This window comes from Ranitomeya imitator, chromosome 2 (assembly GCF_032444005.1).
Source record: "Ranitomeya imitator isolate aRanImi1 chromosome 2, aRanImi1.pri, whole genome shotgun sequence".
In the NCBI taxonomy this organism is placed as follows: domain Eukaryota; kingdom Metazoa; phylum Chordata; class Amphibia; order Anura; family Dendrobatidae; genus Ranitomeya; species Ranitomeya imitator.
In genome coordinates this window covers 243,695,299-243,767,387 of record NC_091283.1, presented here as the reverse complement: position 1 = coordinate 243,767,387, position 72,089 = coordinate 243,695,299, and the positions used below count along the sequence as shown (strand labels likewise).

Below are 72,089 nucleotides of genomic sequence, written 5' to 3'. Positions count from 1 at the left end.
GCTCGTCCTCGGTCAGCCATTTTGCCATCCACTTCCGCGCCCTAGCATCTGAGCTAGAGTGGTCAGATAAAGCCCTTATCCCTATATTTTGGAGGGGGCTGGCTGACCACGTGAAGGATGATCTGGCCACAAGAGAGATTCCCGCCACACTGGAGGAGTTAATAGCTGTGTCTACCCATATTGACCTCCGTTTTCACGAGTGGAGGTTAGAGCGGGCCCAGTATAGACAGAGGTTTCGGCTGTCTCCCACCTTCACTAAACCTTTGGAATCTCCGCTCCTGGTCCCTGAGTCCCATGAGGCCATGGAAGTGTCACAAGCGGGATCTAAGTCCCGGACCACTTGTGCACTCAAGGTCTGCCATGTTTGCCAGCAGTCAGGACATCTTGCCACCAGATGTGCACAGCGGTCGACGAAATGTCAGCGTCTAGTGGTTGTAGGTGGAGGTACACTAGACACGGCGACGTTTGCCTCCAAATTGTCCTTTAAGGGGACAATTACAATAGGCTCATTCACTCACTCGGTCGAGCTCTGCGTGGATTCTGGGGCGGAGGGCAATTTTATGCCTTCTGCCTTGGCCCAACGTCATGCAATAACCCTGGTAATGCTAGCTCAACCAGTAACTATGAGTGGTGAATGGGTCGACACTGCCCTCACAGATTACACACCAGACCACCCCTTTCACTCTGTCCTTGTCGCCATCTCATCAGGAAATTATATCTCTGCTCGTCATACCTAAGGGAATTGATGAGGTCCTGTTAGGGATGCCTTGGGTATAGTATCACTCTCCTCATATCGAGTGGTCCACAGGCAGAATTTTGTGATGGGGTGAATCTTGTGGGGGTAGATGTCAGAGGGAGAGCGTTCAGGTTGCTACAACTGAGGTACCCGCAGATCTATCCTCTCTGCCCAAGCAATATTGGCCCTATGCGGACGTGTTCTCCAAAACGGCTGCGGAGACCCTTCCACCTCACCGCCCTTGACCTCTTGCCTGGTGCTGAGCCTCCCCTGGGTCGAGTCTTTCCGTTATCTCTCCCGGAGGAGGAGGCAATGTCTCAGTACATGCAGGAAAAACTGGCAAGAGGATTCATTAGAAAGTCAGTGTCACCTGCAGGGGCTTGGTTCTTCTTCGTGCAGATGAATGGGGAACTACATCCATGCATAGACTACAGGGGTCTTAAAGCCATCACCATTAAGAATAAATATCCTCTGCCCCTGATATCTGAGCTTTTTGATAGGCTTTGGGGGCAAGGGTGCTTACAACCTGATTCGCATCTGTGAGGGGGACGAATGAAAGACGGCTTTCAACACCAGGGATGGGCACTTTGAATATCTAGTGATGCCCTTTGGGCTCTGTAATGCCCCAGCCATTTTCCAAGACTTTGTAAACGATATCTTCCGGGATATGCTCTCCACCTCAGTCGTAGTCTATCTGGATGATATTCTCATCTACTCTCCAGATATTGACTCCCACCGGAGAGATGTTTGCAGAGTCTTCAACCTCTTATGAACTAACTCCCTCTACGCCAAGTTGGAGAAATGTGTGTTTGAGCAGGAGTCCTTACCTTTCCTGGGCTATATCATCTCTGCCCAGGGATTGGCTTTGGATCCTGCCAAACTACAGGCTGTGATGGACTGGCAAGAACTCCATTCTCTTAAAGCAGCGCAGGGCTTTATGGGGTTCATTAACTATTATTGCCAGTTCATCCCTCATTTCTCAACTTTGGTAGCTCCCTTGGTAGCCATCACCAAGAAGGGAGCAAATCCCAAATTGTGGTCTGAGGAGGTCTCCAAGGCCTTCACTTCTATTAAATCTCATTTAGCTAGTGCTCCCATCCTACATCGCCCCCATGTAGATAAACCATTTATAATGGAGGTGGATGCCTCATCCGTTGGTACTGGAGCAGTCCTCTTCCAAAAGGATGCTCAAGGTCGGAAGCATCCTTGCTTCTTCTTTTCCAAAACTTTCACACCAGCGGAGAGGAATTATTCCATCGGGGACAGGGAGTTGCTAGCAATGAAGTTGGCCTTCTCAGAGTGGAGACATCTCTTGGAGGGGGCTCCCTTTCCCTTCAAAGTATTCACAGACCACAAGAATTTGGTTTATTTACAGACCGCCCAGCGGCTAAATTCTCTCATTGGAGGTCGGGGGTCACATGCTCAGATACTGCAGCAGCTCCCATTGGTTCTCTAGGAAGGTCCTGAAGTTGCTCAGCTACTGTAGCAGCTCCCATTGGTCCTCTAAGAAGGTCCTGAAGTTGCTGCAGCTATGAAAGGTTCGCATGGCTGCACGGCCATGCGCTAGTATCAAACCAATGTCTATGAGCTCAGCACCAGTGTGGTCATGTCTGGATGCGGTGAGGGTTTGGCTGAAATAAGCCGCTAGAATACCGATACCTCCGGTGAGGAGTTGTTTGTCTGTTTTCTCTGACTGCATGACCAGTTTGCTCTGGTTGGTAGCTGTGTACCTCCGTGAGGTTAACAGGGCACAGCATCTTGTTCCTAGCGACTCTGTGGAGTTAACAGAGTTCACTTATTGCGCCATTTGCCAACAGCAAGTTCCTCTCCTGCACGGTGGACCCCGATTTGCGAACGCACCTAATAATACATATATATATATACTCGGTGCGTCCCGCCAACCCTAACACGTGATATCACAAAGAAAATGAAGATCAGTTGTCTCATTCAGTGTCTATGTCTGGAGGTGTGTAGCTCTCTAGTGTGTTTGCTAAAGGACACTAACCAGTAATGAGCGAACCAGCACTATGGTATGGACTATTTATTTTCTGTTTTTCGCTCTGTGCCAGAAAAATGCTGGATTGAAAATCTAAAGATTGATAATAAGTTGATGGTGTCTTTTAATAAAGAAAAAGAGAAATTGAAAAATATTTTACAGTTGATAGATGTATTTCACAAGTTTGTGTCAGAGAAATCCAAAAATGACTGTGTAAAAATAGTATCAAAGGAAAGTAGTGATGTTCCCGAGATTGACTGTTATGTGGAGATGGAACAAGATGTGAGACATGTGTCTGTAACGGCCACTCAAGGTGACCTTATGTCTGAAGACATGAAAAAAGATGGAGGAAATGTGGAAGGAGACATGAGAACTGACGTAGATGACGTACGAGGGACAGATGTACAAAGACCACTAAAACTAGAAGACAACTCAGAGGCCCAACTCCAAATTAAAGTTAGTAAAAACTTGTTAAAATTATGCAAAATCATTCCTGCATATGATAACAAAATCCATGTGTGTAGAAATTCAGAGATATTTGAGAGTTTTGCTGATAAGTTTGATTTACCGTATATACTCGAGTATAAGCCGACCCGAGTATAAGCCGACCCCCCTAATTTTGCCACAAAAACTGGGAAAACTTATTGACTCGAGTATAAGCCTAGGGTGGAAAATGCAGCAGCTACCGGTGAATTTCAAAAATAAAAATAGATGCTCCATACTGTTCATTATGGCCCCATTGCTGTGCCATATAGTGCTCTGCACCGTTCATTATTGCCCCATAGCTGTGCCTTATAGTACTCTGCATCGTTCATTATTGCCCCATAGCTGTGCCATATAGTGCTCTGCGCCGTTCATTATTGCCCCATAGCTTTGCCATATAGTGCTCTGCGCCGTTCATTATTGCCCCATAGCTGCCATATAGTGCTCTGCACCGTTCATTATTGCCCCATAGCTGTGCCATATAGTGCTCTGCACCGTTCATTATTTCCCCATAGCTGTGCCATATAGTGCTCTGCACCGTTCATTATTGTCCCATAGCTGTGCCATATAGTGCTCTGCGCCGTTGATTATTGCCCCATAGCTGTGCCATATAGTGCTTTGCACCATTCATTATTGCCCCATAGCTGTGCCATATAGTGCTCTGCACCGTTCATTATTGTCCCATAGCTGTGCCATATAGTGCTCTGCGCCGTTCATTATTGCCCCATAGCTGTGTCATATAGTGCTCTGCGCCATTCATTATTGTCCCATAGCTGTGCCATATAGTGCTTTGCGCCGTTCATTATTGTCCCATAGCTGTGCCATATAGTGCTCTGCGCTGTTCATTATTGTCCCATAGCTGTGCCATATAGTGCTCTGCGCCATTCATTATTGCCCCATAGCTGTGCATATAGTGCTCTGCGCCGTTCATTATTGCCCCATAGCTGTGCCATATAGTGCTCTGCGCCGTTCATTATTGTCCCATAGCTGTGCCATATAGTGCTCTGCGCCGTTCATTATTGCCCCATAGCTGTGCCATATAGTGCTCTGCGCCGTTCATTATTGCCCCATAGCTGTGTCATATAGTGCTCTGCGCCGTTCATTATTGCCCCATAGCTGTGCCATATAGTGCTCTGCACAGTTCATTATTTCCCCATAGCTGTGCCATATAGTGCTCTGCACCGTTCATTATTGCCCCATAGCTGCCATATAGTGCTCTGCACCGTTCATTATTGCCCCATAGCTGTGCCATATAGTGCTCTGCACTGTTCATTATTTCCCCATAGCTGTGCCATATAGTGCTCTGCACCGTTCATTATTGCCCCATAGCTGCCATATAGTGCTCTGCACCGTTCATTATTGCCCCATAGCTGCCATATAGTGCTCTGCACCGTTCATTATTGCCCCATAGCTGTGCCATATAGTGCTCTGCACTGTTCATTATTTCCCCATAGCTGTGCCATATAGTGCTCTGCACCGTTCATTATTGCCCCATAGCTGCCATATAGTGCTCTGCACCGTTCATTATTGCCCCATAGCTGCCATATAGTGCTCTGCACCATTCATTATTGCCCCATAGCTGTGCCATATAGTGCTCTGCACCGTTCATTATTGCCCCATAGCTGCCATATAGTGCTCTGCACCGTTCATTATTGCCCCATAGCTGCCATATAGTGCTCTGCACCGTTCATTATTGCCCTATAGCTGTGCCATATAGTGCTCTGCACTGTTCATTATTTCCCCATAGCTGTGCCATATAGTGCTCTGCACCGTTCATTATTGCCCCATAGCTGCCATATAGTGCTCTGCACCGTTCATTATTGCCCCATAGCTGCCATATAGTGCTCTGCACCGTTCATTATTGCCCCATAGCTGTGCCATATAGTGCTCTGCACCGTTCATTATTGCCCCATAGCTGCCATATAGTGCTCTGCACCGTTCATTATTGCCCCATAGCTGCCATATAGTGCTCTGCGCCGTTCATTATTGCCCCATAGCTGCCATATAGTGCTCTGCGCCGTTCATTATTGCCCCATAGCTGCCATATAGTACTCTGCGCCGTTCATTATTGCCCCATAGCTGTGCCATATAGTACTCTGCACCGTTCATTATTGCCCCATAGCTGTGCCATATAGTGCTCTGCACCGTTCATTATTGCCCCATAGCTGTGCCATATAGTGCTCTGCGCCGTTCATTATTGCCCCATAGCTGCCATATAGTGCTCTGCACCGTTCATTATTGCCCCATAGCTGTGCCATATAGTGCTCTGCACCGTTCATTATTGCCCCATAGCTGCCATATAGTGCTCTGCACTGTTCATTATTGCCCCATAGCTGTGCCATATAAAGCTCTGCCATTGCTGCTGCAATAAAAAAAAATGCCATACTCACCTCGCTGCTTGCAGCTCCCAGCGTCTCGTCCCGGCGTCTCTCTGCACTGACTGATCAGGCAGAGGGCGGCGCGCACACTATATGCATCATATCGCACTCTGACCTGCACAGTCAGAGCAAGAGGACGCGAAGACAGAGCGGCGCCGGGAAGATTGGAGCGGCGCCCGGCGTGTGGAACGCGGACAGGTGAATATTACATACTTACCTGCTCCCGGCGTCCCGCTCCCTCTGCCTGTCACCCGGTCTTCGGTGCCGCAGCCTCTTCCTCTATCAGCGGTCACCGGCACCGCTGATTAGAGAAATGAATATGCGGCTCCACCCCTATGGGAGGTGGAGCCGCATATTCATTTCTCTAATCAGCGGTCCCACTTGACCGCTGAACAGGGGAAGAGGCTGCAGCACCAAAGACCGTGGGACAGGCAGAGGGAGCGTTAGGACCGCCGGGACTAGGTGAGTATGCTGTTATGTCTGCTAATGAAAGGTGTAATGAAGGCAATCCAGAGACACAGTGTGCCTAGCAATCAGAGCGCACACAGTGATCTGACAAATACCCAAAAACAAAGAACGAGCTCTGAGACGTGGAAACTCTGTAGACTGCACACCTACCTATCCTAAACACAACTAAAAGCGGCTGTGGATTGCGCCTAGCAACTACCTATGCAACTCGGCACAGCCTAAGAAACTAGCTAGCCTGAAGAAAGAAAAATAGGCCTGACTTGCCCCCAGAGAAATACCCCAAAGGAAAAGGCAGCCCCCCACATATAATGACTGTGAGTAAGATGAAAAGACAAAACGTAGGGATGAAATAGATTCAGCAAAGTGGGGCCCGATAATCTTAGACAGAGCGAGGATAGTAAAGCGAACTTTGCAGTCTACAAAAAACCCTAAAGCAAAAACCACGCAAAGGGGGCAAAAAAGACCCACCGTGCCGAACTAACGGCACGGCGGTACACCCTTTGCTTCTCAGAGCTACCAGCAAAACAAAAGACAAGCTGGACAGAAAAAAAGCAACAAAATAGCAAAAAAGCACTTAGCTATACAGAGCAGCAGGTCACAGGAACAAGCAGTAGAAGCTCAGATCCAACACTGGAACATTGACAAGGAGCCAGGATAGCAGCATCAGGTGGAGTTAAGTAACGAAGCAGCTAATGAGCTCACCAGAACACCTGAGGAAGGAAGCCCAGAAGCTGCAGTACCACTTGTGACCACAGGAGTGAATTCAGCCACAGAATTCACAACAGTACCCCCCCCTTGAGGAGGGGTCACCGAACCCTCACCAGATCCCCCAGGCCTACCAGGATGAGCCGCATGAAAGGCACGAACAAGATCGGGAGCATGAACATCAGAGGCAAAAACCCAGGAATTATCTTCCTGAGCATAACCCTTCCATTTAACCAGATACTGGAGTTTCCGTTTAGAAACACGAGAATCCAAAATCTTCTCCACAATATACTCCAATTCCCCCTCCACCAAAACCGGGGCAGGAGGCTCAACAGATGGAACCATAGGTGCCACGTATCTCCGCAACAACGACCTATGGAATACATTATGTATGGAAAAGGAGTCTGGGAGGGTCAGACGAAAAGACACAGGATTGAGAATCTCAGAAATCCTATACGGACCAATAAAATGAGGTTTAAATTTAGGAGAGGAAACCTTCATAGGAATATGACGAGAAGATAACCAAACCAGATCCCCAACACGAAGTTGGGGACCCACACGGCGTCTGCGATTAGCAAAAAGTTGAGCCTTCTCCTGGGACAAGGTCAAATTGTCCACTACCTGAGTCCAGATCTGCTGCAACCTGTCCACCACAGAATCCACACCAGGACAGTCCGAAGACTCAACCTGTCCTGAAGAGAAACGAGGATGGAACCCAGAATTGCAAAAAAATGGAGAAACCAAGGTAGCCGAGCTGGCCCGATTATTAAGGGCGAACTCAGCCAACGGCAAAAAGGACACCCAATCATCCTGGTCTGCAGAAACAAAACATCTCAGATATGTTTCCAAGGTCTGATTGGTTCGTTCGGTCTGGCCATTAGTCTGAGGATGGAAAGCTGAGGAAAAGGATAGGTCAATGCCCATCCTACCACAAAAGGCTCGCCAGAACCTTGAAACAAACTGGGAACCTCTGTCAGAAACAATATTCTCAGGAATGCCATGCAACCGAACCACATGCTGAAAGAACAAAGGTACCAAATCAGAGGAGGAAGGCAATTTAGCCAAGGGCACCAGATGGACCATTTTAGAAAAGCGATCACAGACCACCCAAATAACTGACATCTTTTGAGAAACGGGAAGGTCAGAAATGAAATCCATCGAAATATGTGTCCAAGGCCTCTTAGGGACCGGCAAGGGTAAAAGCAACCCACTGGCACGAGAACAGGAGGGCTTAGCCCTAGCACAAATCCCACAGGACTGCACAAAAGTACGTACATCCCGTGACAGAGATGGCCACCAGAAGGATCTAGCCACTAACTCTCTGGTACCAAAGATTCCAGGATGACCAGCCAACACCGAACAATGAAGTTCAGAGATAAGTTTATTAGTCCACCTATCAGGGACGAACAGTTTCTCCGCTGGACAACGATCAGGTTTATTCGCCTGAAATTTTTGCAGCACCCGCCGCAAATCAGGGGAGATGGCAGACACAATGACTCCTTCCTTGAGGATACCCGCTGGCTAAGATAAACCCGGAGAGTCGGGCACAAAACTCCTAGACAGAGCATCCGCCTTCACATTTTTAGAGCCCGGAAGGTACGAAATCACAAAGTCGAAGCGGGCAAAAAATAACGACCAACGGGCCTGTCTAGGATTCAAGCGCTTGGCAGACTCGAGATAAGTCAAGTTCTTATGATCAGTCAATACCACCACGCGATGCTTAGCTCCTTCAAGCCAATGACGCCACTCCTCGAATGCCCACTTCATGGCCAGCAACTCTCGGTTGCCCACATCATAATTACGCTCAGCGGCCGAAAACTTCCTGGAAAAGAAAGCACATGGTTTCATCACTGAGCAATCAGAACCTCTCTGTGACAAAACCGCCCCTGCTCCAATCTCAGAAGCATCAACCTCGACCTGGAACGGAAGAGAAACATCTGGCTGACACAACACAGGGGCAGAACAAAAACGACGCTTCAACTCTTGAAAAGCTTCCACAGCAGCAGCAGACCAAGTAACCAAATCAGCACCCTTCTTGGTCAAATCGGTCAATGGTTTGGCAATGCTAGAAAAATTACAGATGAAGCGACGATAAAAATTAGCAAAGCCCAGGAACTTTTGCAGACTTTTCAGAGATGTCGGCTGAATCCAATCCTGGATGGCTTGGACCTTAACTGGATCCATCTCGATAGTAGAAGGGGTAAAGATGAACCCCCAAAAATGAAACTTTCTGCACACCGAAGAGACACTTTGATCCCTTCACAAACAAAGAATTAGCACGCAGGACCTGAAAAACCGTTCTGACCTGCTTCACATGAGACTCCCAATCATCCGAGAAGATCAAAATGTCATCCAAGTACACAATCAGGAATTTATCCAGGTACTCACGGAAGATGTCATGCATAAAGGAATGAAACACTGATGGAGCATTGGCAAGTCCGAACGGCATCACTAGATACTCAAAATGACCCTCGGGCGTATTGAATGCAGTTTTCCATTCATCTCCTTGCCTGATTCTCACCAGATTATACGCACCACGAAGATCTATCTTAGTGAACCAACTAGCCCCCTTAATCCGAGCAAACAAGTCAGATAACAATGGCAAGGGATACTGAAATTTAACAGTAATCTTATTAAGAAGGCGGTAATTAATACACGGTCTCAGTGAACCATCCTTCTTGGCTACAAAGAAGAACCCTGCTCCCAGTGGTGATGACGATGGGCGAATATGTCCCTTCTCTAGGGATTCCTTCACATAACTGCGCATAGCGGCGTGTTCGGGCACGGATAAATTAAATAATCGACCTTTAGGGAATTTACTACCAGGAATCAAATTGATAGCACAATCACAGTCCCTATGCGGAGGTAGGGCATCGGACTTGGGCTCTTCAAATACATCCTGATAATCAGACAAGAACTCTGGGACCTCAGAAGGGGTGGATGACGAAATCGACAAAAATGGAACATCACCATGTACCCCCTGACAACCCCAGCTGGATACCGACATGGAATTCCAATCCAATACTGGATTATGGGTTTGTTGCCATGGCAACCCCAACACGACCACATCATGCAGATTATGCAACACCAGAAAGCGAATAACTTCCTGATGTGCAGGAGCCATACACATGGTCAGCTGGGCCCAGTACTGAGGTTTATTCTTGGCCAAAGGTGTAGCATCAATTCCTCTCAATGGAATAGGACACTGCAAGGGCTCCAAGAAAAACCCACAACGTTTAGCATAATCCAAATCCATCAGATTCAGGGCAGCGCCTGAATCCACAAACGCCATGACAGAAAACGACGACAAAGAGCATATCAAGGTAACGGACAGAAGGAATTTGGACTGTACAGTACCAATGACGGCAGACCTAGCGGACCGCTTAGTGCGCTTAGGACAATTAGAAATAGCATGAGTGGAATCACCACAGTAGAAACATAGCCCATTCAGACGTCTGTATTCCTGCCGTTCAACTCTGGTCATAGTCCTATCGCACTGCATAGGCTCAGGTTTAACCTCAGGCAATACCGCCAAATGGTGCACAGATTTACGCTCGTGCAAGCGTCGACCGATCTGAATGGCCAAAGACAAAGACTCATTCAAACCAGCAGGCATAGGAAATCCCACCATGACATCCTTAAGAGCCTCCGAGAGACCCTTTCTGAACAAAGCTGCCAGCGCAGATTCATTCCACTGAGTGAGTACTGACCATTTCCTAAATTTCTGACAATATACTTCTATATCATCCTGACCCTGGCACAAAGCCAGCAAATTTTTCTCAGCCTGATCCACTGAATTAGGCTCATCGTACAGTAATCCGAGTGCCAGGAAAAACGCATCGACACTACTCAATGCAGGGTCTCCTGGCGCAAGAGAAAATGCCCAGTCTTGAGGGTCGCCGCGCAAAAAAGAAATAATAATCAAAACCTGTTGACTAGGATTACCAGAAGAATGAGGTTTCAAGGCCAGAAATAGCTTACAATTATTTTTGAAACTTAGAAACTTCGTTCTATCTCCAAAAAACAAATCAGGAATAGGAATTCTTGGTTCTAGCATATATTTCTGATCAATAGTATCTTGAATCTTTTGTACATTTATAACGAGATTATCCATTGAAGAGCACAGACCCTGAATATCCATGTCCACACCTGTGTCCAGAAACACCCAAATGTCTAGGGGAAAAAAAAAAGTGAACACAGAGCAGAGGAAAAAAAAAAAAAATGATGTCAGAACTTTTTCTTTCCCTCTATTGAGAATCATTAGTTGGCTCCTTGTACTGTTATGTCTGCTAATGAAAGGTGTAATGAAGGCAATCCAGAGACACAGTGTGCCTAGCAATCAGAGCGCACACAGTGATCTGACAAATACCCAAAAACAAAGAACGAGCTCTGAGACGTGGAAACTCTGTAGACTGCACACCTACCTATCCTAAACACAACTAAAAGCGGCTGTGGATTGCGCCTAGCAACTACCTATGCAACTCGGCACAGCCTAAGAAACTAGCTAGCCTGAAGATAGAAAAATAGGCCTGACTTGCCCCCAGAGAAATACCCCAAAGGAAAAGGCAGCCCCCCACATATAATGACTGTGAGTAAGATGAAAAGACAAAACGTAGGGATGAAATAGATTCAGCAAAGTGGGGCCCGATAATCTTAGACAGAGCGAGGATAGTAAAGCGAACTTTGCAGTCTACAAAAAACCCTAAAGCAAAAACCACGCAAAGGGGGCAAAAAAGACCCACCGTGCCGAACTAACGGCACGGCGGTACACCCTTTGCTTCTCAGAGCTACCAGCAAAACAAAAGACAAGCTGGACAGAAAAAAAGCAACAAAATAGCAAAAAAGCACTTAGCTATACAGAGCAGCAGGTCACAGGAACAAGCAGTAGAAGCTCAGATCCAACACTGGAACATTGACAAGGAGCCAGGATAGCAGCATCAGGTGGAGTTAAGTAACGAAGCAGCTAATGAGCTCACCAGAACACCTGAGGAAGGAAGCCCAGAAGCTGCAGTACCACTTGTGACCACAGGAGTGAATTCAGCCACAGAATTCACAACAGTATGCCTCAGCACCCTCTCCCCCTCACCCGCCGACCCTGCCGCCCACCGTGACTCGAGTATAAGCCGAGAGGGGCACTTTCAGCCCAAAATTTTGGGCTGAAAATCTCGGCTTATACTCGAGTATATACGGTAACTAATGAAGAGAAAAATCTGTTGTTTAAAATTTAGGTATAAAACAAACTGTCACCGGCGCTCAGCACCTAAACCCACTACAAGAAGTGGGGATAACCTAATACAATAACCCAGCTGCTGGTAGCCACAGAACATGTGCCACTTTCTGTAAAGACCAAAGCAATATATATACAAACGGCACCGCGCTTGGGTTACTAAAGTGACCTCCCCTGGCTGCAGGTTAACCCTGATGAAGAAGGGCGTTCACCCTTCGAAACGCGTCTGTTTACCTTTTTGGTCCTTGGGTGCCTCCGTAGGCCCGTGACGTCACACGCTGCGTGTCAGCGTTGGCCATCTTTGTTTTCCAGTGTAACCAGGGACGCCTACGGCAGGGACTTTCCCTGGCTCTGCACTCGGTAGCGGCGTTCTATACCGCTCTCGTCCGCACGTGCTCCTGTACGCCCACCCTCCGGTCATCGCCATTTGCACGACCTGTACCACAGCCGCACTTACATCTATCAGCAGCGGAGGGTGCTCATTTTCATTACCCACGGTAAGGGATCTACTTTTTTTATTTAGGTTCTTAGCATTGTTCTTTAGGGGGTACACATTTCTAGCACGTATCAGTGCAGCGCCTCATTAGTAGCGCGACTTCCGGTGCTTTGTTTGTAGTGTGACATACGTGTCTACCAGTCTACTCGGGGCAATTGCGCCCCTGCAGCCAGGGGAGGTCACTTTAGTAACCCAAGCGCGGTGCCGTTTGTATATATATTGTTGTTTAAAATTTGGCTTCCTGTAACGTTTTCCAGATGGTTAACATTAAAAATGCAGTGTGATATCGAGTTATATGGAGATTTAACTGATACAGATAGATTGAAAATTCTCATTTTCTGTGGATTAAATGAAAATAATCCAGATATTGATATTCTTCAAAAATTAAAGATTGGCCGGAAAGAATATACATTTACATTCATGTCCATGTTTGAACAGTTGTACAAAACTCTCATTAAGAATGTCAGAACACAATCAATGATAAAATGTTTTGTAAACAAATTTGGATTCCTAAATTCTGTATCTCGTGTTATTGCGTCACAAGAAGATTATTTATTTGAATGTGCGCAATCCCTTGACTTTGCAAGAAAACATGAGAATCGTATGTGGAATATGTGGTTTAAACTTATAGATGTGTCACAGTCTGAGTGATCGCTCAGAGATGAGGATGAGCAACTGCTGAGAGAGAATAGAATGTAAGAATAACGTGGCACGTGTGATGTATGAGTGGCCTCATGGTATGCTAGGAAAAAACAAAAACCTTGCGTTTATGGGAAATAATACAAATCAGTTAAATTATTAGAATATTAACATATAATGAAATATTTTCTACTCAACATATATTTCAATATTTCTATAGTAATTATTATTTCTTGGTGTAGTTAATTGTGGATAAGTGTAATCGCACATCAAAACGGTTTATCAAGAAAATCTACATTTAGAATCATTATTTCCAAATGATAATTTGATGGTATTGAATGTTACTTTTAATGGTTACATAGATGGGTACACATCTACAGATAAATATATGGTATAACTATTGGGTATAACAAAATTAAGGTTTAAAAAGAGTCATTTCTTTACACTAAAGAAAGGTATTACATGCGAAGTTGCATCTTTTGAATATTTTGGTAACTCAAAAGTTATGACAAATATGAAATCATCCAGATAATGGAAATATTAAGGGTCTGTGTTACTGAGAACATAATTACTCTGCATATGTCATCAACATATAAAAGCCTTATTTTTATTCTTATTTTTCATTTTGATTCTTACTTCATTTTTATTTTTAATGCCTAATTTTTACCTCAATCAAGAAAAAAAAGGTCAATATTTAATAAAGTAAGAGAGACAATCACAGGGAGTGAGTGTGTGAAGACAAAATAGTATTTTGACACAGTCACTGCTTCAAATAGTCTTCATTGCTAATGCATAAATCAAGAAGCAGTAGAACGTGGCACAATGTCCACATACCAAAGAGGCATACACAGACCAGACAGATCTATAGAGATGATTACATTCCCCAGATGCGCCCTTTTACGCATGTTTCGCTTGTAATGTTTCCTCAAAAGGGTTTCTGAGGAAGCATTAAAAGCGAAGCACGTGCAATTATGCGGATTGGCACGTTCTGCTGCTTCTGGATTTATGCACTAGCAATGAAGACTATCTGAAGCTGTGACTGTGTCATGCACATAATGCCACACATGCCCTATGGAATTGGGTCTATAACATTTATTGTTTGTAATAGTTTTTGAATGTTTACATGGGCACTGTCACTTTATTATTCTACAATTTAATATTTATTCATGTGTGAATTATAAACCCGTTGTATATATTTTTTTGTATCTGGGTTTATTGTGAATTGCCATTTACCACTCAGCAGAGACCGCACACCTGAGATTATTAATGATATAGGATGATATGGTATATAATTCTTAGACTTCTTCGATAGGGGCTTTCTACTTAAAATTACATATATATGTAAAGGATTTTACTAAACTATACTTTGGGACAGATTTAAACATGTTTTATATACTTACCCGATGATTTTTCTCTGCATAATCTCTTCTTGTTATGGAGTGCCACCAGACACAGGGCCGCGGGTTACTCGGTACCGGTCCTCTGCTGGCTCAGTTCTGGGGATGTCACGGTGGCTGGACCTGGTCCGTCACCCTGCTAAGGGGCGTCCAATGAAAGGTGATGCGAGTCTGTCAAGGTTTTGTGACGCCACCTGTGGTACTCGGTCAGGGTGACCGACGCTGCTTGGGGTCCACTGGGGTGATGTGATGGCAGCTAGATGGTGTACCTCCCCACAGGTGAAGTGAGTCCCCAGGGCTTCCCAGTAAGGTGGATGGTGATGGTGTGAGGTGCAGACAATAACGAGGACACAGGGTTTGCAGTCTCTTTACCTCTTTACTGGTGACTTCAGGATCCTCAATCCAGAGCACAGTTAACAGGGCTGTCTGAGACCGGCCAGTCCGAAGGCACATCCAGAGTTCCCTATGCAGGTAGAAATCAGTGCCTACCATTAGCACCTGTGTGTTGTAGTGCTTCCCTGCTGAGCATTCGGGATAATTCTCACAACTTCTATTCTCGTTTCTTTCTAATTCGTTCCAGTTCTTTCTAGTTCTCCGTCCTCCAGGTATGTTATGGCTAGGACGCACCCGTTTGACGGGTAGGCTTGGAGTGCTTCCCGGACCCTAGAGACGCCCCTCTCCACGTGTTGCCCCCTATGTCTGCTTAGGTGATGTAAGGTAGACAGCCAACCTATAATTAACTGTCCTGCGGAGTTTGAAGTAAGGCATAGAGTCAGTTACTTCCTCAGTGTTCCGGCCACCGGCTACGCGCCTCAGTAGGATGTTGCCGTTCTCCGGGCACAACTCCTACTGGCTCTCCTTTGTGCTAGATCTCGTTTCTCACGGTCCACAATATCCTTTGCTTCGTGTCTCTTTCTTAGGATACCGCCGCGGGGTGTGCAGGCGTGGTTCCGTAACGTTCTGTTCTGGTCGCTAGGTACCTGCCAGGTTCCCATGCCTGACAGGACCCCCCTGAATCTTCTCCCAGCAACACCCCCTGCCACGGGATGTTGCCTGAATCCAACCTAGTCAGCTTCTCACTAACTTCCTATCCAACCCCTAGTTTTACCAGTGTGAGGAGTGGCCTAGTAAATAAAACCTTTTGCTTCCCCTAGTGGCCGGAGTGTGAAGTGTAATGTGTGCTGGTGATACCTGGTCAGAAGAACTCCTTTAGTGCCATCAGACATACCATCACTACCCTTAGAGCGACGCTACTGCAACGACCAGATCTCTGGGGCGCTGCACTCCCCCCCAAACCCCCCCCCCCCGGTTAAATCCAGCACTCCGGGACTGGGAAGAAGAACAACAATACATGTTAGCAAAAGACATACAAAATTTTGGAATGCTTGAAACAAGTAATTAGAACAATTCTTCCCTTTATGGGAGGTGAGGACACTTGAACGTTACAAAGAAAAACAAGGTTAAATGTTGTGAATTCTGCTCTTGGGCTCCCTCCGGTGGTTATGAGTGGTAGCGCTGCTGTCCTTGAATCACAGCATTTATCAGGTGTGTTCACTTTTTGCTATTTAGTCCTGCTTGATCCTTTAGTCAGTGCCAGTTGTCCATTGTTTTTGGAGGATTCACATCCCTTTCTGGTCTCTCCTGTTTGCTGTGCTTTTCAACAAAGATAAGTCCTGGCTTTGTTTTTGCTGTCCACATGCTGTGGGCCTTATAGTTCAGTGCATTTTCATGTTTTGTCTTGTCCAGCTTGTCTGTGTAAGGATTATTGCAGCCAAGCGGTATCTCTGGAGATGCAGATATACCCTCCATGTCTTTAGTCAGATGTGGAGTTTTGTATTTTCTGTGGTGGATATTTTCTAGTGTTTTAATACTGACCGCATAGTTCTCTGTCCTATTCTTTCTTTTTAGCTAGTAAGGCCTCCTTTGCTTATCCTGATTTCAGTCTGCGTTTGTCATTTCCCTCCTCCTCAATATTTGTGGGGGGCTGTCTATCCTTTGGGGATTTTCTCTGAGGCAAGATAGTATTCCCGTTTCTATCTTTAGGGGAAGTTAGTCCTTAGGCTGTGTCGAGGTGTCTAGGGAGTGTTAGGTACATCCCACGGCTATTTCTAGTTGCGCTGCTAAGTTCAGGGTTTGCGGTCAGTACAGGTACCACCTTCTCCAGAGTACGTCACATGCTGCTCCAAAGCCACCAGATCATAACAGTACAACTGGCCAACAATGAGTTAATTGCATCTCAGAAGAAGGGAGGAAAGGTTTTGAGCCATTTTTTTTTCCTTAGCCTGTTTTGTCTTTTCCTCCCTCTTAATCTCTGGGTGGCTGCGGAACCTAGTAATAACATGAATGTTCAGGAGTTAGTTTCTCATGTGGATCAGCTTGCTGCTAGGGTTCAGATTATATTGTTCAGACTCCTGCCTTAGAACCTAAGATTCCCACTCCTGATTTATTCTTTGGTGACAGATCCAAATTTTTGAGTTTCAAAAATAACTGTAAACTGTTTTTTGCATTGAGACCCCGATCCTCTGGTGATCCCATTCAGCAGGTTAAAATCATCATATCCCTGCTGCGTGGTGACCCACAGGATTGGGCATTTTCCCTGGAAACTGGCAATCCTGCTTTGCTTAATGTTGATTCTTTCTTTCAAGCATTGGGGTTATTGTATGATGAGCCTAATTCTGTGGATCAAGCTGAGAAGATCTTGTTGGCCCTGTGTCAGGGTCAAGAAGCGGCAGAATCGTATTGCCAGAAATTTAGAAAATGGTCTGTACTGACTAAATGGAATTAGGATGCCTTGGCGGCAATTTTCAGAAAGGGTCTTTCTGAATCCGTTAAAGATGTTATGGTGGGGTTCCCCACGCCTGCTGGTCTGAGTGATTCTATGTCTCTGGCCATTCAGATTGATCGGCGCTTGAGCGAGCGCAGAGTTGTGCACACTGTGGCGTTGTCCTCTAAGCGGAGCCCTGAGCCTATGCAGTGTGATAGGATTTTGTCTAGAGCTGAACGTCAAAGATTCAGGCGTCAGAATAGGTTGTGTTTTTACTGCGGCGATTCTGCTCATGTTATTTCTGATTGCCCTAAGCGTACAAAGAGAATCGCTAGTTCTGTTAGCATCAGTACTGTACAACCTAAATTTCTGTTATCTGTGACCTTGATCTGCTCAGTATCATCATTTTCTGTCATGGCATTTGTGGATTCAGGCGCCGCTCTGAACTTAATGGACTTAGAATTTGCCAGACGTTGTAGTTTCCCTTTGCAGCCTTTGCAGAACCCTATTCCTTTGAGGGGCATTGATGCTACACCATTGGCTAGAAATAAGCCCCAGTTTTGGACACAGGTAACCATGCGCATGCGCTAGCCTATCAAGAAGATTGTCGTTTTCTGGTGTTGCATAATTTGCATGATGATATTGTGCTGGGTTTTCCATGGTTACAGGTACATAATCCGGTGTTAGATTGGAGATCTATGTCTGTGACTAGTTGGGGTTGTCAGGGGGTTCTGTTGTGAATTCTGTGGCTGAATTCACTCCTGTGGTCACAAGTGGTACTGCAGCTTCTGAGCTCCCTCCCTCAGGTGTTCTGGTGAGCTCGTTAGCTGCTTCGTTATTTAACTCCACCTGATTCTGTTTTCCTTGCTCCTTGTCAATGTTCAAGTGTTGGATCTGAGCTTCTGGATCTTTCCTGTGGCCTGCTGCTCTGCTTAGATAAGTGCTTCTTGCTTTTTGTTGCTATATTTTCTGTCCAGCTTGTCTATTTGTTTTGCTGGAAGCTCTGAGACGCAAAGGGTGTACCGCCGTGCCGTTAGTTCGGCACGGTGGTTTTTTTTGCCCCCTTTGCGTGGGTTTTGCTTTAGGTTTTTTTGTAGACTGCAAAGTTCTCTTTGCTATCCTCGCTCTATCTAGAATATCGGGCCTCACTTTGCTGAATCTATTTCATCCCTACGTTTTGTCTTTTCATCTTACTCACAGTCATTATATGTGGGGGGCTGCCTTTTCCTTTGGGGTATTTCTCTGAGGCAAGCCAGGCTTGTTTTTCTATCTTCAGGCTAGTCAGTTTCTCAGGCTGTGCCGAGTTGCATAGGTAGCGTCAGGCGCAATCCACAGCCACCTTTAGTTGTGTTTAGGATAGGTTCAGGTATTGCGGTCTACAGAGATTCCACGTCTCAGAGCTCGTTCTATTGTTTTTGGGTTATTGTCAGATCACTGTATGTGCTCTGATCGCTGGTACGCTGTGTCACTGGATTGCCTTCATAACAGTACAAGGAGCCCTACTAATGATTCTCAATAGAGGGAAAAAAGAAGTTCTGACATCATTTTTTTTTCTCAGCTCTGTGTTCAGTCTTTTTTTTCCCCTAGATATTTGGGTGCTTCAGGACACAGCTGTGGACATGGATTTTCAGGGTCTGTGCTCTTCAATGGATAATCTCGTTATAAATGTACAAAAGATTCAAGATACTATTGATCAGAAATCTATGCTAGAACCAAGAATTCCTATTCCTGATTTGTTTTTTGGTGATAGAACTAAGTTTCTGAGCTTCAAAAATAATTGTAAGCTATTTCTGGCCTTGAAACCTCATTCTTCTGGTAAACCAGTTCAACGGGTTTTGATTATTATTTCTTTTTTGCGCGGCGACCCTCAGGACTGGGAATTTTCTCTTGCGCCAGGAGATCCTGCATTGAGTAGTGTCGATGCGTTTTTCCTGGCGCTCGGATTACTGTACGATGAGCCTAATTCAGTGGATCAGGCTGAGAAAAATTTGCTGGCTTTGTGCCAGGGTCAGGATGATATAGAAGTATATTGTCAGAAATTTAGGAAGTGGTCAGTACTCACTCAGTGGAATGAATCTGCGCTGGCAGCTTTGTTCAGAAAGGGTCTCTCTGAGGCTCTTAAGGATGACATGGTGGGTTTTCCTATGCCTGCTGGTTTGAATGAGTCTATGTCTTTGGCCATTCAGATCGGTCGACGCTTGCGCGAGCGTAAATCTGTGCGCCATTTGGCGGTATTGCCTGAGATTAAACCTGAGCCTATGCAGTGCGATAGGACTATGACCAGAGTTGAACGGCAAGAACACAGACGTCTGAATGGGCTGTGTTTCTACTGTGGTGATTCCACTCATGCTATTTCTGATTGTCCTAAGCGTACTAAGCGGTTCACTAGGTCTGCCGTCATTGGTACTGTACAGTCCAAATTCCTTCTGTCCGTTACCTTGATATGCTCTTTGTCATCGTATTCTGTCATGGCGTTTGTGGATTCAGGCGCTGCCCTGAATCTGATGGATTTCGATTATGCTAAACGTTGTGGGTTTTTCTTGGAGCCTTTGTGGTGTCCTATTCCGTTGAGAGGAATTGATGCTACACCTTTGGCCAAGAATAAACCTCAGTACTGGGCCCAGCTGACCATGTGCATGGCTCCTGCACATCAGGAAGTTATTCGCTTTCTGGTGCTACATAATCTGCATGATGTGGTCGTGTTGGGGTTGCCATGGCTGCAAACCCATAATCCAGTATTGGATTGTAACTCTATGTCGGTATCCAGCTGGGGTTGTCAGGGGGTACATGGTGATGTTCCATTTTTGTCAATTTCGTCATCCACTCCTTCTGAGGTCCCAGAGTTCTTGTCTGATTATCAGGATGTATTTGAAGAGCCCAAGTCCGATGCCCTACCTCCGCATAGGGATTGTGATTGTGCTATCAATTTGATTCCTGGTAGTAAATTCCCTAAAGGTCGATTATTTAATTTATCCGTGCCTGAACACGCCGCTATGCGCAGTTATGTGAAGGAATCCCTGGAGAAGGGACATATTCGCCCATCGTCATCACCACTGGGAGCAGGGTTCTTTTTTCTAGCCAAGAAGGATGGTTCGCTGAGACCGTGTATTGATTACCGCCTTCTGAATAAGATCACTGTTAAATTTCAGTATCCCTTGCCATTGTTATCTGACTTGTTTGCTCGGATTAAGGGGGCTAGTTGGTTCACTAAGATAGATCTTCGTGGTGCGTATAATCTGGTGAGAATCAGGCAAGGAGATGAAAGGAAAACTGCATTTAATACGCCCGAGGGTCATTTTGAGTATCTAGTGATGCCGTTCGGACTTGCCAATGCTCCATCTGTGTTTCAGTCTTTTATGCATGACATCTTCCGTGAGTATCTGGATAAATTCCTGATTGTTTACTTGGATGACATTTTGATCTTCTCAGATGATTGGGAGTCTCATGTGAAGCAGGTCAGAATGGTTTTTCAGGTCCTGCGTGCTAATTCTTTGTTTGTGAAGGGATCAAAGTGTCTCTTTGGTGTGCAGAAAGTTTCATTTTTGGGGTTCATCTTTTCCCCTTCTACTATCGAGATGGATCCGGTTAAGGTCCAAGCCATCCAGGATTGGACTCAGCCGACATCTCTGAAAAGTCTGCAAAAGTTCCTGGGCTTTGCTAATTTTTATCGTCGCTTCATCTGTAATTTTTCTAGCATTGCCAAACCATTGACTGATTTGACCAAGAAGGGTGCTGATTTGGTTAATTGGTCTTCTGCTGCTGTGGAAGCTTTTCAAGAGTTGAAGCGTCGTTTTTGTTCTGCCCCTGTGTTGTGTCAGCCAGATGTTTCTCTTCCGTTCCAGGTCGAGGTTGATGCTTCTGAGATTGGTGCAGGGGCGGTTTTGTCACAGAGAGGTTCTGGTTGCTCAGTGATGAAACCATGTGCTTTCTTTTCCAGGAAGTTTTCGCCCGCTGAGCGTAATTATGATGTGGGCAACCGAGAGTTGCTGGCCATGAAGTGGGCATTCGAGGAGTGGCGTCATTGGCTTGAAGGAGCTAAGCATCGCGTGGTGGTATTGACTGATCATAAGAACTTGACTTATCTCGAGTCTGCCAAGCGCTTGAATCCTAGACAGGCCCGTTGGTCGTTATTTTTTGCCCGCTTCGACTTTGTGATTTCGTACCTTCCGGGCTCTAAAAATGTGAAGGCAGATGCTCTGTCTAGGAGTTTTGTGCCCGACTCCCCGGGGTTATCTGAGCCGGCGGGTATTCTCAAGGAAGGTGTCATTGTGTCTGCTATCTCCCCTGATTTGCGGAGGGTGCTGCAAAAATTTCAGGCGAATAAACCTGATCGTTGTCCAGCGGAGAAACTGTTCGTCCCTGATAGGTGGACTAATAAAGTTATCTCTGAACTTCATTGTTCGGTGTTGGCTGGTCATCCTGGAATCTTTGGTACCAGAGAGTTAGTGGCTAGATCCTTCTGGTGGCCGTCTCTGTCACGGGATGTACGTACTTTTGTGCAGTCCTGTGGGATTTGTGCTAGGGCTAAGCCCTGCTGTTCTCGTGCCAGTGGGTTGCTTTTGCCCTTGCCGGTCCCAAAGAGGCCTTGGACACATATTTCGATGGATTTCATTTCTGACCTTCCCGTTTCTCAAAAGATGTCAGTCATTTGGGTGGTCTGTGATCGCTTTTCTAAAATGGTCCATCTGGTGCCCTTGGTTAAATTGCCTTCCTCCTCTGATTTGGTGCCTTTGTTCTTCCAGCATGTGGTTCGTTTGCATGGCATTCCTGAGAATATTGTTTCTGACAGAGGTTCCCAGTTTGTTTCAAGGTTTTGGCGAGCCTTTTGTGGTAGGATGGGCATTGACCTATCTTTTTCCTCGGCTTTCCATCCTCAGACTAATGGCCAGACGGAACGAACCAATCAGACCTTGGAAACATATCTGAGATGTTTTGTTTCTGCAGACCAGGATGATTGGGTGTCCTTTTTACCGTTGGCTGAGTTCGCCCTTAATAATCGGGCCAGCTCGGCTACCTTGGTTTCTCCATTTTTCTGCAATTCTGGGTTCCATCCTCGTTTCTCTTCAGGACAGGTTGAGTCTTCGGACTGTCCTGGTGTGGATTCTGTGGTGGACAGTTTGCAGCAGATCTGGACTCAGGTAGTGGACAATTTGACCTTGTCCCAGGAGAAGGCTCAGCTTTTCGCTAATTGCAGACGCCGTGTGGGTCCCCGACTTCGTGTTGGGGATCTGGTTTGGTTATCTTCTCGTCATATTCCTATGAAGGTTTCCTCTCCTAAATTTAAACCTCGTTTTATTGGTCCGTATAGGATTTCTGAGGTTCTCAATCCTGTGTCTTTTCGTCTGACCCTCCCAGACTCCTTTTCCATACATAATGTGTTCCATAGGTCGTTGTTGCGGAGATACGTGGCACCTATGGTTCCATCTGTTGAGCCTCCTGCCCCGGTTTTGGTGGAGGGGGAATTGGAGTATATTGTGGAGAAAATTTTGGATTCTCGTGTTTCTAGACGGAAACTCCAGTATCTGGTTAAATGGAAGGGTTATGCTCAGGAAGATAATTCCTGGGTTTTTGCCTCTGATGTCCATGCTCCCGATCTTGTTTGTGCCTTTCATGTGGCTCATCCTGGTCAGCCTGGGGGCTCTGGTGAGGGTTCGGTGACCCCTCCTCAAGGGGGGGGGTACTGTTGTGAATTCTGTGGCTGAATTCACTCCTGTGGTCACAAGTGGTACTGCAGCTTCTGAGCTCCCTCCCTCAGGTGTTCTGGTGAGCTCGTTAGCTGCTTCGTTATTTAACTCCACCTGATTCTGTTTTCCTTGCTCCTTGTCAATGTTCCAGTGTTGGATCTGAGCTTCTGGATCTTTCCTGTGGCCTGCTGCTCTGCTTAGATAAGTGCTTCTTGCTTTTTGTTGCTATATTTTCTGTCCAGCTTGTCTATTAGTTTTGCTGGAAGCTCTGAGACGCAAAGGGTGTACCGCCGTGTCGTTAGTTCGGCTCGGTGGGTCTTTTTGCCCCCTTTGCGTGGGTTTTGCTTTAGGGTTTTTTGTAGACTGCAAAGTTCTCTTTGCTATCCTCGCTCTATCTAGAATATCGGGCCTCACTTTGCTGAATCTATTTCATCCCTACGTTTTGTCTTTTCATCTTACTCACAGTCATTATATGTGGGGGGCTGCCTTTTCCTTTGGGGTATTTCTCTGAGGCAAGCCAGGCTTGTTTTTCTATCTTCAGGCTAGTCAGTTTCTCAGGCTGTGCCGAGTTGCATAGGTAGCGTCAGGCGCAATCCACAGCCACCTTTAGTTGTGTTTAGGATAGGTTCAGGTATTGCGGTCTACAGAGATTCCACGTCTCAGAGCTCGTTCTATTGTTTTTGGGTTATTGTCAGATCACTGTATGTGCTCTGATCGCTGGTACACTGTGTCACTGGATTGCCTTCATAACAGGGTTCATGGTCACGTTCCTTTGATGTCAATTTCCTCTTCCCCCTCTTCTGAAATTCCTGAGTTTTTGTCAGATTTCCAGGATGTATTCGATGAGCCCAAATCCAGTTCCCTTCCAACGAATAGGGACTGTGATTGTGCTATTGACTTGATTCCAGGTTGTAAGTTCCCTAAGGGCCAACTTTTCAACCTGTCTATGCCAGAACATGAAGCCATGCGGAGCTATATTAAGGAGTCTTTGGACAAGGGGCATATTTGGCCATCTTCTTCACCATTGGGAGCAGGTTTTTTTTTTTTGTTGCCAAGAAGGATGGCTCCTTGAGACCCTGTATTGATTATCGCCTCTTGAATAAGATCACGGTCAAATTTCAATACCCTTTGCCTTTGCTTACTGATTTGTTTGCTAGGATTAAGGGGGCTAGCTGGTTTGCTAAGATTGACCTTCGAGGGGCATATAATCTTATTCGTATTAAGCAGGGTGACGAATGGAAAACTGCATTTAATACGACCGAAGGCCATTTTGAATGCCTTGTGATGCCATTCGGACTCTCTAATGCCCCATCTGTGTTCCAGTCCTTCATGCATGATATCTTTCGGCGTTATCTTGATAAATTTATGGTTGTATATTTGGATGATATTTTGATTTTTTCCGATGATTGGGAGTCTCATGTGAAACAGGTCAGGATGGTATTTCAGATCCTCCGTAATAATTCTTTATTTGTGAAGGGGTCGAAGTGCCTCTTTGGAGTGCAGAAGGTTTCTTTTTTGGGCTTCATTTTTTCTCCCTCATCTATAGAAATGGATCCGGTTAAGGTTCAGGCCATTCATTATTGGATTCAGCCCACATCTGTGAAGAGCCTTCAGAAATTCTTGGGCTTTGCTAATTTTTAGCGTCGTTTCATTGCCAACTTCTCCAGTGTGGTTAAACCTCTGACCGATTTGACGAAGAAAGGCGCTGATGTGACGAATTGGTCCTCCGCGGCTGTTTCTGCCTTTCAGGAGCTTAAACGCCGATTTACTTCTGCCCCTGTGTTGCGTCAGCCGGATGTTTCTCTTCCATTTCAGGTTGAGGTTGACGCGTCTGAGATTGGGGCAGGGGCCATTTTGTCTCAGAGGAATTCTGATTGTTCCTTGATGAAACCGTGTGCCTTCTTTTCTCGGAAGTTTTCGCCTGCGGAACGCAATTATGATGTCGGCAATCGGGAGTTGTTGGCTATGAAGTAGGCATTTGAGGAGTGGCGACATTGGCTTGAGGGGGCCAAGCACCGTATTGTGGTCCTGACCGATCATAAGAATCTGATTTACCTCGAGTCTGCCAAACGGCTGAATCCAAGACAGGCTCGATGGTCCCTGTTTTTCTCCCGTTTTGATTTTGTGGTCTCGTACATTCCTGGTACTAAGAATGTTAAGGCTGATGCCCTCTCTAGGAGTTTTTTTTCCTGATTCCCCTGGGGTTCTTGAGCCGGTCAGCATTCTGAAGGAAGGGGTGATTCTTTCTGCCATCTCCCCTGATTTACGACGGGTTCTTCAGGAATTTCAGGCTAATAAACCTGACCGCTGTCCAGTGGGGAAACTGTTTGTTCCTGATAGATGGAGTAGTAAAGTGATTTCTGAGGTTCATTGTTCTGTGTTGGCTGGCCATCCTGGGATTTTTGGTACCAGAGATTTGGTTGGTAGGTCCTTTTGGTGGCCTTCTTTGTCGTGGGATGTGCGTTCTTTTGTGCAGTCCTGTGGGATTTGTGCGCGGGCTAAGCCTTGCTGTTCCCGCGCTAGTGGGTTGCTTCTGCCTTTGTCGGTCCATGAGAGACCTTGGATGCATATTTCTATGGATTTTATTTCAGAGCTTTTGGTTTCCCAGAGGATGTCTGTTATCTGGGTGGTTTGTGACCGGTTTTCTAAGATGGTTCATTTGGTACCTTTGTCTAAATTGCCTTCCTCTTCTGATTTGGTTCCGTTGTTTTTTCAGCATGTGGTTCGTTTGCATGGCATTCCGGAGAATATTGTGTCCGATAGAGGTTCCCAGTTTGTTTCTAGGTTTTGGCGGGCCTTTTGTTCTAGGCTGGGCATTGATTTGTCTTTTTCTTCCGCATTTCATCCTCAGACAAATGGCCAAACCGAGCGAACTAATCAGACTTTGGAAATCTATTTGAGATGCTTCGTGTCTGCTGATCAGGATGATTGGGTGGCTTTCTTGCCATTGGCCGAGTTTGCCCTTAATAATCGGGCTAGTTCTACTACTTTGGTTTCGCCTTTTTTTTTGTAATTTTGGTTTTCATCCTCGTTTTTCTTCAGGGCAGGTTGAGCCTTCTGATTGTCCTGGTGTGAATTCTGTGGTTGACAGGCTGCAGCAGATTTGGGCTCATGTTGTGGACAATTTGGTGTTGTCTCAGGAGGAGGCTCAGCGTTTTGCTAACCGTCGTCGGTGTGTTGGTTCCTGGCTTCGGGTTCGGGATTTGGTCTGGTTGTCTTCCCGTCATGTTCCTATGAAGGTTTCTTCCCCTAAGTTCAAGCCTCGGTTTATTGGTCCTTATAGGATTTCTGAGATTATCAATCCAGCTCTCCATCCACCTCTCGTGTCTCCCCTTTTCCTCATAGTTTGTAAGCTTGCGAGCAGGGCCCTCATTCCTCCTGGTATCTGTTTTGAACTGTATTTCTGTTATGCTGTAATGTCTATTGTCTGTACAAGTCCCCTCTATAATTTGTAAAGCGCTGCGGAATATGTTGGCGCTATATAAATAAAAATTATTATTATTATTATAATCCAGTGTCTTTTCGTTTGGCCCTTCCAGCCTCTTTTTCCATCCATAATGTTTTCCATAGATCTTTGTTGCGGAAGTATGTGGTGCTCGTTGTTCCCTCTGTTGATCCTCCGGCCCCGGTGTTGATTGATGGGGAGTTGGAGTATGTGGTTGAGAAGATTTTGGATTCTCGTTTTTCGAGGCGGAAGTTTCCGTATCTGGTCAAATGGAAGGGTTATGGCCAGGAGGATAATTCTTGGGTTGTTGCCTCCGATGTTCATGCTGACGATTTGGTTCGTGCCTTTCATTTGGCTCGTCCTGATCGGCCTGGGGGCTCTGGTGAGGGTTCGGTGACCCCTCCTCAAGGGGGGAGGGGTACTGTTGTGAATTCTGCTCTTGGGCTCCCTCCAATGGTTATGAGTGGTAGTACTGCTGTCCTTGAATCGCAGCATTTATCAGGTGTGTTCACTTTTTGCAATTTGGACTCAGCTATTTAGTCCTGCTTGATCCTTTAGTCAGTGCCAGTTGTCCATTGTTTTTGGAGGATTCACATCCCTTTCTGGTCTCTCCTGTTTGCTGTGCTTTTCAACAAAGATAAGTCCTGGCTTTGTTTTTGCTGTCCACATGCTGTGGGCCTTATAGTTCAGTGCATTTTCATGTTTTGTCTTGTCCAGCTTGTCTTTGTAAGGATTTTTGCAGCCAAGCGGTATCTCTGGAGATGCAGATATACCCTCCATGTCAGATGTGGAGTTTTGTATTTTCTGTGGTGGATATTTTCTAGTGTTTTAATACTGACCGCATAGTTCTCTGTCCTATTCTTTCTTTTTAGCTAGTAAGGCCTCCTTTGCTTATCCTGATTTCAGTCTGCGTTTGTCATTTCCCTCTCCTCTCACAGTCAATATTTGTGGGGGGCTGTCTATCCTTTGGGGATTTTCTCTGAGGCAAGATAGTTTTCCCGTTTCTATCTTTAGGGGAAGTTAGTCCTTAGGCTGTGTCGAGGTGTCTAGGGAATGTTAGGTACATCCCACGGCTATTTCTAGTTGCGCTGCTAAGTTCAGGGTTTGCGGTCAGTACAGGTACCACCTTCTCCAGAGTACGTCACATGCTGCTCCAAAGCCACCAGATCATAACAGTGTTGTGAATTCTGTGGCAGAGCTCCCTCCTGTGGTCACAAGTGGTACTTCGGCTGGTTCTCTCTGTGAGCTTCCGTTGGTGGAGGAAAGTGGTACTGCGGCTTCTGAGTTTCCTTCCTCAGGTGATGTGGTGAGGTCGTTAGGTGTTTCCCTATTTAACTCCACCCAGTGCTTTGATCCTGGCCTCCAGTCAATGTTCTAGTGTTGGACCTGTTTCCTCCTGGATCGTTCCTGTGGCTTGCTGCTCTGCATAGCTAAGTTCCTCTTTGCTATTTGTTTGCTGTTTTTTTCTGTCCAGCTTGTCAATTTGTTTTTTTTCTGCTTGCTGGAAGCTCTGGGACGCAGAGGGTGTACTTCCGTGCCGTTAGTTCGGTACGGAGGTTCTTTTTTCCCCCTTTGCGTGGTTTTTGAAGGGTTTTGTGTTGACCGCAAAGTTACCTTTCCTATCCTCGCTCTGTTCAGAAAGTTGGGCCTCACTTTGCTAAATCTATTTCATCTCTACGTTTGCCTTTTCATCTTTACTCACAGTCATTATATGTGGGGGCTGCCTTTTCCTTTGGGGTATTTCTCTGAGGCAAGGTAGGCTTATTTTCTATCTTCAGGCTAGCTAGTTTCTCAGGCCGTGCCGAGTTGCATAGGCAGCGTTAGGCGCAATCCACGGCTGCCTCTAGTGTGGTTTGTTAGGATCAGGGATTGCGGTCAACAGAGTTCCCACGTCTCAGAGCTCGTTCTCGTTTTTTGGGTTATTGTCAGGTCACTGTATGTGCGCTGACCTCTATGTCCATTGTGGTTCTGAATTATCTTTCATAACAAACAGTTAAATATTTTAAATAACATTCTGACTACAAATAACTTCTATTACCCTGCCGGGTATTCTACTAAGTGCAAATTCTGAACAATAATTTAACTTCTCTTTTAAGGGCATATAAGCTGAACCCACTAAAGGCTTACTATAAAGTACTATACGACAAACTCAACTTTTTCTTTTCTTTCTAACTTCACCAATGCAGGACCGCCTAGCTCCTTGGCTGTGCCTACTGTCATTGTCGCAACCAACTATCGTTCTACAGTTCTCAGGAGGACTCTCTAAACCCTACGGGTTTTAGCAGCAAGTAACAAGAAAAACAAGAAGTTAACTATTTACAAATGCGGGCCTTCGAGGTTTATTTCTGTGATTTTGGCGGTGATAGCTCCGCAGGCAGCAGTGAGCGGGGCCATCCAGCCGGATACCTGCGGGCACTAGGTGTAGTCACAGGAGACCCTTCACTCCAGGCAGGGGTCATAGTGGCGATGGTTCTGAACCCCGAAATGGCCAGGGTACTAACCACTAGGGTTAAGCGACTTTTTTTTTTATAGGATCGGGTCGGGTTTCGCGAAACCCGACTTTTTCAAAAGTCAAGTCGAGTGAAATCGGCCAATCCTATAGAAAAGTCGGGGTCGGCCGAAACACGAAACCCAATGCAGTGCATTGGGTTTCTAATGGTTCCCAGGGTCTGAAGGAGAGGAAACTCTCCTTCAAGCCCTGGGATCCACATTTAAGTGTAAAATAAAGAATCAAAATAAAAAATATTGATATACTTACCCTCGGACGCGCCCTGGTTCTCACCGGCAGCCTTCCTTCCTACGAATGAGCGCCTGAAGGAGCTTCGATGACGTCGCGGCTTGTGATTGGTCGCGTGAGCGGTCACATGGGCGTCACGCGACCAATCACAAGCCGCGAAGTCATCTAAGGTCCTTCAGGCGCTGATTCTTAGGAAGGAAGGCTGCGGGTTAGAACCAGGGCGCGTCCGAGGGTGAGTATATACCTATTAGGAATATACTCACCCTTTGGACGCGCCCTCGGACGCTTCCTTCCTAAGAATTAGCGCCTGAAGGACCTTAGATGACATCGCGGCTTGTGATTGGTCGCGTGACGCCCATGTGACCGCTCACGCGACCAATCACAAGCCGCGACATCATCGAAGGCCCTTCAGGTGCTCATTCTTTGGAAGGAAGGCTGCCGGTGAGAACCAGGGCGCGTCCGAGGGTGAGTATATCAATATTTTTTTATTTTTATTCTTTATTTTACACTTAAATATGAATTCCGATACCGATTCCCGATATCTTAAACATATCGGAACTCGGTATCGGAATTCCAATTCCAGATCAGAAGATCGCCGACCTCTTGGCCGACCTCACACAGGGGTCGGGTCGGGTTTCATGAAACCCGACTTTGCCAAAAGTCGGCGACTTCTGAATCTGGCCGACCCGTTTCTCTCAACCCTACTAATCACCCCTGCGGCTGGACCTTCTGCCACCACAGTGGTAGTGGTGTCCACGGTGCAAGTGGTGGTCTTCACGATGGTGCATGTGGGGGTCGCCACCGTAGTCTTGGTGACAGTGGTTGTCCGGTCACAAGGGGGCACCGTTGCTACAAGGGACGGCTTCTCCGACGCTTTGGCTGGGGAGGTCACGGGGCCTCGCCGCTTGTGAATGTTCAGGGCGAACCACCCCCTTTCCCCAAAGTGCTGGGTATAAGTGACCTCGTCCCCTGGATAGAGATCCTGGTCCGGGTGTCCCTCTTTGAGATGGTCCAAAGTCCAATAGAAAAGCAAAGTATCGCACAATCAGTCAAAATTGCCGATTCATACCCCACAGGAGAAAAGAGCAGTTATCCATACAGTGTCCGGGTGCAACCTCATAAAATCACACGAGTTTCCATAGAAAAATATAAAAAGAAACGAGAGCACTCACCAACTGCTGTGATCGTCCTTACTTTATTGTGGCAGTGATATACACATTAAAACAGGCGGCAGGGAAAGAATGCTTCAGGAAACACATTCTTTCCCTGCCGCCTGTTTTAATGTGTATATCACTGCCACAATAAAGTAAGGACGATCACAGCAGTTGGTGAGTGCTCTCGTTTCTTTTTATATTTTTCCCTCTTTGAGATGGGACTCCACATCTCTCCGGTTTACGAAGACCTCGGCATACAGGTCCGGCTCCTTGATGAAGCCCCATCCCCCACAGAGCTTAAAATCCACGACGGTGCACTGCCTGCGCGGGCCCTGGTAGGTAGTACGGTCTTTGCGGGCCCGATCCTTCACCACGAGGTCCCGCTGGTAATGGGCCTCTCGCCCGGCCTGATACTTCCTCTCCTGCTCCTCCCACTGCTGGTCTAGCTGAGCCTGGTATGCTTCCCAGCTGAGGGCCTCCCCCATCTCCCCTTCTTGCGTCTTCACGCCGGGGAATCCCATGAAGTCAGATCCCGGGTTTACTCAGCGGCACACTGTGCGCTCAGCATAGACCTCGCCTGGTATGGTGATCGGTGAGATCGGGGCCTTTAGGAAATGTTCCATGCCTGTGGCCCGGTCCCAGTGTGGAAGGTGCTGACGGGTGTGGGGCCCAGGGGAAGGGGGTGCTGCGACGAGGCCTATCAGCAGGTCCTCCGCCTGCGGAACGGGGTCAGCAGACTCACCGGCCGATGCGGCTTCCTCCATCGCAGCTGGCTCTGGTGATGGCAAAGGATCCGATGTCAGGGGTTCCTCCGCCGGTGCCTCCTGGCACGAGGCCTTGGTCTCCAGCTGCCAGTGGAGAAGCTGCTCCATTAGATCCTCCATCTCACCCTGCAGGAGACCGGTCCCAGCCGTGGAGATCTGGCTGCTGTGCTCGTCCGGGTAGCTGGGGGAGCCCTCTGCTTCAACCCCGCATTCTGGGTCTGAGCGACTGGTCATGGTGTCCTCCACGTGGGTCGCTTCCTGGTCTCTTTCCCGCTCTCTCCTTTGTGGGCGGTTCTGTTTCCTCTGTCTCTGCCCTCCATTGAGAATCAGGAGGCAGATCTCGGCAGCTGACGGACACGTCCTCAAGGTACAGAAATATTTGGACTGGGCGGTCATGGCTGTTCGCGCTTCTCAGTTCTTCCACGCCCACAACTCCACGCCCTTCTCCTTCTCCTACGCTCCTCGTGGCGCTATAATGGCGGCGGTTTTGGTGGGAATCTTTACAGCAATCAGCAATACACAGTCCTTGCAATAAATCACGGTTCAAGCACAATTCAATCACAGTTCCAAGGCACACATGACCTGATTCTTCAGGCTTAAGTACTATCCTGTTCGTGACGCCAAGTTGGAGCGCCCCCAGACGCCGGGCCGTGGGTTACTCGGTACCGGTCCTCTACTGGCTCAGTTCTGGGGATGTCACAGTGGCTGGACCCGGTCCGTCACTCTGCTAAGGGGCGTCCAATGAAAGGTGATGCGAGTCTGTCAAGGTTTTTTGACGCCACCTGTGGTATTCGGTCAGGGTGACCGACGCTGCTTGGGGCCAACTGGGGTGATGTGATGGCAGCTAGATGGTATACCTCCCCACAGGTGAAGTGAGTCCCCAGGGCTTCCCAGTAAGGTGGATGGTGATGGTGTGAGGTGCAGACAATAACGAGGACACAGGGTTGCAGTCTCTTTACCTCTTTACTGGTGACTTCAGGATCCTCAATCCAGAGCACAGTTAACAGGGCTGTCTGAGACCGGCCAGTCCGAAGGCACATCCAGAGTTCCCTTTGCAGGTGGAAATCAGTGCCTACCATTAGCGCCTGTGTGTTGTAGTGCTTCCCTGCTGAGCATTCGGGATAGTCCTCACAACTTCTATTCTCGTTTCTTTCTAATTCGTTCCTGTTCTTTCTAGTTCTCCGTCCCCCAGGTATGTTATGGCTAGGACACACCCGTTTGACCGGTAGGCTCGGAGTTCTTCCGGGACCCTAGAGACTCCCCTCTCCACGCGCTGCCCCCTATGTCTGCTTAGGTGATGTAAGGTAGACAGCCAACCTATAATTAACTGTCCTGCGGAGTTTGAAGTAAGGCATAGAGTCAGTTACTTCCTCAGTGTTCCGGCCACCGACTACGCGCCTCAGTAGGATGTTGCCGTTCTCCGGGCACGACTCCTACTGGCTCTCCTGTGTGCTAGATCTCGTTTCTCACTGTCCACAATATCCTTCGCTTCGTGTGTCTTTCTTAGGATACCGTCGCGGGGTGTGCAGGCGCGGTTCCGTAACGTTCTGTTCTGGTCGCTAGGTACCTGCCAGGTTCCCACGCCTGACAGGGCCCCCCCTGAATTTTCTCCCTGCAACACCCCCTGCCACGGGATGTTGCCTGAATCCAACCCAGTCAGCTTCTCACTAACTTCCTATCCAACCCCTAGTTTTACCAGTGTGAGGAGTGGCCTAGTAAATAAAACCTTTTGCTCCCCCTAGTGGCCGGAGTGTGAAGTGTAATGTGTGCTGGTGATACCTGGTCAGAAGAACTCCTTTAGTGCCATTAGACGTACCATCACTCCCCTTAGTTGCAGAGCGACGTTACTGCAACGACCAGATCTCTGGGGCGCTGCACTTATATGGCTTTATGTGTTTTGTTAAAATAAAGATATTGTATTTCATACTGAAATTGTATTTATGGGAGTAAGGTTTGTAGGCTATGTTGTTGATTTCTACTCCTGAATATATGGACGACCTCGTTTGGGCTTTTCATATATAAGGTCAGACAAAGGAACTACATATAGGGGCAAAAGGTGTATACATAATAACCTCATACTGCAGGGAAATACATGTATTTTAGAACAACAAAGAAAGTGATACTATAACATGACAATATTTAGGAGTACTTTACCAAACTCCATTACAATCCACAAATCCCCATGTCACTGACAACTGTATTGTCCTTGTCACAGAGACTACTTACTACCATATGACACCACTTATTTACGCTCACAATGCCCTGCAGATACCCCTATTAACCTTTGTATATGCCAACCATACCTGCTAATGGATCTGATGTTATTTTAGTTAGTTGGTGAAAGTTTTTTCCTGATGGCAGCTCAGTCCAACATGGCTGTTCAACATATTTAGCACTGATCATTCTCATACAATGAGTTTTTATTTTAACGTGGCCAAGCATGAGGAATGACAAGGGCTTGTCCTAGTAGTGGTTAACCCCTTTAAGAAAATACAATTTTCAGTTAAAATATTTCCCACATTCTGAGCATGAAAAAGTTTTCTCTCCTATGTGACTTCCCTGATGTTTAATAAAAGTTGATTTCTGCGTAAAACATTTCCCACATTAAGAACATGAAAAAGGCTTCTCTCCCGTGTGAGTTCTTTGGTGACTAAGAAGAGATGATTTCTTCACAAAACATTTTCCACATTCTGAACATGAAAAAGGCTTCTCTCCCGTGTGAGTTCTCTGGTGGCGATCAAGATTTGCTTTCTGGTTAAAACATTTTCCACATTCTGAACAGCAAAAAGGTTTCTCCTCTGTGTGAGTTCTATGGTGAATAACCAAAACTGATTTCTGGTTAAAACATTTCCAACATTCTGAACAGTAAAAAGGCTTCTCCCCTGTGTGAGTTTGCTGGTGATTAACAAAATCTGATTTCTGGTTAAAACATTTCCCACATTCTGAACAGGAAAAAGGCTTTTCACCTGTGTGATTTCTATGGTGTATAACAATATGTGATTTTTTGTTAAAACATTTCCCACATTCTGAACATGAAAAAGGCTTCTCCCCAGTGTGAATTCTCTGGTGACTAACAACATTTGATTTCTGAGTAAAACATTTCCCACATTCTGAACATGAAAAAGGCTTCTCCAGCGTGTGAATTCTCTGGTGCTTAGCCAAATCTGATTTCTGCTTAAAATATTTCCCACATTCTGAACATGAAAATCTATTCTCTGTTATGTGAATTTTTCCACGTTTAAGAAAAGTCTTTTTGAGAAAACTATTTCCATATTCTGAATATGAAAATGGCTTCTTTCCTTTAGAATCAATTTGTTTTTTAATTATTATATTGTTACTTTGATTTTTCTTAGTAGTTTGTAATGAACCAGAAGACAGAACTTGCTTCAAAGGATCAGATGATAGATCTTTGCAGTTAAGGGATGATGCCATATCTGGAGTAATGGCATTGACTTCAACTGTCAGCGTTCTCTCTGATTTCCTGGTACAGAAATCTGCTAAAAATAAAACCAGTTATTAATTTTGAATAAAATAGCCTCACATTTTATACTTTTGAACAGTTCTACTTAACTTGTAATTTTTACGGACAGCTTATGTAAAAATATTGAACGATTCACCAAGACAATGACAGTTTCAAGTTCAAGTCTAATCGAAAACCTCATAGCATGAACCAGTGGATCATGGCGTTCAACGGTTTGTTCATTCTGCCTCCCAAACATGGAATAAAAAGCCACCAAACAATGTTATGAAGGCAAAAATGATACCAATAAAACTTTTACTCATCTCACAAAATACAAGACATCACTCAGGTTCATCATCTGTCAGTGGAAAAACAAAGGTTTCCACATTATTAGTGGCTCAAAAGCTCTTGAAAAGCAACATGGCTTTCATAACCGATCCAGCAATATCCGCTCTCCTAAAGTCAAATTTTCACTCGCTTCTGAGCCTTGTAGTGTGCCCAAACCACATTTAGCATTCATATATTTGGCATTACTATAGCGAGACTAACCCAATTAATTTATAGTGCGTGTCTCCTGGAGCACAATCTGGGCACTATGTATTGGATAATAAAATGGAAAATGTGCAATTTTCAAGTTGCAACATCCAATGCGAGCTAATTTCCATAAAGTGGTTGTGGAGTCAAAATAGTCACTACTCCCATAGAATAATTCACTGAGGGGTATAATTTTGAAAATGGAGTAATTTTATGGGGATTTCTACTGCTTTAGTTTTCTGTAATTTTGTTATATTAGGGCATTTGCAAATGGGGTGTCCCATCTCCACTGGAATATGCTCCTGCAATGTTTGCTTCCAGACAGTGCCTTATTTATTGTGCAGGCATTGCTGGTAATAGAGGAGACGTCAAAACCAGAAGCTCTTGATGGCGCTGGCTCTGTCCAGCCACTAAGAGTAGGGTGCCTGAGACCAGTAGTGTCACATAGTCTGGCAGTATGGGTTTGTGTACTGTCCAGCTGGAGCAATCTGCTATCTGCTTAAGCCAATTGGAAAGCACCAAACCCTACTAAAGCTTGAAGCTACCAGATACAGCCTTGTTCTCCTCTGGTTCAGTCCTCTGTGCTCAACTCCCCGCTAGTGTATTGTATTTGTTCTCTGTTGTGATCCCAGACCACTTACTGACTACTCTTGAGTCTTCTGATTTTGTACTTTCTCTCCCCTCCTGTGTTATGGTAGGCAATTCAGTAACACAATGTACATAGCAATCAGAGCACATACAGTGATCTGACAATAACCCAAAATAATAGAACGAGCTCTGAGACGTGGGAACTCTGTAGACCGCAATTCCTGATCCTCTCTAAACACAACTAGAGGCAGCCGTGGATTGTGCCTAACGCTACCTATGCAACTCGGCACAGCCTGAGAAACTGACTAGCCTGAAGATAGAAAAATAAGCCTACCTTGCCTCAGAGAAATACCCCAAAGGAAAAGGCAGCCCCCCACATATAATGACTGTGAAGATGAAAAGACAAACGTAGGGATGAAATAGATTCAGCAAAGTGAGGCCCAATATTCTAGACAGAACGAGGATAGAAAGATAACTTTGCGGTCTACACAAAACCCCTAAGAAAACCACGCAAAGGGGGCAAAAAGACCCTCCGTACCGAACTAACGGCACGGAGGTACACCCTTTGCGTCCCAGAGCTTCCAGCAAAACAAATAGACAAGCTGGACAGAAAAAATAGCAACAAATAGCAAAGAAGCACTTAGCTATGCTGAGCAGCAGGCCACAGGAATGATCCAGAGAAACCAAGTCCAACACTGGAACATTGACAGGAAGCATGGATCAAAGCATCAGGTGGAGTTAAGTAGAGAAGCAGCTAACGAGCTCACCAGATCACCTGAGGGAGGAAACTCAGAAGCTGCAGTACCACTTTCCTCCACAAACGGAAGCTCCCAGAAAGAATCAGCCGAAGTACCACTTGTGACCACAGGAGTGAACTCTGCCACAGAATTCACAACAGTACCCCCCCTTGAGGAGGGGTCACCGAACCCTCACCAGAGCCCCCAGGCCGACCAGGATGAGCCACATGAAAGGCACAAACAAGATCGGGAGCATGGACATCAGAGGCAAAAACCCAGGAATTATCTTCCTGAGCATAACCCTTCCATTTAACCAGATACTGGAGTTTCCGTCTTGAAACACGAGAATCCAAAATCTTCTCCACAATATACTCCAATTCCCCCTCCACCAAAACCGGGGCAGGAGGCTCAACAGATGGAACCATAGGTGCCACGTATCTCCGCAACAATGACCTATGGAATACGTTATGTATGGAAAAAGAATCTGGGAGGGTCAGACGAAAAGACACAGGATTAAGAACCTCAGAAATCCTATACGGACCAATAAAACGAGGTTTAAACTTAGGAGAGGAAACCTTCATAGGAATATGACGAGAAGATAACCAAACCAGATCCCCAACACGAAGTCGGGGACCCACACGGCATCTGCGATTAGCGAAGAGTTGAGCCTTCTCCTGGGACAAGGTAAAATTGTCCACTACCTGAGTCCAAATTTGCTGCAACCTGTCCACCACACTATCCACACCAGGACAGTCCGAAGACTCAACCTGTCCTGAAGAGAAACGAGGATGGAACCCAGAATTGCAGAAAAACGGCGAAACCAAGGTAACCGAGCTGGCCCGATTATTAAGTGCGAACTCAGCCAAAGGCAAAAAGGACACCCAGTCATCCTGATCAGCAGAAACAAAACATCTCAGATATATTTCCAAGGTCTGATTGGTTCGTTCGGTCTGGCCATTAGTCTGAGGATGGAAAGCCGAGGAAAAAGACAAGTCAATGCCCATCCTACCACAAAAGGCTCGCCAAAACCTCGAAACAAACTGGGAACCTCTGTCAGAAACAATATTCTCTGGAATGCCATGCAAACGAACCACATGCTGGAAGAACAAAGGCACCAAATCAGAGGAGGAAGGCAATTTAGACAAGGGTACCAGATGGACCATCTTAGAAAAGCGATCACAGACCACCCAAATGACTGACATCTTTTGAGAAACGGGAAGGTCAGAAATAAAATCCATAGAGATATGTGTCCAAGGCCTCTTCGGGACCGGCAAGGGCAAAAGCAACCCACTGGCACGAGAACAGCAGGGCTTAGCCCGAGCACAAATCCCACAGGACTGCACAAAAGTACGTACATCCCGTGACAGAGACGGCCACCAAAAGGATCTAGCCACCAACTCTCTGGTACCAAAGATTCCAGGATGACCAGCCAACACCGAACAATGAAGTTCAGAGATAACTCTATTCGTCCACCTATCAGGGACAAACAGTTTCTCCGCTGGGCAATGATCAGGTTTATTAGCCTGAAATTTTTGCAGCACCCGCCGCAAATCAGGGGAGATGGCAGACACAATTACTCCTTCCTTGAGGATACCCGCCGGCTCAGATAAACCCGGAGAGTCGGGCACAAAACTCCTAGACAGAGCATCCGCCTTCACATTTTTAGAGCCCGGAAGGTACAAAATCAAAAAGTCAAAACGGGCAAAAAACAACGACCAACGAGCTTGTCTAGGATTCAAGCGCTTGGCAGACTCGAGATAAGTCAAGTTCTTATGATCAGTCAATACCACCACGCGATGCTTAGCTCCTTCAAGCCAATGACGCCACTCCTCGAATGCCCACTTCATGGCCAGCAACTCTCGGTTGCCCACATCATAATTTCGCTCAGCAGGCGAAAACTTCCTGGAAAAGAAAGCGCATGGTTTCATCACTGAGCAACCAGAACCTCTCTGTGACAAAACAGCCCCTGCTCCAATCTCAGAAGCATCAACCTCGACCTGGAACGGAAGAGAAACATCAGGTTGACACAACACAGGGGCAGAAGAAAAACGACGCTTCAACTCCTGAAAAGCTTCCACAGCAGCAGAAGACCAATTGACCAAATCAGCACCCTTCTTGGTCAAATCGGTCAATGGTTTGGCAACACTAGAAAAATTGCAGATGAAGCGACGATAAAAATTAGCAAAGCCCAGGAACTTTTGCAGACTTTTAAGAGATGTCAGCTGAGTCCAATCATGGATTGCTTGGACCTTAACCGGATCCATCTCGATAGTAGAAGGGGAAAAGATGAACCCCAAAAATGAAACCTTCTGCACACCAAAGAGACACTTTGATCCCTTCACAAACAAAGAATTAGCACGCAGGACCTGAAAAACCGTTCTGACCTGCTTCACATGAGATTCCCAATCATCCGAGAAGATCAAAATGTCATCCAAGTACACAATCAGGAATTTATCCAGGTACTCACGGAAGATGTCATGCATAAAGGATTGAAACACTGATGGAGCATTGGCAAGCCCGAACGGCATCACTAGATACTCAAAATGACCCTCGGGCATATTAAATGCAGTTTTCCATTCATCGCCTTGCCTGATTCTCACCAGATTATACGCACCACGAAGATCTATCTTAGTGAACCAACTAGCCCCCTTAATCCGAGCAAACAAATCAGATAACAAAGGCAAGGGGTACTGAAATTTAACAGTGATCTTATTAAGAAGGCGGTAATCGATACACGGTCTCAGCGAACCATCCTTCTTGGCTACAAAAAAGAACCCTGCTCGCAATGGTGACGATGACGATCGAATATGCCCCTTCTCCAGGGATTCCTTCACATAACTGCGCATAGCGGTGTGCTCAGGCACGGATAAATTAAACAGTCGACCTTTTGGGAATTTACTACCAGGAATCAAATTGATAGCACAATCACAGTCCCTATGCGGAGGTAGGGCATCGGACTTGGGCTCATCAAATACATCCCGGTAATCAGACAAGAACTCTGGAACCTCAGAAGGGGTGGATGACGAAATTGACAGAAATGGAACATCACCATGTACCCCCTGACAGCCCCAGCTGGACACCAACATGGAATTCCAATCCAATACTGGATTATGGGCTTGTAGCCATGGTAACCCCAACATGACCACATCATGCAGATTATGCAACACCAGAAAGCGAATAACCTCCTGATGTGCAGGAGCCATGCACATGGTCAGCTGGGTCCAGTTTTGAGGCTTATTCTTGGCCAAAGGTGTAGCATCAATTCCTCTCAATGGAATAGGACACTGCAAGGGCTCCAAGAAAAACCCACAACGTTTAGCATAATCCAAGTCCATCAAATTCAGGGCAGCGCCTGAATCCACAAACGCCATGACAGAATACGATGACAAGGAGCATATCAAGGTAACGGACAGAAGAAATTTTGACTGTACAGTACCAATGGCGGCAGACCTAGCGAACCGCCTAGTGCGCTTAGGACAATCAGAGATAGCATGAGTGGAATCACCACAGTAGAAACACAGCCCATTCAAACGCCTGTGTTCTTGCCGTTCAACTCTAGTCATAGTCCTATCGCACTGCATAGGCTCAGGTTTAATCTCAGGTAATACCGCCAAATGGTGCACAGATTTACGCTCATGCAAGCGTCGACCGATCTGAATGGCCAAAGACATAGACTCATTCAAACCAGCGGGCATAGGAAATCCCACCATGACATCCTTGATGGCTTCAGAGAGACCCTTTCTGAAAATGGCTGCAAGCGCAGATTCATTCCATTGAGTGAGCACGGACCATTTTCTAAATTTCTGGCAATATAGCTCTATCTCATCCTGAGCCTGACAAAGAGCCAGCAAATTTTTTTCTGCCTGATCTACTGAATTAGGCTCATCGTACAGCAATCCAAGCGCCAGGAAAAACGCATCGATATCACCCAATGCAGGATCTCCTGACGCAAGAGAAAATGCCCAGTCCTGAGGGTCGCCACGCAAAAAAGAAATGACGATCCTAACCTGTTGGGCTGGATTACCAGAAGAGCGAGATTTCAAAGCCAGAAACAGTTTACAATTATTCTTGAAACTCAGAAACTTAGTTCTATCTACAAAAAACAAATCTGGAATAGGAATTCTCGGTTCTAACAAAGAATTCTGAACCACAAAATCCTGAATATCTTGAACTCTTGCCGTGAGCTGATCTACACATGAAGACAGATCTTTAATGTTCATTGTAACACCTGTGTCCAGAACCACCCAAATGTCTAGGGGAAAAAAAAAGAGAAATCACAGTGCAAAGGAAAAAAAATGGTCTCAGAACTTCTTTTTTCCCTCTATTGAGAATCATTAGTACTTTTGGCTTCCTGTACTGTTATGGTAGGCAATTCAGTAACACAATGTACATAGCGATCAGAGCACATACAGTGATCTGACAATAACCCAAAATAATAGAACGAGCTCTGAGACGTGGGAACTCTGTAGACCGCAATTCCTGATCCTCTCCAAACACAACTAGAGGCAGCCGTGGATTGCGCCTAACGCTACCTATGCAACTCGGCACAGCCTGAGAAACTGACTAGCCTGAAGATAGAAAAATAAGCCTACCTTGCCTCAGAGAAATACCCCAAAGGAAAAGGCAGCCCCCCACATATAATGACTGTGAGTAAGATGAAAAGACAAACGTAGGGATGAAATAGATTCAGCAAAGTGAGGCCCGATATTCTAGACAGAACGAGGATAGAAAGATAACTTTGCGGTCTACACAAAACCCCTAAGAAAACCACGCAAAGGGGGCAAAAAGACCCTCCGTACCGAACTAACGGCACGGAGGTACACCCTTTGCGTCCCAGAGCTTCCAGCAAAACAAATAGACAAGCTGGACAGAAAAAATAGCAACAAATAGCAAAGAAGCACTTAGCTATGCTGAGCAGCAGGCCACAGGAATGATCCAGAGAAACCAAGTCCAACACTGGAACATTGACAGGAAGCATGGATCAAAGCATCAGGTGGAGTTAAGTAGAGAAGCAGCTAACGAGCTCACCAGATCACCTGAGGGAGGAAACTCAGAAGCTGCAGTACCACTTTCCTCCACAAATGGAAGCTCCCAGAAAGAATCAGCCGAAGTACCACTTGTGACCACAGGAGTGAACTCTGCCACAGAATTCACAACACTCCTGGTTCTGACCCAACTACCTGACTATTCTTACCATCTGACACCACAGAATAGCAGATAATACCATGGCCCAAGCCTAGGGGTCTTTGTGTATGTCCAGATCCATGTAGAGGGGTTAAAGGGTGATGAGCAAGGCAATCCCTGGGATCTGGGAAATGGAGTAGATAGAGCCAAGCCTTCTCGTGGTGGTCATCTTTTGATTGCCTAGTGATCACAGTGCTCCCAATACATTGTGTCTGCAAACTATTCTAGCAAGATCTACGTTCAAATAGCTAAATGGCACTCCTTCCTTTCTTAACCCTGCCATGTGCCCAGAAAGTAATGTACAATCGTATGTAGGGTATTGTCGGATTCAAGAGACATTGGAAAATAATTTGTAAGGTCCATTGGTTTCCTATTATCCTGGTGAAAACTCTCTGGTTAATTAGAGTATGTAGCTTGCTGGCTCTTGGCAATCTTAACCCTGCTGTTCTGTTCGGTCTGGGGAGACCTATTTTGAACTTTGGTATTTTTTGGGGTGTTCAAGATGCGGTTCTGAAACTTGTGGTTGATTGACTTAAATGAGGATGGGTCGGTCGGCCACGGGTTTCAGAGCCGCATCTTGAATATTTTAAAGAATATTGAAGTTCAAGGTCGGTCATTTTTGACCAACAGAACAGCAGGGTTAAATAAGGGCCAATATTTTCTGTCAGATGAGTTTCAAGAAGAAATATTACACATTCATAGAGAACTTTTTATAATAGTGCAGAGCTGAGGTGTCTTAAATTTAGATCTCGGGCCTTTGGAAGCGGTAGTGAAGACCTTCTTTTAAAGGCTACCACGTAGTTGCAGACTCACATAAGTGAGGCAGGCCGATCCCACTATTATTGAACTTCCATACAAAATGAACCCGTAAAAATTGATATAAAATAAAAAAAAAAAAGTTATATCCCCAACAACAACATATGTCTGGGGGGAAGTTGCATCACTAATTTATGATGGACCATAAGAGCTACTGAGTTCTGATATTATTTTTTGCTCTCCATATCGAGAGAGATTGTGCAGTGATTCCATGATACCAGGCCTGGCCAATACATCTCCATGATACTCCAGCCTGGCCAATACATCTCCTGCAGGTGTGAATAAATGTAGATTACAGAAATCAGCCACGCACAGCTCAGAGATATATCATGTGTGAGGCAGGGACAGGTATTATATGCGAAGGTCGCTATGTGTCCCCCAGGATGCGCAAGGAAGTGTATTAAGGCAGCTGGAGAGCATTGCAGTCACAGACATAGCTGTGGCTGCAAAGCAAAATAAAAGTAACTGTGTTCTTGGACAACCTATTTGCCCAAGGCAGATTTAAGAAAACCAGGCATGGGCATTTATTTTTAGAGCGAATTGCAGGATGGCAGTGGGTCGGTTTGCTCCCTACAGGCAGGGTCTTAAAAGTGGCCCATGGCTACAGATTCCAGTTAAAGCTCTGCAGCAAAGGGATGGGTATGACAGTCTTGGCTTGCAAACTGCAGAGCAGCTGGCTCTGCAAGGTTCAGTCTGTGTCAAGTAAAATTGAGCCAAGCCAAAAGGCTGGGCACCCTTGAGCGTGACACGGTGGTGCAGTCGCCCTCAGCAACCGGTCTTGCAAACGGACTGTTGTGATGCCTGGCTGCTATCCAAAGTATACCGTGTGCTGATCATTTTGCAAGTTTTGGACATTAAAAGACATTTGCTTAAAATCTTTATGTGGTCACTGACTTTTTGTTGCACTGCACCAAATATGCTTTATGTAGTTTATCAAAGTCCTGTTTGAAAATAGTCAGTTTTAAAAGAAATTGAAAAGTCAGGATAAAGAGAAACTCTGTTATTGTCCAGAAATTCACACTTGGCCTCACTGCACATTTAATGTTGTCGATCATAAAGTGAAGTTTGGTCAGAAAGACTGGACCTGGTCTTGTAGGGACCATATGATCACATTCAGCAGCACAGAAGGGAGAGAAGGGAGATTCATCCGATAAGATCTCAGGGTTCTAGGAAGCCAACAGCATGTAAGGTTTCCGGACTTTCCTGGTGTCTGTTCGCCCTGATCCAAGATGGAGTCTTGGATCTCGCCCTGTCATGGAACTTTCTGTCTGTCCTGATTATTAAAGTCCAGGTCATGTGTTCTCCTGTGCCTGAGTATTTTGTGCTGCTGGCCTCTTTGCACAACCACACCAGGTGAGCAAGATTCAAGCTGTGCTTTTCTCTCCAAGAAAGATCTACTCATCTACTACGCTTAGATAGCGCTCTCCTTTTTACCCATTGTCCTCTCTTTTCCAGGACTTCATTCACACAACGCACCATCTGCGAATTATTGGACTCCCACCAGCAAGTACTCTGCGAACATGTGATCAAGTTATTGCTGGACTTCCTCACTTAAGTACTGTGTGCATTTCCATTAATAACCTTATTGGACTTCATCGTTTAATGTCTTGTTCGCTTCCACGTCATTTCCTTGCTGGACTGGTTCCTATTAGGGGTCGCGCCCCGCTACTCAGTTTGCTATGATTTGCTATATTATGCTGAGCACCTCGTTACTATTGCAGGAATATCTGTATTATGTTCTGTTCACTATCCTGTTTGCTATTATTTACTATATAGAGCTGAGGCCCTCGTTACAATTGCAGAAATATCTGTGTAGGTTCTGTTTATATTTCTGTTTTGAGTAAATACATCTTTTGCGTTATCCCACGCTATCAGATTCCGTAGTACCCATATAATTATTAACCAGCATCATTACCCTCCGCTTTCTCTTACAGGCCCATCATAATATTTGTCTTCAATTGATTTCCTAACTTTTCAGCACATTCTACGTACGCTGTCATTTGGCTTTATAGTTTACAGATCTGGGCAGGTAACGGCGTCTCCTAAACCCAGGGGGTAGGTGGATCTACCAGGTTGTAAGATCTATAGAAAAGGGCTTTCAATGACCAAAGTCATTTGAACAGTTTTATGTGGAGGAGAATGTTGTGGTCTAGAGGTAAAATGGTGATCATGGTAATACGGCCGGACTACACCACCGATAAAGCAGCCACAGCCAGTGATGAGAACTGTGACTTCTCTGCATTTAGTGGTTACTACTCACCTGGGTAGTCATATGTGGGATTCTCCTCTTTACACCACTCATCCCCCCTCACATATGTCTCTGTAGTATTAATATGGGACAGATCTTCACCCTGAAATAAATGTTATAAAAGTCACCGACAGATGGAGAAGTCACATCTGTGATCAGTTTGTTAAAGATACATATATGACCTGTAGATATTCAATCATGGACTCTTTGCTGAATATATATATATATATATATATATATATATATATATATACTGTATACAGACACTGCATAATGAATAATACTGAATAATGTTAACCCCTTTCTGACATTGGACGTAATATTCCGTCCATGTGACCTGGGCCTATTTGACCATTAATGGAACATTACGTCATTGTGATCGCCCGCGATAAAGGGGAGTGTGTGGGCGATCGCCACCGGGTGTCAGCTGATTCTGACAGCCGACACCCGGCACTAGGTGCAAGGAGTAGTCACAGACTGCCTCTGCTACATTAACCCACAAAACACTACAATCAAACACAATCGCAGCATTCCAGAAGCCGACAGTGGACTGACAGCCCTTCTGCCTTTGGATTTGAGACATCGCAGCATGATGCGGGGGTCCGATCGTTTCCATGGTGACGCAATGTCATCATGACGACATCCGGGTCACCAGAGCTAGGAAACTTGCTGATCATGTGCAGTGCATGATCAGCAAGTCTCTCTGTCAGTGCAGAGCTGACAGTTTCTACAGCATGGGGATGCTGCTACATCTATTTGATATAGAAGCGATCAGCCTGCAAAAAATGATTATCCCAAAGACAAGTAAAAAAGTTTCCAACATTGGGCGTACATTACTCCCTCCCTTTGATGCAGGCTCCTGCAGTGAGCACACATCTTTCCTGGCACATACAGTGCCTTGCAAAAGTGTTCGGCCCCCTGGAACTTTTCAACCTTTTCCCATATATTATGCTTCAAACATAATGATGCCAAATGTAAATTTTTGGTGAAGAATCAACAAGTGGAACACAATTGTGAAGTTGAACAAAATTTATTGGTTATTTTAAATTTTTGTGGAAATTCAAAAACTGAAAAGTGGGGCGTGCATTATTATTCGGCCCCTTTACTTTTAGCGCAGCAAACTCACTCCAGAAGTTCATTGTGGATCTCTGAACGATCCAATGTTGTCCTAAATGCCTAATGATGATAAATATAACCCACCTGTGTGTAATCAAGTCTCCGTATAAATGCACCTGCTCTGTGATAGTCTCAGGGTTCTGTTTGAAGCCCAGAGAGCATCATGAAGACCAAGGAACACAACAGGCAGGTCCATGATTCTGTTATGGAGAAATTTAAAGCCAGATTTGGATACAAAATGATTTCCAAAACTTTAAACATCCCAAGGAGCACTGTGCAAGCGATCATATTGAAATGGAAGGAGTATCATACCACTGCAAATCTACCAAGATCCGGCCGTCCCTCTAAACTTTCATCTCAAACAAGGAGAAGACTGATCAGAGTTGCAGCCTAGAGGCCCATGATCACTCTGGATGAACTGCAGAGATCTACAGCTGAGGTGGGACAGTCTGTCCATAGGACAACAATCAGTCGCACACTGCACAAATCTAGCCTTTATGGAAGAGTGGCAGGAAGAAAGCCATTTCTCAAAGATATCCATAAAAAGTGTCGTTTAAAGTTTGCAACAAGCCACCTGGGAGACACACCAAACATGTGGAAGAAGGTGCTCTAGTCAGATGAAACCAAAATCGGACATTTTGGCAACAATGCCAAACGATATGTTTGGCGTAAAGACAACACAGCTCATCACCATGAACACACCATCCCCACTGTCAAACATGGTGGCAGCATCATGGTTTGGGCCTGCTTTTCTTCAGCAGGGACAGGGAAGATGGTTAAAATTGATGGGAAGATGGATGGAGCCAAATACAGGACTATTCTTGAAGAAAACCTGTTGGAGTCTGCAAAAGACCTGGGACTGGGACAGAGTTTTGTCATCCAACAAGACAATGATCCCAAACATAAAGCAAAATCTAAAATGGAATGGTTCACAAATAAACGTATCCAGGTGTTAGAATGGCCAAGTCAGAGTCCAGACCTCAATCCAATCGAGAATCTGTGGAAAGAGCTGAAAACTGCTGTTCACAAACGATCTCCATCAAACCTCACTGAGCTTGAGCTGTTTTCCAAGGAAGAATGGGCAAGAATTTCAGTCTCTCGAGGTACAAAACTGATAGAGACATACCCCAAGTGACTTGTAATCGCAGCAAAAGGGGCGCAACAAAGTATTAAGTTAAAGGGGCCGAATAATATTGCACGCCCCACTTTTCAGTTTTTAAATTTCCACAAAAATTTGAAATAACCAATAAATTTTGTTAAACTTCACAATTGTGTTCCACTTATTGCTGATTCTTCACCAACAATTTACATTTGGTATCTTTAAGTTTGAAGCATGATATGTGGGAAAAGGTTGAAAAGTTCCAGGGGGCCGAATACTTTCGCAAGGCACTGTAACAGCTGTTTTGAACAGCTGACATGTGCCCGGAATAGCCACGGGTGGAATCGCAATCCACCCGCTGCTATTAACCCGTTAAATGCCGCTGTCAAATGCTGACAGCGCCATTTAACATGTGCTTCCAGAAATCGCCATGGAAATACGCCCACTGGTGACCCCATCACATGATCGCGGGTCACCGGTGTGTTGGCATGACAAATGGAGATTTCCTGGAGACCTCTATGGTTATCAGTGCCGGCTTGCTGTGAGCGCCACCCAGTGGTCAGTGCTCATGGCAAGTGAGTAAATCTGCTATATAGAGGCGAACTGATTATCGCCTCTATATCGCAGAGCTGATTGGGCTATCGCAGCTTCTAGTCTCCCATGGAGACTATTGAAGCATGCCAAAAGTAAAAAAAAAAAAACTTGTTAAAAATATGAAGAAAATATATAAAAGTTCAAATCACCCCCCTTTCGCCCCATTCAAAACAATACAAATAAAATCAAACATACACATATTTGGTATTGCTGTATTCAGAATCGTCTAATCTATCTAGTGAGAAAAAAAAAAATCAAAAAGCCAGAATTATGATTTTTTGGTCGCCACGACATTGCATTAAAATGCAATAAAGGCGAACAAAGATCATATCTGCACCAAAATAGTATAATTAAAAACGTCAGATCGGCACGCAAAAAATAAGCCCTCACCCAACCCGAGATCATGAAAAATGGAGAGTATCGGAAAATGGCGCAATTTATTTTTTTTAACAAAAGTTTGGAATTTTTTTTCACCACTTAGATAACAAAGAACCTAGACATGTTTGGGGTCTATGAACTCGTAATGACCAGGAGCAGAGGCGGGGAACCTCAGGCCGCAGGGCCATTTACGGCCCTCAATGACCTTTTATCAGGCAGGGAGATGTACTTTGATTACAACCAGCCCATTAATTTCTTCTTGCTCTGTTAGCACACATGCAGTGTTCAATATTGAACACTGAAGGGCATGAAATGAAAGATTATGTACTGAAACCAGTGCTAGAGTCAAGATGCACTTTGTGGGCGGAGTTTGTACGGCCCCCGAAAGGATGGTATAAATATCCAAATGGCCCTTGGCAGAAAAAAGATTCCCCACCCCTGACCTAGAGAATCATAATGGGCCAGTTTTAGAATTTAGTGAAGCTAGCAAAAAAGCCAAACAAAAAACAACTGTGGGATTGCACTTTTTTTGCAATTTCATCGCACTTGGAATTTTCTTTCCTGTTTTCTAATAAACGACATGGTAAAACCAATGGTGTTGTTCAAAAGTACAACTCGTCCCACAAAAACAAGCCCCCACATGGCCATATTGACGGAAAAATAAAACAGTTATGGCTCAGGGAAGAAGGGGAGCGAAAAACAAAAATTAAAAGATGAAAAAAGCTTCGGGGGTTAAGGGATTAAAATAATTGTAAAAATATTTTAAAAAATAATAATAATAATCAAAAAATCAATATATATTCTATCTCTAAAAAAAAATTTGAATGAAAAAAACAAACAATAAAAGTACACATATTTCATAGAAAGTTAGAGTTGGAAGGGACCTCCTGGGTTATCTGGTCCAACCCCCTGCGCAAAACAGGATTCACTAAATCATCCCAGACAGGCGTCTGTCCAGCCTCTGTTTGAAGACTTCCATTGAAGGAGAACTCACCACCTCTCGTGGCCGCCTGTTCCACTCATTGATCACCCTAAGATTTGTTTTTTCTAATATCTAATCTGTGTCTCCTCCCATTCAGTTTCCTCCCATTGTTTCTTGTCTTTCCTTGTGCAAATGAGAATAAAGCTGATCTTTCTACAATGTGACAGCCCTTCAGATATTTGTAGACAGCTATTAAGTCTCCTCTGTCTTCTCTTTTGCAGCTAAACATTCCCAAATTCTGTAACCATTCCTCATAGGACATGGTTTGCAGACCGGTCACCATTCTGGTCGCTCTTCTCTGAACTTGCTCCAGTTTGTTGATGTCTTTTTTTAAATGTGGAGCCCAAAACTGGACACAGTATTCCAGATGAGGTCTGATCAAACAGGAGTAGAGGGCAATAATGACTTCACGTGATCTAGACTGTATGCTTCTGTTAATACATCCCAGAATTGTATTTGCCCTTTTTGCTGCTACATCACACTGTTGACTCATGTTCAGTCTGAGATCCATTAGTATACCCAAGTCTTTTTCACACGTGCTGTTGCTTAGCCTTATTCCTCCCATTCTGTAGATGCTTTTTCAGTTTTATTGCCCAGATGTAGTACTTTGCATTTTTCCTTGCTAAAAACAATTTTGTTAGCTGCTGCCCACTGCTCCAGTTTATTTATATCTTTTTGAATCCTCTCTCTTCTCTAGTATTTGGTATCGCCGCGTCCGCAAAGACTCAACCTATAAAACTGTCCCACTAGTTAACCCCTTTAGTGAACACCTTAAAAAAAACAAGATAAAAAACAACGCTTTACCATCATACTGCTAAACAAAAAGTAGAATAACACGCAATCAAAAAGACGGATAGAAATAAACATGTTAGTGCTGAAAACGTCAGCTTGTCCCGCGAAAAAGCCGCCATACAGCTCCATCAGTGGAAAAATAAAAAATTTATAGCTCTCAGAATAAAGTGATGCAAAAATAATTATTTTTTTCTATAAAATAGTTTTTATTGTATTAAAGTGCCAAAACATAAAAATTCCCCTCATAAACCAAAGATCAATATAATACGTGCAAGACAGATGTCAACTTGACCCAGCAATAGTCGTTAACCATTGCAGCAATAACCATTAGAGTAATAACCATCATAATAAAGATAATGCCAAAGATAAAGACATGTGACATGTTGGCAGCAGGAATCATCAATGACTAGCAATAATTAGTAAGCAATGATGTAATGTGTGGAAAACACCTGATTTCTCTCTATAAATACTGTGCATCTCGACTAATAAAACCAGAAATAATTTCAGACATGACTCGCTCTTGTCCTGTGTTTTCTCTGGCCGTAAATCTCCAAGATACAATTTGGCAGCAGGCCATTAAGATGACAACACACGCATCTCGTGTGCCCTAACACTGCCTCCCAAAAATCGGAATAGAAAGCGATAAAAAAATGTCATGTGCCAGAAAATGGTACCAATAAAAATGTCAACTCGTCCAGCAAAAAACAAGCCCTCACATAACTCTGTGGGCCAAAATATGGAACTATTTTTTGCAATAAAAGGCGTCTTTTAGCGTGTGACAACACCCGATATACACGTCCTGATATTTCCGGTACAGGAGATGTCAGTGTCCGTGTTTGTATTATGTGTGACACCCATGTGGCATGCGTGAGCTGCATCAGTACCACACAGATGGACGCCAGGGAAGAAGTGTTACAGTAAGCGCTGTACCCCGGCGCCGGGTGCTGAATACGGCTCTCATCATTCTCCCCTGCTCTGCCGGTGATCACAGGGGAGAATGATGAGTTATATTTAAGTGATAAAAGAGTCAGCAGGCGGTGGCTGATGGGACTATTACTCCCACCAGTCTACACCTGCTGCTAATAATAACAGTGATAGCAGGAGTGCCTGCTCTATAAATAAATGAAAAAAACGGCCTGGTTCCCTTGTATTTTCTATAACCAGCCAGGCAAAACTCACAGCTGAGCTGGGAGTTGCAACCCTCAACTGTCAACTTCAGCAAGGCTAGTATTGTATTTTCTATAACGAGCCAGGCAAAATTCACAGCTGGGGGTTGCAACCCACAACTGTCAACTTCAGCAAGGCTAGTTATCAAGAATAGAGGGCTCCCCACGCTGTTTTTTTAATTGTATTCTTTAAATAAATAATAAAAAAACAATGAATATAATGTGTATATACCTTACCAGTACCGTTGCTGCAGACTGGGATGAGGGGGTGCCCGGCGGTGCTGTGGGTGCCCGATGGTCTCCCATGCCGCTGCGAGGGTCTCCGTTGCTATAGGGGTCTCTGTCGACATTTTGTGAAAGGCCAGAGCCCCCCGCAGTTCCATGGTTTCCTGTGCGGTGGACTTCGGGAAAATGTCCGCCGAGGGGTGGTGCATGCACAGATGGAGATCTCGGCACCCAGATCTCAGGAGATCTCCATCAGTGCATGCGCCGCCCCTCGACGGCCGTTTTCCCAGAGTCCACCACACAGCAAACCATGGATGAAACTGCCAGGGGCTCTGACCTTTCATAAAATGTCAGCTAGCCTCCCCGCAGTATCGGGGACAGAGTGCAACGACCGCACCGGGGATAGAGTGCAGCGGCAGCACTGGGGACACAGCGCAGCGGCAGCATCGGGGACACAGCGGCAAGCCGCACATCGGAACACCCCCTCATCCCAGCATGCGACCTGCAGAAACACTCCATTCTTGCCTCCTCCAGCAGTGACCCAGGGACCCCACTTCACCACAGCCACCACCCCCGGTAAGCAATAAGACGCATGAATTATAAGAAACACCACCATTTTATTAAAAAAACATTTTTTCCTATTTTTCTCCTCAAAATTTGTGGTGCATCTGATAATCCGGAGCGTCTTAAAATCCAAAAAAATAAGGTAGATAATGACAAGTGGGTGACAGACTTCAGCAAAGACTAGCAATAATTATGAGATAAGGAAATGAGGTAATGTGTGGTGAAGCCCCTTATTTTTCCTATAAATTATTGTACATTTCAACCAATAAACCAGAATTCATTTGAGACATGACTCATTCTCCATGTCCTGTGATTTCTCTGGCCGTAAACCTACAATATATAATTTGGCGGCAGACAACTAAGGCAAGAACACATTTCATGTGCCCTAACAAGCTCTAATCCTGCCATCGCCACTTTTCTCATTACACAAGTTCTGTGATGTATTAAGAGAAGCATAGAGTCTAGATCACATCAGTAGTTATTCTCGTCTACTCCTCCTTGGTCAGATCTCTACTGGAATACTGTGTCCAGTTCTGCGTACCACATTTAAAAAAAAACATTAAAAAATGGGAGCAAGTTTAGAGAAGAGAAGAGCTACCAGGTTGGTGAGCGGACTGTAAAGTATGTCCTACGTGGAAAGGTTAGAGGACTTGGGGATCCTAGTTAATGATAAACTTACCTGGAGCAGCCAGTGCCAGGCAGCAGCTGCCAAGGCAAACAGGATCAAGGGGTGCATTAAAAGAGGTCTGGAAACACATGATGAGAACATTATACTGCCTCTGTACAAATCTCTGGTTAGACCGCACATGGAGTACTGTGTACAATTTTGGGCACCAGTGCTCAAGAAGGATAAAATGGAACTATAGCGAGTACAAAGGAGGGCAACAAAATTAAAAAAGTGGATGGGAGAACTGTTGTGAATTCTGCTCTTGGGCTCCCTCCGGTGGTTGTTGATGGTAATGCAGTTATTCCTGAGCAGCAGTCTTGGACAGGTGTTTCTGCTAATTGCAATTCTGACTGGGGTATTTAGCTGTGCAGGACTCATTAGTCCTTGCCAGTAGTCAATGTTCCTTTGGAAGTGTTGGTCCTCTGCCTGGCCTCTCCTGCTTGCTGCCAATTCAGCTAAGATAAGTGTTTGCTTCATTTTTTTAGACACACTGCTGTGTGTTTATTTTCTGTGCTTATCTTGTTTCTATTTTGTTTCTGCTAGACTGTAAACATAAGCAATAACCAACAAAAATCTGAGTGACATAATGTAAATCAGAAAGTAAGAAGGTAATAATATATCATATTGTCACTACCAATGGGACGAATAGATGGCCAATCATCAATTATCAAACGAAAACCCAAGAGAACAAAGGATGATCAAAGGGCCAGCAATTAGATAAAAAATATGACTTTATTAGAATACATAATATTTTTTATTTATTAAAAACCAGAGTGGAATGGTAGATGAGACCAAAGTGCATGTAAACAAAAATGAATGGGATGAGTGATCAGCGGCTCAGAATCATGCATATTATTTATATAGAACATGACATATATTAACTGACATGATGATGTATATTTTACATAGCAGTCATGCTCTATACACGTAATCCAGTATTGACATTATCTCAATAACCCAACAAATGGTATGATGAAAAGATGGATAACAGCCACAAACAATACCTAAAATAAAGGTGCAGGCAGAGTAGTAGTAGCCTAATAACGCATACCTAAATTGGACCAAAGAGCGGTCACCAGGAGTGGCTATGAAGGGGTGCAGGAGAGAGCCAGTGATCACCACATCACCCCTGTGATGTGGTGATCACTGGCTCTCTCCTGCACCCCTCCATAGCCACTCCTGGTGACCGCTCTTTGGTCCAATTTAGGTATGCGTTATTAGGCTACTACTACTCTGCCTGCACCTTTATTTTAGGTATTGTTTGTGGCTGTTATCCATCTTTTCATCACCCCTGTGATGTGGTGATCACTGGCTCTCTCCTGCACCCCTTCATAGCCACTCCTGGTGACCGCTCTTTGGTCCAATTTAGGTATGCGTTATTAGGCTACTACTACTCTGCCTGCACCTTTATTTTAGGTATTGTTTGTGGCTGTTATCCATCTTTTCATCATACCATTTGTTGGGTTATTGAGATAATGTCAATACTGGATTACGTGTATAGAGCATGACTGCTATGTAAAATATACATCATCATGTCAGTTAATATATGTCATGTTCTATATAAATAATATGCATGATTCTGAGCCGCTGATCACTCATCCCATTCATTTTTGTTTACATGCACTTTGGTCTCATCTACCATTCCACTCTGGTTTTTAATAAATAAAAAATATTATGTATTCTAATAAAGTCATATTTTTTATCTAATTGCTGGCCCTTTGATCATCCTTTGTTCTCTTGGGTTTCCTGCTAGACTGTGCCTGATGTTTTTCTAAGTCTAGTTGGACTCGCTGGAGTCGCAGATATACTCTCCACATCTTTAGTTAGGTGGTGGAGTTTTTGTATTTTTCTGCTGTGGATATTTTGTATTGTTTTATGCTGACCGCATAGTATCCTGTACTATCCTTTCCTATCTAGGTAGAAGTGGCCTCCTTTGCTTATCCCTGTTTTCTGTCTGCGTGTGTCTTTTCCTCTCCTACTCACAGTCATTATTTGTGGGGGGGATCTACTCTGAGGCAAGAGAGTTTTCCTATTTCCATCTTTAGAGATATTTAGTCCTTAGGCTGTGTCGAAGGTGTCTAGGTCAGGTTAGGCACACCCTACGGCTACTTCTAGTTGCGGTGATAGGATCAGGGTTTGCGGTCAGTAAAGTTACCACTGCTCCAGCGAAGGTCTTTTCATGCTGCTCCAAGGCCACCTGATCATAACAGAGAACTACAATCCCCAGAGAGATTAGCAAAATTAGAATTTACACATGGAAACCCAAGGAGCAATGAAGTATAACTGAAACTATGATTCTAAGTATAAAACAACACTGAGCACAAGACCTTCACAGCCGTCTACACATCATAGGTGAGATCTCCTGACACCTTCTCTTCATTTACCTGATGATCCTGAGGAGCATTGGGATCTTCTTGCTTGCAGTCTTGTGGAAGAAGAGGGTGGGGACATCTCTCTGGTGTTGTCCTCTTACTGGATAGATCTGGAGGAAACACATACAGGGAGTGAATTCATTCTTTACATACAGATAATTATAGGCCGTGTGTATTTAGCCCTCTCTATTACCTGGAGATGTGAGGGGCTGGGGAACCTCCATTATGACGTTCTTGTACAGATCTCTGTGTCCTTCTAAATACTCCCACTCCTCCATGGAGAAATAGACAGCGACATCCTGACACCTTATAGGAACCTGACACATACAATGATACCGTCATCCTCTCCAATCCCTTCATACTGTTACTGTATAATGGCCCAGCATTCCCAGCAGTGTCACCTCTCCAGTCAGCAGCTTAATCATCTTGTAGATGAGTTCTAGGATCTTCTGGTCATTGATGTCCTCATGGATCAGGGGGTGAGGTGGAGGCCCCGTGATTAAGCTCAGGGGTCTTCCCCATCCCTCAGACACAGGGTCCTGACAGCGATCACTAGAGGTCTTCTTCACCACTGTGTAATCCTGGTAATGGAGAGACACATTAATAAATCTCACTACACTCATCAGGAGGGCGTTAAACTAGAAGAAGAGGGGACGGGAAGAAAAACATTAGACTCGACCAAAGAAGACCCAGGAAAACATACTCAGAAGGGAGGTAAGAACACTTCTAAAACAATCCACAGCAAGGAGATTGGAACAAAACAAAATCCTCTAAACTGCATGCTCGCAAATGCCAGAAGCCTGACAAACAAGATGGAAGAACTAGAAGCAGAAATATCTACAGGTAACTTTGACATAGTGGGAATAACCGAGACATGGTTAGATGAAAGCTATGACTGGGCAGTTAACTTACAGGGTTACAGTCTGTTTAGAAAGGATCGTAAAAATCGGAGAGGAGGAGGGGTTTGTCTCTATGTAAAGTCTTGTCTAAAGTCCACTTTAAGGGAGGATATTAGCGAAGGAAATGAGGATGTCGAGTCCATATGGGTCGAAATTCATGGAGGGAAAAATGGTAACAAAATTCTCATTGGGGTCTGTTACAAACCCCCAAATATAACATAAATCATGGAAAGTCTACTTCTAAAGCAGATAGATGAAGCTGCAACCCATAATGAGGTCCTGGTTATGGGGGACTTTAACTACCCGGATATTAACTGGGAAACAGAAACCTGTGAAACCCAAAAAGGCAACAGGTTTCTGTTAATAACCAAGAAAAATTATCTTTCACAATTGGTGCAGAATCCAACCAGAGGAGCAGCACTTTTAGACCTAATACTATCTAATAGACCTGACAGAATAACAAATCTGCAGGTGGTTGGGCATCTAGGAAATAGCGACCACAACATTGTGCAGTTTCACCTGTCTTTCACTAGGGGGACTTGTCAGGGAGTCACAAAAACACTGAACTTTAGGAAGGCAAAGTTTGACCAGCTTAGAGATGCCCTTAATCTGGTAGACTGGGACAATATCCTCAGAAATAAGAATACAGATAATAAATGGGAAATGTTTAAGAACATCCTAAATAGGCAGTGTAAGCGGTTTATACCTTGTGGGAATAAAAGGACTAGAAATAGGAAAAACCCAATGTGGCTAAACAAAGAAGTAAGACAGGCAATTAACAGTAAAAAGAAAGCATTTGCACTACTAAAGCAGGATGGCACCATTGAAGCTCTAAAAAACTATAGGGAGAAAAATACTTTATCTAAAAAACTAATTAAAGCTGCCAAAAAGGAAACAGAGAAGCACATTGCTAAGGAGAGTAAAACTAATCCCAAACTGTTCTTCAACTATATCAATAGTAAAAGAATAAAAACTGAAAATGTAGGCCCCTTAAAAAATAGTGAGGAAAGAATGGTTGTAGATGACGAGGAAAAAGCTAACATATTAAACACCTTCTTCTCCACGGTATTCACGGTGGAAAATGAAATGCTAGGTGAAATCCCAAGAAACAATGAAAACCCTATATTAAGGGTCACCAATCTAACCCAAGAAGAGGTGCGAAACCGGCTAAATAAGATTAAAATAGATAAATCTCCGGGTCCGGATGGCATACACCCACGAGTACTAAGAGAACTAAGTAATGTAATAGATAAACCATTATTTCTTATTTTTAGGGACTCTATAGCGACAGGGTCTGTTCCGCAGGACTGGCGCATAGCAAATGTGGTGCCAATATTCAAAAAGGGCTCTAAAAGTGAACCTGGAAATTATAGGCCAGTAAGTCTAACCTCTATTGTTGGTAAAATATTTGAAGGGTTTCTGAGGGATGTTATTCTGGATTATCTCAATGAGAATGACTGTTTAACAGCATGGCTTTATGAGAAATCGCTCCTGTCAAACCAATCTAATCAGTTTTTATGAAGAGGTAAGCTATAGGCTGGACCACGGTGAGTCATTGGACGTGGTATTTCTCGATTTTTCCAAAGCGTTTGATACTGTGCCGCACAAGAGGTTGGTACACAAAATGAGAATGCTTGGTCTGGGGGAAAATGTGTGTAAATGGGTTAGTAACTGGCTTAGTGATAGAAAGCAGAGGGTGGTTATAAATGGTATAGTCTCTAACTGGGTCGCTGTGACCAGTGGGGTACCGCAGGGGTCAGTATTGGGACCTGTTCTCTTCAACATATTCATTAATGATCTGGTAGAAGGTTTACACAGTAAAATATCGATATTTGCAGATGATACAAAACTATGTAAAGCAGTTAATACAAGAGAAGATAGTATTCTGCTACAGATGGATCTGGATAAGTTGGAAACTTGGGCTGAAAGGTGGCAGATGAGGTTTAACAATGATAAATGTAAGGTTATACACATGGGAAGAAGGAATCAATATCACCATTACACACTGAACGGGAAACCACTGGGTAAATCTGACAGGGAGAAGGACTTGGGGATCCTAGTTAATGATAAACTTACCTGGAGCAGCCAGTGCCAAGCAGCAGCTGCCAAGGCAAACAGGATTATGGGGTGCATTAAAAGAGGTCTGGATACACATGATGAGAGCATTATACTGCCTCTGTACAAATCCCTAGTTAGACCGCACATGGAGTACTGTGTCCAGTTTTGGGCACCGGTGCTCAGGAAGGATATAATGGAACTAGAGAGAGTACAAAGGAGGGCAACAAAATTAATAAAGGGGATGGGAGAACTACAATACTCAGGTAGATTGGCGAAATTAGGATTATTTAGTCTAGAAAAAAGACGACTGAGGGGCGATCTAATAACCATGTATAAGTATATAAGGGGACAATACAAATATCTCGCTGAGGATCTGTTTATACCAAGGAAGGTGACGGGCACAAGGGGGCATTCTTTGCGTCTGGAGGAGAGAAGGTTTTTCCACCAACATAGAAGAGGATTCTTTACTGTTAGGGCAGTGAGAATCTGGAATTGCTTGCCTGAGGAGGTGGTGATGGCGAACTCAGTTGAGGGGTTCAAGAGAGGCCTGGATGTCTTCCTGGAGCAGAACAATATTGTATCATACAATTATTAGGTTCTGTAGAAGGACGTAGATCTGGGGATATATTATGATGGAATATAGGCTGAACTGGATGGACAAATGTCTTTTTTTCGGCCTTACTAACTATGTTACTATGTTACTATGTTACAGACATTTCCTCACCTCTCCAGTTCTGTCCATCTGTTATTCCCATAGATAAGAATGATGTAATGTGACGTCATCAGAATCTCTCACCTCTCCAGTAAGCCGGAAGAGGATCTCTAGGGTGAGGTGTAATATCCTCTCCGCCATCTTGTCTCTATCCACATCCATCTTTGATGGGTAAATCAGGAAAATGTTCTTTTGTAGAAGATCTTCACTGAGAGGATCCGATATTGCAGAGACCTGAATGAGAAGATGAGCCGATGTAACATCATAAGAATCCTGTGTAATAATACAATTACTGGAGATAATAAGGGAAACATATGAGGAGATTTATCATTTTACAGTATTTAGTTTCCTTCTTTACATCTACTAATAAATCCTATATATTTAGGCCGCAGACAACAAGCAGTTTCCTCCTCGGAGTCGGCAGCTGAATACATTTCTCATAGACTCATCTTCCATAACGCTAATTCTCATCTCATTTACCGACCCTGGAATCGGCATTAGCAATACTGCAGGAGATATTCATCACACGCGACATGAAAAATAACTTCATGATGAGGACGACATCTTCATCTTCTACTACGGCTCTAGAGATATATGTGGCCAGGGTCGAGTCATAGTTGATATATATAGAAGTGCCCCCACTTCCTGTTGATATTTCTCGTTGTTAGGCAACAGGTCATCTTCTTCCAGTTTCAGGTAGGATGATTCCATTGGCGTTGATACATCTTTGGCCTCCGTCATTCCGAACTGATCCAAAATTGAATTAATCTTTGCACTTTGATTTAAAAGAAAACTTCCATCTTCCTCTCTCTTTATGTGGATTCCTAGATAATATGTCACATTTCCTAGGTCTTTTGTTTCAAAATGCTGGTTCAAAATTTTAGTAATTTTCCCAATTTCAGCTTCTTCTTGATGAACTACAATTACATCGTCCACATATAAGAGAATATACATCCATTTTCCTTCTGTATATCTCGTGTACAGGCATGGATCCGCTTGACCTCTTTTAAATCCTTCTTCTAACAAGACTTTGTTCATTTTAGTGTTCCATGCTCTCGCCGATTGCTTAAGACCATAAAGAGATTTTTGTAGTTTGCAAACAAGATTCTGTTCACCTACCTTTACATAACCTTCAGGTTGAGTCATGTATAAGTCCTCCTCAATGTCACCGTTTAAAAATGCAGTTTTGATATCCAAATGTCTGACAAACATACTTTGTACTGCAGCTACCGCCAACAATGCTCTAAATGTTGTCTGCTTAGCGACCGGGGAAAAAGTAGCATCATAGTCTTCGCCATATTTTTGAGAATATCCTTTTGCGACCAATCTCACTTTAAATCTGTGGACTTTACTTTCAGAATCATATTTGGTTTTAAATACCCATTTGCACTTAATTGCCTTTTTATCCTGTGGTAACTCAGTGAGTTTCCAAGTTTGAAGTTTATGAAGCGAGTTCATTTCTTCATTCGCGGCATTGATCCACTTTGTTCTTTCATGGCCGGTTAGTTTCTGCATTTCATCCCATGACTGTCGTTCTGACTCAGGCAGTGTTTTCACAATGTAGGATAAACGTTTAGCTGGTATTCCTTTGTTTGATCTTGACGACCGTCTAATTTCCGGTTCACTTAGGCCTTTTGTTGTTCCTTCAGTGGTTGAAGAGTCCAGCCAGACTTCTACATTCTTTTCTTCGTTGTCTTGTAATTGTGATTGTTGTTGTTGCTTCATCTGGACTACTGGTATAATGTCATAAAACTTGGGTGACACGAAGTTTTCATCAAACACCACATCTTTACTTATTGTGACCTTGTTTGTCTCTGGGTGTAAAATTCTATAACCTTTCTGGGTTTCACTGTAGCCTACCAGGATGCCTTCCTTGGCATGAGATTCCCACTTAGTTCGTTTTTCTTTGGGAACATGTGCAAATGCATTACTTCCGAAAATCCTTATGTGTTGTAGTTTTGGTTTTGTACCATTCCATTGTTCAAATGGAGTTTTCTCTATCGCTTTACTTGGCAGTCTGTTCTGAAGATAACAAGCCGTCATAATAGCTTTGCCCCAATATATTGTAGGCAAATTTGCATCAAATAACATACTCCTTGCGCTTTCACAGAGTGTCCGGTTCCTTCTTTCTGCTACACCATTTTGCTCAGGGTTGTATGGTACAGTAGTTTGAAATATGATTCCATTTTTCTTTAAAATGCTCTGTGTTTCATTACTTGTATACTCAGTTCCATTATCTGCACGTAAAGTTTTTGGCATTCTTCCAAACTTGTTGTGTACTTCAGCTAGATATATTCCAAGTTTCTCTGGAACTTCATTTTTGCTGTGAAGTAAATAGACAACTGTATATCTTGAATTGTCATCAATAAATGTAAGAAAATATCTCTTCTTTCCAGGGGTCTGAGTACGCATCGGACCACAGATATCTGTGTGTACTAAATCTAGTGGTTGATCTGTTCTTGTAGTACTTTTCTTAGGAAAGGCCTTTCTGGACATTTTCCCTTTGATACAGCTGGAACACCTCATTGTCTGATTACATGAATCAATTGTAATATTATCAGCTAATTGTTCTTGAAATAATTTTCTTATTGCTTCTGGGTCTCTATGCGCAAGCCGCCTGTGCCATACATGAATACAGTTCTTGTGCAGTTCTTGCTTAGCTGTGCATACACACTCTTTACATTTCAACTGATACAGTTCATCTCTGATTTTTCCTTTTGCTAATGTGTGACCCTCCTTTGAGATGATGCAGCTATCTTCCTTAAATGTAACTTCATTACCTTGTTTTGTGAGCTTTTTCACAGATAATAGATTACTTTCAAGACTAGGCACATACAGTACATCCTTTACATGGATCCTTCTACTTTGTGTTGCAGAGATGTTACAATCAATATAACCATCTCCTATGCCTTCTGAGTTCATGCACTGACCGTTTGCCATTATCACTTTCTCTGACTTATTTTGGTTAAGCTTAGTAAAGAAGTCTCTGTCATTGGTCATGTGACTGGTTGCACCAGAATCTATACACCACGCATGCTTTGATTTAAATGCATTGACTGATGTGAATGCAGCTTCAGTATTTGCCGAATCATTGTTTCCAGATACAGCACTCTTAACTCTCTGTTGGCTGTTTTGCTTTTTCAGCTGATTCATTTTAGCTTTCCAGACTCTGCATTCAGCTTTTAGATGACCTGGCTTCTTGCATACAAAACATTCACGTGTCTCTTTAGGGTGGTTTCTGCTGGTGGGCACATCATGTGTTTGTAAAACAGTTTCCTTGTTACATATCTTGTTGCTCACATTTTCTGCCTTTCTCTTATATTCATCTACAAGCTTTCCTCTGACGTATTCCAATCTCAGCTCATCATCTGGGCGTGCATGTAGTGCAGTTGCAAGTGTGTCATAGCTTTCTGGGAGACCACTAAGTAATAGTGCTGCTACATGGAAGTCCTTCATATCTTCCCCAATGCCCCGCAGGCGCTCTACGGTCTCCAGAATATTTCTAATGTAGTCCTGCATGTCCTGGTCATTGTGTAGCTTAGACTGATACAGCTTTCTCATTAGATAGAGTTTGCAGATTCACACTTACACACATGCAGAATCTGATCATCCTCTATACTGAGTGATATGGTGCTCTGTGCTTTCTGATCCATTTCTAGCCATTCCTGTGGTACTGGGTCAGGCTTAGGGTCCTGAGTGTATTTCCACGTACCTTCTCTTATCAGCAGCATCTTCAACTTGAATTTCCAGGATTGGTAGTTCTGGTTATTCAGGCTTGGCACTGTAAACTTTGTTGAGTTGCTGCTGGCGGCCATTTTACTTCTTCTCAGTTTGCTGTTGTCTTTCTATCTCTGTGCTCTGGAGGTTTGGGATTGCTTTGACTTCTGGGCCCATAACCTGTTAGCAGCGGGTTAATCAGCGTGATTTCCACAACGAGCAACAGAGAATGTTCATTTATTAAGAATCAAGAACATCCAGCATTACAACATGAGAACAGGATCAATCTGGTTTCTGAGAGAGAGAGATCTGCTGTGAGTCCTTTTTGCTTCAGCTACACACAAGAAATGTTGTGCTCACAGGGAAGGGGGAGGAGGAACATCCTGTCTGTAGATGAGGACTTTTTTTTTTTAACTTTGTTGACATGTGAACAATATGCATGCAGATACATAAATCACATCATATTAAACAAACAATAGTTGTTGCAATACATACAGATCAATATGCACTAGGCCAACACTGATATTTGGGAAAAAACCTCACACACTACTCAGCCAACCCAGTTCCTGAGGAGCGCTGCTCTGGTCTGTGCGGTGTGAGTACTGAGGCTCCGTACTACAGGTGTGATGTAGTGACGTCATTGTGCCTGCAGTGCACTCAGACTCAGACTCAGAAGTGAAGGCTGAATGGTGGATCAGGAGCTTTCCACTCCCTGATCCACTAATCTATTCAGCGGTATCACCGTCATGGGAATGTGGATATCGCTGAAATTGTGATGATGGGAAGGAGAGGGTGACCAATACCACACCCCACCGAGCCCTGTCAATTCATAGGCATCATAGCAACCGAGTGGGCTACCTTTGTGGATGATACCGTCCTGCCTATCCAACTATCGTATGGTAAATATCTCATAGATCCTGGGTTCATTAGTATCTGCACCAAGAATGAGGCTAAGTGAGTATATATTAATTGTCGGTGGTCGGAAGTAGTCAGTGAAGTGGATGGTACCATATTGTGCATGTAGGGGGCAGTACTGTGGGGACATTAGAAAGTGGGGGGATGGCAGAACTGTGGGGACTTTACACTGTGTGTGAGGAGGATGCCAGTCCTGTGGAAACATTATCCTGCGTCTGTGGGAAGCCACTATTTGTGAACAAAATACTGTGTGTGTTGGAATGATGGGACTGTGGGAACTTTATACTCTGTGTGGGGATATGGCGGTACTATGAGAACATTATACTGTGTGTGGGGGTATGGCGGTACTATGAGAACATTATACTGTGTGTGGGGGTATGGCGGTAGTATGAGAACATTATACTGTGTGGGGGTATGGCGGTACTGTGAGAACATTATACTGTGTGTGGTGGGATGGAGGTACTGTAGGAGCATTATACTGTGTGTGGGGGTATGGCGGTACTGTGAGAACATTATACTGTGTGTGGTGGGATGGACGTACTGTAGGAACATTATACCGTGTGTGGGGGTATAGCGGTACTGTGAGAACATTATACTGTGTGTGGTGGGATGGACGTACTGTAGGAACATTATACCGTGTGTGGGGGTATAGCGGTACTGTGAGAACATTATACTGTGTGTGGGGGTATGGCGGTACTGTGGGAACATTATACTGTGTGTGGTGGGATCTAGGTACTATGAGAAGATTATACTGTGTGTGGGGGTATGGCGGTACTATGAGAACATTATACTGTGTGTGGTGGGATGGAGGTACTATGAGAAGATTATACTGTGTGTGGGGTATGGAGGTACTGTAGGAACATTATACTGTGTGGTGGTATGGCGGTACTATGAGAACATTATACTGTATGTGGGGGTATGGCGGTACTGTAGGAACATTATACTGTGTGTGGGGGTGTGGCGGTACTAAGAGAAGATTATACTGTGTGTGGGGGTATGGCGGTACTATGAGAACATTATACTGTGTGTGGGGGGTATGGAGGTACTATGAGAACATTATACTGTGTGTGGGGGTATGGCGTTACTATGAGAACATTATACTGTGTGTGGGGGTATGGTGGTACTATGAGAACATTATACTGTGTGGGGGGTATGGCGGTACTATGAGCACTGTAAGACTCATGCTGGTGTGGTAGATGGAGGCAGGTATATCTCGCCCAGGTGTTTGTCCTATGTGAATTAGGCCACTCAGTATCTTCAGGGTGCTAATGGGTTAATGATTGCAGGAATAAAAGATTACCAGCTGGGTGTTTCCAGTGTCTGCCTGGGGCACACAGATTGCCTGCCTGTGTGAGACAAACGTGAGTGAAGAGCTCTGCTCAAAGATCTGTGTGATGTTAGCTGGGTGGGAGAAGCCCCCCAGTTGTTGAGATAGCAACGTATTTGTTTAGTTAGTGCCGGACAGGCTAGGATTTATTTTTATGTTTTGTTTTTTGTGTTGCTTTCACGTTAATAAATCTGACCTGAGGTCAGCCTGCTCAGAAACCTGCTGTACGCCTCAGATTCAATGCACAAACCACGTGTCCTTTGACCCCAGCAAAGGCGATCCCAGAGTGTTTTGTCACATTGTGGTGGAGAACGCGGGCAGACCGTGGCATAGGCGACAGCATGGAAGACGTGGTGAAAGCCTTAGTACAGTCCACTGCCGTACAGCAGCAGGCCACTGCCGCACAGCACGAAGCTAATCGCTTGATGGCCGCACAGCTGAAGGAGTTACTGGACATGACGGTTGCAGACCGCCAACTTCTCCAACAGGTGGCGCAGCGCCTGGTGAGCATGCCTGATGCTGACCCGGAAGCAGAGTCCAGAAGGATCCATGTGAGTCGATACTGGCAAAAGCTGACTGCAGAAGATGACGTCGAGGCAAATATCTCGCTGAGGATCTGTTTATACCAAGGAAGGTGACGGGCACAAGGGGGCATTCTTTGCGTCTGGAGGAGAGAAGGTTTTTCCACCAACATAGAAGAGGATTCTTTACTGTTAGGGCAGTGAGAATCTGGAATTGCTTGCCTGAGGAGGTGGTGATGGCGAACTCAGTCGAGGGGTTCAAGAGAGGCCTGGATGTCTTCCTGGAGCAGAACAATATTGTATCATACAATTATTAGGTTCTGTAGAAGGACGTAGATCTGGGTATTTATTATGATGGAATATAGGCTGAACTGGATGGACAAATGTCTTTTTTCGGCCTTACTAACTATGTAACTATGTTACTATGTTACTATGAGGCATACCTGACAACGTTTGAGCGGACGGCATTGAGAGAGAAGTGGCCGAAGGCACGATGGGCCGATTTGATTGCCCCGTTTCTCTCCGGCAAGGCCCAAAAAGCTTACCATGATTTGGACCCGGAGGTCGCTCAGGACTTTGAGAAGCTGAAAGCTGAGATCCTGGCCCGGCTGGGTGTGACGACGGCTGTCCGTGCACAGAGGGTACATCAGTGGACATACCAGCAAGATAAACCAGCGCGGTCTCAGATGTTCGACCTGATCTACTTGACAAAGAAATGGCTGCAACCCGAGGTACTGACAATACCCGAAATAATCCAGCGGGTTGTCCTGGACAAGTACCTGAGAGTAGTACCCCCAGCGCTGAAAAGGTGGGTAAGCCAAGGAAATCCCACGACAGCGGATCAACTTGTGGAGTTGGTCGAGCGTTATTCCGTGGCAGAAGGACTTCCCGACGACACCGCCAAACCCCGGTCTGTGCCTCCTCCTCGTGGAACCGGTAAGACTGTTCCAGGGACCACGGGTGAAGGAAAATCGCTTAAAACTGTGGGGGAGGAGTCCGGGACTGCTCGCACTCCGAGACCAAGAGTATTGGACGGTGGTCTCAGTAGGGGACCTGTTAGGTGTTTCCGCTGCCATGAGAAGGGTCATGTTTCTGCGAACTGTCCTGTTACCGCTGAACCCATGCAGTGCGACGTTATAGACTCTAGAAAACGCATGTCTTTGGTTACACAGCTAGTGAGTGTGAATGCGGGTCAAAATGATACAGTGAAACACCTGTGTGAATTATCTGTTGATGGGAAAAATGTTGTGGCATTACTAGACTCTGGAAGTGTGGTGACTCTGGTGAAAGCTAGTCTAGTGGCACTTCCGTCTGGTCCGTCTGACAAGTTTTCTGTGACGTGTGTGCATGGTGACACCCGCTCGTACTTAACAGCAGTCATATGGATTTCTACTCCCTATGGGTCAGTGCAGCACAAAGTGGGACTCGTTCCCGCATTGTTACATGATGTAATCCTGGGCAGGGATTTTCCCTATTTCTGGCAGTTGTGGGAGAATCAGTTGCTCCTTCACGGTAGCTGTACCCGTGAATCTTCTCCCATGCCATCTGGAGGTCCCGAGTCCCTAGAGGAGACCCCACAGGAAGATGTTGCTGGGGAGGTTAGTGAATCTAACCTTCAGTACCCCTTCTCCGTCATGGCGGGGGAAACAGAGGAAACTGAGGAACTTCAGCGAGAGGCGGAGGCAGACAGCCATCCGGCACCCTGCCTGCCAGATTTGGGAGTCCAGGTAGATGACTTCCACAGCGAGCAAATGAAAGATCCTACCCTGACTCCGGCTAGGAAAAATGTAAAAATGATAGATGGGGTACCCGTAGAACCTGACACTAGGCTAGCGTACCCATATATGGTTCTTGAAAATGATTTGCTCTACCAGGTAGAGAAAAAAGGGGAAGACACAGTGCAACGGTTAGTGGTACCCAAACCTTATTGGCGGAAGGTACTGGATTTGGCCCACGGACATATAATGGGGGGACATCTGGGGGTACAGAAAACCACAGAAAGGATATTGCATTGTTTTGTGTGGCCTGGAATACATTGTGATGTGCGTAACTATTGTGAGTCCTGTCCAGAGTGCCAAATCGCGGCCCCTAAATCTCAGTTCCGTAGCCCTTTGGTACCCCTTCCTATCATCGGGGTCCCTTTTGAGAGAATTGGGATGGATTTGGTTGGGCCCCTTCCCCGATCCGCACGTGGGCACCAACATATCCTCGTCATCGTGGACTATGCCACTCGTTACCCGGAAGCCGTCCCTTTGCGTAACACAGCTACCAAGACGATCGCCAAGGAATTGGTACAAGTGTTTAGTCGGGTGGGAATTCCAAAACAGATACTCACTGACCAGGGGACTCCCTTTATGTCGAGGGTAATGAAGGAGCTCTGCAGGCTCTTACAAATAGACCCGTTGCGTACGTCTGTCTATCACCCTCAAACAGATGGCCTGGTTGAGCGCTTCAACAAAACCTTAAAACAGATGCTCCGGAAGGCGATAGACAAAGATGGGAAGAACTGGGATTACTTGTTACCCTATTTGCTGTTTGCCATTAGGGAAGTTCCCCAGTCTTCCACAGGGTTTTCGCCTTTCGAACTGTTGTACGCCCGTCGTCCCCGGGGACTGCTGGACGTCGCAAAAGAAACCTGGGAAGGTCAAGTCACTCCCTTTAAAACGGTGATCGACCATGTAACACAAATGCAGGATCGTATTGCCGCTGTCATGCCCATTGTTAGGGACCATATGTTACAGGCCCAGGGAGCCCAGAGGCAAAGTTATGATAGAGGCGCTAAGGTCCGTACATTTGCACGCGGCGATAGGGTGTTGGTCCTAATCCCTACGGTGGATAGTAAATTCCTGGCGAAATGGCAGGGCCCATTTGAGGTCCGAGAAAGAGTTGGTGAAGTGAACTATAAAGTGTACCAGCCGGGTAAGAGAAAACCGGAACAGATTTATCATGTGAATCTGATAAAATCCTGGAAAGACCGCTCTGCCCTAACGGCGGATCTGCCCCGTCCGGTTTGTTCACCTACTGTACCAGAGGTGCAGGTTGCTGAGACTCTCTCAGAACGACAAAAATCTGAGGTTAAGCAATTTTTGTTACAGAACCGACAGTTTTTCTCCGAAAAACCTGGCCGGACTAAGTTGGTGAAACATGAGATTGTCACAGAGCCTGGCGTCACTGTTCATGTGAAGCCCTACCGGATTCCGGAAGCCCGCCGTGAAGCCGTCTCCCGGGAAGTGATGGCAATGTTGGACTTAGGAGTCATTGAGGAGTCACACAGCGCCTGGTCCAGTCCAATTGTGTTGATACCTAAACCGGATGGCTCCATCCGGTTTTGTAATGACTTTAGGAAACTGAATGCAGTTTCTAAATTTGATGCGTACCCTATGCCCCGGGTCGATGAGTTGATCGACCGGCTTGGTAAAGCCTGATACATTACGACCCTGGATTTAACAAAGGGGTACTGGCAGATTCCTCTGGCCGAGGCGGCCAGAGAGAAGACGGCATTTGCTACACCGGAAGGTCTGTTCCAGTATGTCTATATGCCGTTTGGACTTCACGGAGCTCCCGCAACGTTCCAGAGATTGATGGATCGAGTCTTGAGGCCTCACAGACAGTACGCTTCTGCCTACCTGGATGACATCGTAATTTACAGCATGGACTGGGAAACTCATCTCCAGAAGGTACAAGCGGTGATTGATGACCTGCGAGATGCAGGTTTAACGGCAAACCCCAAGAAATGCCACATCGGGCTTGAAGAAGCCCGATACTTGGGCTACGTGATTGGCCGAGGAGTGGTTAAACCCCAGATCGACAAAATACAGGCAATTCAGGGCTGGCCACAACCAGTGAACAAGAAACAAGTGCAGGCTTTCCTGGGGATTGCCGGCTATTATCGCCGGTTCATACCCAATTTTGCAGCCATGGCTACTCCCTTGACGAATCTTACCAAGGGGAAGGGTTCCGTCATGGTAAAATGGACCTCAGCTGCTGAAGAGGCCTTCCACAGCCTGAAACGGGCTTTGTGCTCTCAGCCCGTACTAGTGACTCCTGATTTCAGCAGCGAGTTTGTGGTACAAACTGATGCCTCTGATACTGGTGTCGGAGCTGTACTTTCCCAGGTGAGGGACGGAGTCGAACACCCGGTCCTCTATCTCAGTCGGAAACTGAATGTACATGAGCAGAGATATGCGGTGGTTGAAAAAGAGTGCCTAGCCATTAAATGGGCTCTCGACTCCCTCAAGTATTACCTGGCTGGTAGGAAGTTTAGGCTGGTCACCGACCATGCCCCTCTCAAGTGGATGCACCTCCACAAGGACCGTAATAGTCGGGTAACCCGGTGGTTCCTTGCCCTGCAGGCTTACTCTTTTACGGTGGAGCACCGACCTGGGGTGCAGATGGGGAACGCCGATGCCCTATCCCGAGTGCACTGTTTCAAAAGTGTTCTTGCTCGACCGGAGTGGTCTGAGCAAGGGGGGGGGATATGTAAGACTCATGCTGGTGTGGTAGATGGAGGCAGGTATATCTCGCCCAGGTGTTTGTCCTATGTGAATTAGGCCACTCAGTATCTTCAGGGTGCTAATGGGTTAATGATTGCAGGAATAAAAGATTACCAGCTGGGTGTTTCCAGTGTCTGCCTGGGGCACACAGATTGCCTGCCTGTGTGAGACAAACGTGAGTGAAGAGCTCTGCTCAAAGATCTGTGTGATGTTAGCTGGGTGGGAGAAGCCCCCCCAGTTGTTGAGATAGCAACGTATTTGTTTAGTTAGTGCCGGACAGGCTAGGATTTATTTTTATGTTTTGTTTTTTTGTGTTGCTTTCACGTTAATAAATCTGACCTGAGGTCAGCCTGCTCAGAAACCTGCTGTACGCCTCAGATTCAATGCACAAACCACGTGTCCTTTGACCCCAGCAAAGGCGATCCCAGAGTGTTTTGTCACAGCACATTATACTGTGTGTGGTGGGATGGCGGTACTGTAGGAACACTATACTGTGTGGGGGGTATGGCGGTACTGTAGGAACATTATACTGTGTGTGGGGGTATGGCGGTACTGTGAGAACATTATACTGTGTGGGGGTATGGTGGTAGTGTGAAAATACCTTTTTTACGAGAGATGCCAGTACTGTGGAAACATTATACCATGTGAGCGCCATCATATATATTACATAAGGGGTGTAAAAAGGAGAGTCATAAAAAAGACTCCTCAGGGCTGAGCTGCATCTGTACAAAAAGACTGCTATCTGCCGTCCAGACGGGACCATGTGACATCAATGGGAAGAGGGAGGGTTTCCGGAGGGAAAAGTCTAGAGGGTGCACCTGGTCAGGAGACCTTGATGACGCAGTTACTGATATTATAAAGGCCGGAGCCCCAAAGCAGAACAGATTTGGCGCCAAACAAAGGAAAGGGGTGCGGGGAAGAATCTGAGGCACCAGCTCATGGTAAAGTGCCCGAGGCAGCTGGGTGTGGGGCATAATGGGGGCATTACACTGTGTGGAGCCAAGAAAGGGGCCCTGTACTAGGAGAACAATCCGCTCCCTCACTTCCTGTCCTCCATAGTTGGCTCGTATGTATCTATTACAGGAAACAGAACAACAACGTTATGATTCTTATAAAGTGGCTACAACAACCCCAAAAGAGTCTCAGTGCAGAAGGGGTTAATGTCCCGCGCGCTCAGTAATGGGGAATCTCCACATACCTCCACCTGCAGAGCCGCACTCCACATATATGGCTGCTCTGTGCGCACAGGCCCTGTGATGAGGTCACAGGAGGGAGGAGTCAGGGGTCACGTGATCCGCAGTGAAGACGCTACATGGAAACTTCTCCTCAGTCAGCGACATTTCCGCCGTTATTCGCCCTCAGTACTGGCACAATTATCAGATTGAACATTTGATGCTGCCATTCGGGGTAACCAATGCTTCCAGTCTTTGAAAATGTGATTAATTATATTTTTCTCCCTGATTGGTAGATTTGTGGTAATTTTCCTGGATGATATATTGAGTTCCTCACGTACTCTGGAGGAGCATGGTGAGCATGTCAGACAGGTTCTCCAGGTTCTACGTGACAACTATTTATTTGCTGACCTGGAGAAATGGCAATTTGTGGTACCGCAGGTCCAGTTCTCAGGACATTTGGCTTCTGGATTGGGGTTTCAGATGGACCTCATTAAGGTCCAAACAGTCCTTGATGGCTTCTAACCAAGTAACCTGAAAACGTGAGGGTATGTGCACACGTCAGGATTTCTTGCAGAAATTTCCTGAAGAAAACCGGAAATTTTCTGCAAGAAATCCGCATTTTTTTTTTTGCGTTTTTTTACAGTTTTTTTTGTTTTTTTTTTACCGGTTTCTTTGCGTTTTTTCCAGCATTTTGCAAGTGAAATTAGCTTGCAGAATGCTAAAGTTTTCCAAGCGATCTGTAGCATCGCTTGGAAAACTGACTGACAGGTTGGTCACACTTGTCAAACATAGTGTTTGACAAGTGTCACCAACATTTTACTATAGATTTGGCCTGTGCAGCATCAATAGTAAAAGATAAAATGTTTAAAAATAATTACAAAAAGTAAAAAAAATGGTTATACTTACCTGCAGACAGCCGATCTCCTCAGCGGCGTCTGTTCCTATAGATGGTGTGTGTGCAGGACCTTCGATGACGTTGCGGTGACATGAGCGGTCACACGACCAACCACAAGACGGAGACGTCATCGCAGGTCCTTCACACAGAGCATCTATAGGAACGGAAGCGGCAGCGTGCACCGCTGAGAGGTGGGAAGACTCCGGGGCCATCGAAGGTGAGGATATCACTATTTTTTATTTTAATTCTTTTTTTTTTTACCAATTATATGGTGCCCAGTCCGTGGAGGAGAGTCTCCTCTCCTCCACCCTGGGTACCAACCGCAGATAATCTGCTTACTTCCCGCATGGTGTGCACAGCAGATCAATGCATTCCTAGGTGTGCGGAATCCCCGCAATTCCGCAAATTTAATGAACATGTTGCTTTTTTTTTCCGCAATGCGATTTTTTTTCGCGGAAAAAAATGCAACATTTGCACAAGAAATGCGTAATACACTATAAGTAATAGGAGGCATATGTAAGCGTTTTTTTTGCGTTTTTATAGCGAAAAAACGTGAAAAAAACGCGAAAAATACTGAACGTGTGCACATGGCCTGACAGAGATTTCTTGAAGTCGAGATACTGAGGATCAAACAAGTGAAAAATAGGGTCTTATCTGATAACAAAATATAATGAAAATAGAGGAGTATTACACTCACCTGATAGAGCGGCACCTCAGCAACATGTTCAATGCATAAATCAGCTGCTGCCGGACACGGGGCCAAAGACCGAGCAGAAGAGCTG

General features: G+C 45.2%; 1 protein-coding gene across 1 annotated transcript; it reads right to left on the bottom strand.

Annotated features, from left to right (window-relative positions):
- Nucleotides 1-32,009: 32,009 nt before the first annotated feature.
- LOC138662874 (oocyte zinc finger protein XlCOF8.4-like) lies at nucleotides 32,010-70,493 on the bottom strand. Its single transcript, XM_069748865.1, has 7 exons — nucleotides 70,436-70,493; nucleotides 58,349-58,498; nucleotides 54,997-55,176; nucleotides 54,789-54,912; nucleotides 54,608-54,705; nucleotides 44,653-44,743; nucleotides 32,010-34,567 (listed from the first exon to the last, which is right to left on the bottom strand). Exons 1-7 carry the CDS (start codon nucleotides 70,460-70,462, stop codon nucleotides 33,678-33,680), a joined length of 1,560 nt encoding a protein of 519 aa, XP_069604966.1. The 5' UTR covers nucleotides 70,463-70,493; the 3' UTR covers nucleotides 32,010-33,677.
- Nucleotides 70,494-72,089: the final 1,596 nt, after the last annotated feature.

Coding starts and splice junctions, on each gene's coding strand:
- LOC138662874 (XM_069748865.1), bottom strand. CDS start 70,462: ATGTGGAGTGCGGCTCTGCAGGTGGAG. Junction 55,177..58,348: donor TCTTCCGGCTTACTGGAGAG/GTGAGAGATTCT, acceptor CTCCATTACCAG/GATTACACAGTGGTGAAGAA. Junction 34,568..44,652: donor TCCCACATATGACTACCCAG/GTGAGTAGTAAC, acceptor TATTTTTAGCAG/ATTTCTGTACCAGGAAATCA.